The 72089-nt window shown below is 40.3% G+C and overlaps 1 protein-coding gene and 1 pseudogene across 1 annotated transcript; both read left to right on the top strand.

The window, feature by feature from the left end:
* The first annotated feature begins 22982 nt into the window (after window positions 1-22982).
* Window positions 22983-23900, top strand: Vmn1r159 (vomeronasal 1 receptor 159). The gene has a single exon (NM_001166758.1). The coding sequence runs from the start codon at window positions 22983-22985 to the stop codon at window positions 23898-23900; it is 918 nt and encodes a 305-aa protein (NP_001160230.1).
* Window positions 58114-60242, top strand: Gm4207 (predicted gene 4207; annotated as a pseudogene).

Below are 72089 nucleotides of genomic sequence, written 5' to 3'. Positions count from 1 at the left end.
TTAAAAGGTGCCACATACAGTACTGCAGGAGAAAAGGACTCAGCAATACCATCCTTCTGTGAACCCTGACATGTTCAGCAATTATGGGCTTGATGAGATCTATCCATTGATTAAAGCTGGAAGAAGCTGAGGAGGAGGGCAACCCTATAGGAAGACCAGCAGTCTCAACTAACCTGGACCACAGAGATGACTCAGACACTGAGCCACCAACCCGGCAGTATATACCAGCTGATGTGAGGCACCCAATATGTATATACAGCAGAGTACTGTGTAATCTGGACTAAGTGAAAGAAGATGCCCCTAACCCTGGAGAGACTTGAGGCCCAAGAGAGTGGGGAGGGTAGAGGTGGAGACATCCTTTTAGAGAAGGGGGACAAGACATGAGATGAAGAATAGTCAGAGGGCAAACCAGGAGGGAGATAAAGACAGAATTATAAAAAGAAAAAAAAAGTTTGAAGAAAAAAAAACATAGAAAAAAATGTTATAGGAGAGACCAACTACTTTCTTCTTAGGCTACAGACCCTATCCACAAGCTAGAACTCATAAATGTCACTGTTTATATTTTCTGTGGGCAGATGGGTACTAGGAGGGAATCCAGTACTGTTTCCCTTAATGGAACTAGAACTGAAATATTTTTTTAATTTTTTTTTAATTAGGTATTTTCTTCATTTACTTTTCCAAGCTATCCCAAAAGTGCCCCATACCCACCCACCCCACTACCCTACCCACCCACTCCCACTTCTTGGCCCTGGCTTTCCCCTATACTGAGGCACATAAAGTTTGCAAGACCAATGGGCCTCTCTTTCCAATGATGGCTGACTGTACCATCTTCTAATACATATGCAGCTAGAGACAGAAGCACCGGGGGTACTGGATAGTTCATATTGTTGTTCCACCTATAGGTTTGCAGATTCCTTTAGCTCCTTGGGTACTTTCTCTAGCTCCTCCATTGGGGGCCCTGTGATCCATCCAGTAGCTAACTGTGAGTATCCACTTCTGTGTTTGCTAGACCGTGGCATAGTCTCACAAGAGACAGCTATATCAGGGTCCTTTCAGCAAAATCTTGCTAGTGTATGCAATGGTGTCAGCGTATGGAGGCTGATTACGGGATGGATCCCCGGATATGGCAGTCCCTAGATGGTCCAACCTTTCGTCTCAGCTCCAAAATTTGTCTCTGTAACTCCTTCTGTGGGTGTTTTGTTCCCAATAATAAAAAGGGGCAAAGTGTCCACACTTTGGCCTTCTTTCTTCTTGAGTTTCATGTGTTTAGCAAATTGTATCTTATATCTTGGGTAGTCTAAGTTTCTGGGCTAATATTCACTTATCAGTGAGTACATATCATGTGAGTTCTTTTGTGATTGGGTTACCTCACTCAGGATGATGCCCTCCAGGTCCATCCATTTGCATAGGAATTTCATAAATTCATTCTTTTTAATAGGTGAGTACTACTCCATTGTGTAAATGTACCACATTTTCTGTTTCCATTCCTCTGTTGAGGGGCATCTGGGTTCTTTCCGGCTTCTGGCTATTATAAATAAGGCTTCTATGAACATAGTAGAGCATGTGTCCTTCTTAACGGTTGGAACATCTTCTGGATATATGCCCAGGAGTGGTATTGAGGGATGCTCCAGTAGTACTATGTCCAATTTTCTGAGGACCTGCCAGACTGATTTCCAGAGTGGTTGTGCAAGCTTGCAATCCCACCAACAATGAAGGAGTGTTCCTCTTTCTCCACATCCTCGCCAGCATCTGCTCTCACCTGAATTTTTGCTCTTAGGCATTCTGACTACTAGAATCTTAGGGTTGTTTTGATTTGAATTTCCCTGATGATTAAGGATGCTGAACATTTTTTCAGGTGATTCTCAGACATTCGTTATTCCTCGGTTGTGAATTCTTTGTTAAGCTCTGCACCCCATTTTTGAATAGGGTTATTTGATTTTTTGGAGTCCATCTTTTTAAGTTCTTCATATATATTGGATATTAGTCCCCTATCTGATTTAGGATAGGTAAAAATCCTTTTCCAATCTGTTGGTGGACTTTTTGTCTTATTGACGGTATCTTGTGCCTTACAGAAACTTTGCAATTTTATCAGGTCCCATTTGTTGATTCTCAGTCTTACAGCACAAGCCATTGCTGTTCTATTCAGGAAATTTTCCCCTGTGCCCATGTCTTCAAGGCTTTTCCCCACTTTCTCCTCTATTAGTTTCACTGTCTCTGGTTTTATGTGGAGTTCCTTAATCCACTTAGATTTGACCTTAGTACAAGGATATAGGAATGGATGAATTAGCATTCTTCTACATGATAACCACCAGTTGTGCCAGCACCATTTGTTGTCCTTTTTCCACTGGATGGTTTAGGCTCCCTTGTAAAAGATCAAGTGACCATAGGTGTGTGGGTTCATTTCTGGGTCTTCAATTCTATTCCATTGGTCTACTTCTCTGTCGCTATACCAGTTCAATGCAGTTTTTACCACAATTGCTCTGTAGTACAGCTTTAGGTCAGGCATGGTGATTCCACCAGAGGTTCCTTTATCCTTGAGTAGAGTTTTTGCTTTCCTAGGTTTTTTGTTATTCCAGATGAATATGCAGATTGCCCTTTCTAATTCGTTGAAAAATTGAGTTGGAATTTTGATGGGGATTGCATTGAATCTGTAGATTGCTTTTGGCAAGATAGCCATTTTTTACTATATTGATCCTGCCAATCCATGAACATGGGAGATCTTTCCATCTTCTGAGATCTTCTTTAATTTCTTTCTTCAGAGACTTGAAGTTCATATCATACAGATCTTTCACTTCCTTAGTTAGAGTCATGCCAAGGTATTTTATATTATTTGTGACTATTGAGAAGGGTGTTGTTTCCCTAATTTTTTTCTCAGCCTATTTATCCTTTGTGTAGTGAAAGGCCATTGACTTGTTTGAGTTAGTTTTATATCCAGCTACTTCGTTGAAGCTCTTTAACAGGTTTAGGAGTTCTCAGGTGGAATTTTTAGGGTCACTTATATATACTATCATATGATCCTCAAAAAGTGATATTTTGAATTCTTCATTTCCAATTTGTATTCCTTTATCTCCTTTTGTTTTCGAATTGCTCTGGCTAGGACTTCAAGGACAACGTTGAATAGGTAGGGAGAAAGTGGGCAGCCTTATCTAGTCCCTGATTTTAGTGGATTTGTTTCCAGCTTCTCGCCATTTATTTTGATGTTGGCTACTGGTTTGCTGTAGATTGCTTTTATCATGTTTAGGTATGGGCCTTGAATTCCTGATCTTTCCAAGACTTTTATCATGAATGGGTGTTGGATTTTTCAAATGCTTTCTCCACATCTAACGAGATGATCATGTAGTTTTTGTCTTTGACTTTGTTTATATAGTGGATTACGTTGATGGATTTTCGTATATTAAACCATCCCTGCATCCCTGGAATGAAACCTACTTGGTCAGGATGGATGATTGTTTTGATATGTTCTTGGATTCGGTTAGCGGGAATTTTATTGACTATTTTTGCATCAATATCTTTTGTTCTAGATATTCATAAGGCAAATTGTTCTGAAGTTCTCTATCTTTGTTGGGTCTTTCTGTGGTTTAGGTATGAGAGTAATTGTGGCTTCATAGAATGAATTGGGCAGAGCACCTTCTGCTTCTATTTTGTGGAATAGTTTGTGAAGAACTGGAATTAGATCTTCATTGACGGTCTGATAGAACTCTGCACTAAACCCATCTGGTCCTGGGCTTTTTTTTTTTTTGGTTGGGAGACTATTAATGACTGCTTCTATTTCTTTAGGGAATATTGGAATGTTTAGATCATTAACCTGATCCTGATTTAACTTTAGCACCTGGTATCTGTCTAGAAATTTGTCCATTTCATCCAGGTTTTCCAGTTTTGTTGACTATAGCCTTTTGTAGAAGGATCTGATGGTGTTTTGGATTTCTTCAGGGTCTGTTGTTAGCCTCCTTTTCATTTATGATTTTGTTAATTAGGATGCTGTCCCTGTGCCCTCTAGTGAGTCTGGCTAAAGGTTTATCTATCTTGTTGATTTTCCCAAGAACCAGCTCCTCATTTGGTTGATTCTTTGAATAGTTCTTCTTATATGCACTTGATTGATTTCACCCCTGAGTTTGATTATTTCCTGCTATCTACTCCTCTTTGGTGAATTTTTTTCCTTTTGTTCTGGAGATTCTAGGTGTATGGTCAAGCTGCTTGTGTGTGCTCTCTTTACTTTCTTTTTGGAGGCATTCAGAGCTATGAGTTTTCCTCTTTGAAATGCTTTCATATACATCTTTCACGTCCTTAGTTAGAGTCACACCAAGGTATTTTATATTATTTGTTACTATTGAGATGGGCGTTGTATCCCTAATTTCTTTCTCAGCCTGTTTATTCTTTGTGTAGAGAAAGGCCATTGACTTCTTTGAGTTAATTTTATATCCAGCCACTTCATTGAAGGTGTTTATCAGGTTTAGGAGTTCTCTGGTGGAATTTTTAGGGTCACTTATATATACTATCATATCCTCTGCAAAAAGTGATATTTTGACTTCTTCCTTTCCAATTTGTATCCCCTTGATCTCCTTTTGTTGTCGAATTGCTCTGGCTAGGACTTCAAGTACAATGTGTAATAGGTAGGGAGAAAGTGGGTAGAATTTTATTGAGTATTTTTGCATCGATATTCATAAGGGAAATTGGTCTGAAGTTCTCTATCTTTATTGGGTCTTTATGTGTTTTAGGTATCAGAGTAAATGTGGCTTCATAGAATGAATTGGGTAGAGTACCTTCTGTTTCTGTTTTGTAGAATATCTTGAGAAACTCTGGAATTAAGTCTTCTTTGAAGGTCTAATAAAACTCTTCACTAGACCCATCTGGTCTTGGGCTTTTTTTTTTGTTGGGAGACTATTCATGACTGTTTCTATTTCCTTAGGGGATTGGGACTGTTTAGGTCATTAATCTGATCCAGATTTAACTTTGGTACCTGGTATCTGTGTAGAAATTTGTCCATTTCTTCCAGGATTTCCAGTTTTGTTGAGTATAGCATTTTTAGTAGGATCTGATGGTGTTCTGGATTTTCTTGCACCCAGGGATCCATCCCATATTTGGCCACCAAATGCAGTCACTATTGCATATGGGAGGAAGATTTCCCTGGAAGGACCCTGATATAGCTATCTCGAGTGAGGCTATGCAAGTGCCTGGCAAATACAGTAGAGGTTGCTCACAGTCACCTATAGGATGGAACATAGGGCTCCCAATGGAGGAGCTAGAGAAAGTACACAAGTTGCTGAAGGGTTCTGTAACCCTATAGGTGGAACAACAATATAAACTAACCAGTACCCGCAGAGCTTGTGTCTCTACCTGCATATGAAGCAGAAGATGGCCTAATTGGCCATCATTGGGAAGAGAGGCCCCTTGATCTTGCAAACTTTATTTGCCCCTGTACAGGGGAACACCAGGGCCAAGAAATGGGAGTAGGTGGGTAGGGTAGTGGGGAGGGAGCACAGGGTATGTGGGATTTTCGGGATAGCATTTGAAATGTAAATGAAGAAAATACCTAATAAAAAATTGGGAAAAATGTTGGGTCCTGTTTGTTTAGCCAGTTTATTAGTCTATGTCTTTTTATTGGGGATTTTAGTCCATTGATGTTAACAGAAATTAAAGAAAAATAATTGTTGCTTCCTGTTATTTTGTTGCTAAAGTTGGGATTCTGTTCTCTCTTCGTTAGGTTTGTTGATTACTTTCTTGCTTTTTCTAGGGTGTAGTTTCCGTCCTTTTGTTGGTGTTTTCTGGTTATTATCCTTTGAAAGACTGGATTCATGGAAAGATATTGTGTGACTTTGATTTTGTCATGGAATACTTTAGGTCCTCCATCTATGGTAATTGAGAGTTTTGCTGGGTATAGAAGCTTGGGCTGGCAATTGTGTTCTCTTAGGGTCTGTCTAGGATCTTCTGGTTCTCATAGTCTCTGCTGAGAAGTCTTGTGTAATTCTAATAGGACTGCATTTATATGTTACTTAAACTTTTTCCCTTACTGCTTTTAATATTCTATCTTCATTTAGTGCATTTGTTGTTCTGATTATTATGTGTCGGTAGGAATTTCTTTTGTGGTCCAGTCTATTTGGAGTTCTGTAGGCTTCTTGTATGTACATGGGCATCTCTTTCTTTAGGTTTAGATAGTTTTCTTCTATAATTTTGTTGAAGATATTTGCTGGCCCTTTAAGTTGAAAATATTCATTCTCATCTACCCTATTATCTGTAGGATTGTGTCCTGTATTTCCTGGATGTTTTGAGTTAGGATCTTTTTGCATTTTGCATTTTCTTTGATTGTTGTGCCCATGTTTTGTATGGAGTCTTCTCCACCTGAGATTCTCTCTTCCATCTCTTGTATTCTGTTGCTGATGCTCTCATCTATGGTTCCTGATTTCTTTCCTAGGGTTTATATCTCCAGAGTTGTCTCACTTTGGGTTTTCTTTAATGTTTCGACTTTCCTTTTTAGGTCTTGGATGGTTTAGTTCAATTCCATCACCTGTTTGGTTGTGTTTTCCTGTAATTCTTTAGGAATTTTTGTGTTTCCTCTTTAAGGACTTCTATCTGTTTAGCAGTGTTTCCTGTGATTCTTTAAGTTCTTCTACTGTTTAGCAGTGTTCTCCTTATTTCTTTAAGTGAGTTATTAATGCCCTTCTTAAGGTCCTCTACCTTATCATGAGATATCATTTTGAATCCTATTCTTGTTTTTTTTCTGGTGTGTTGGGGTATCCAGGACTGGCAGAGTTGGGAGTGCTGGGTTCTGATGATGGTGAGAGTTCTTGCTTTCTGTTGGTGAGATTCTTACATTTGCCTTTCGTTATCTGGGAATCTCTGGTATTAGTTGTTATAGTTGTCTCTGGCTGGAGCCTGTTTCTCCTGTGATTCTGTTAGCCTCTGTCAGCTGTCCCGGGATTCCAGCTCTCTTCTGAGTCTCAGTTGTCAGAGTACTCTCTTCAAGCAAGCTCTCTTCTTGCAGGGAAGGCACATAGAAGTCTGGTATTCAGACCTGCCTCCTGGCTGAAGATGAAGGCCCAAAACAGAGCCTGTCCCAGAAGCTATGTTGCTTCTGCCTGTCCCAGAAGCTGTTTCGCTTCTTCAGTCCACTTGCTCACCCTCAGCAGTCTGCTAGTTGATCTCAGAGGGACCAGGGACACCTTAATTTCATTTTTTTACTTATTCACTTTACATCCTGCTCACTGCCCCCTCCTGGATACACCTCCTACATTCCTTCCACATTCCTCCTCCTCTTCTCCCCTGAGCATGTGAGGGCCACCTGCGTATTACCCCCTGTCCCCCCAAATTTGGCATTTCAAGTCTCTGTAAGGTTAGAACTTCCTCTCCCATTGAGGCCACACAAGGCAGCCCAGCTATAAGGCAGCCCAGCTAGAACATATTCCACGTACAGACAACAGCTTTTGGGGACACACCCTGTTGGAGTTCTCCAGGACCCACATGAAAACGAAGCTGCACATTTGCTACATAAGTGCAGGGAATATAAGGTCCAGTCCTTTATATTCTTTGCTTGTTGGGTCAGACACTGAGAGAGCTAAGGCTTAAGATTAGTTAACTGTTTTCCTGAGTACTTCCTATCCCCTTCAGGGCAGGCCATCCTTCTTTCTATTCTTCCATAAGAATCCCCAAGTTCCAACCAATGTGTGGCTATGGGAGTCTGTTATTTGTCTGAGTCAGCTGCTAGGTGTAACCTCTCAGAGAAGAGCATGCTCCTGTCTGCAAGCATAACAGAGCATCATTCATAGTGTTAAGGGTTGGCACTTGTCCAAAGGATGTGTCTCAAGTTGGGCTGGTTATTCCTTTGCCTCAGTCTCTGCTCCAACTCCTGTGGCTTCATTTCTTGTAGACAGGATCAATTTTGGGTTGAAAGTTTTGTGGGTGAGTTAGTGTCTCTATCTACTTGGTGTCTGGAGTTCCTGTCTGGCTACAGGAACTAGCCACTTCAGGTTCCATATCCCCAATGTTGTGAGTAATAGCTAAGGTCACCCCCCCATTGATTCCTGGCTGTCTCCCTTATTCTGAGTCTCTGCCTCATCATGGAGATGACCCACCCCCTCATATTAACCTTAAAATACAGGTACCATGCTAAATTCCAGACCCAAAGTAGCAAAACAAGAAGGAAGGCCCAAACTAGGAAGCCTGAATCTCACTTAGAAGGAGGAATAGAATAGTCCTGAGAGGCAGATGGAGGGAGGGGGGATGGGGAGGGGATGAGGGTTTAGGATTAGGCATGGGGAAGGACAGAAGAGATGGTCATGAAAATGAATGAAAACAATGTTTTTTAGGTAAACATAGTGATACCAGCACTGGGGAAACAGGCGGTGAGGACAGCTGAGCTAAGGTGTAGAATATGCTGTAAATGTCTCACAGAAAGTGAGTAAAGATAAAGAAGGAACAGAGTTACTATGAATAATTATGAGATCAGTGACTATGACATTGATTACACCAGTGTTCATAAATGTAAAAAAACTCAACACTAAGTTATAATGCATGAATAAGAAATACACATGATTAAGCACATAAACAGTGAGTGGGTGAAACAGCCACAAGAAGGAGGTGTGGAAGGTGTACGGGTGTGTGTGTGTGTGTGTGTGTGTGTGTGTGTGTATGTATGTATGTATGTGTGTGTGTGTGTGCATGTGTGTGTGTGTATGTTGGAGGGGCCCTTCACCCTGCAGGGAATTATGCTGTCTCTTCATTCTCAATACATTCCTCTCTTTTTATCCCTGGGGACTGATGACAGAGAAGTAGTCATAGCTGTAAAGAGACACAAATGACTGTCAACAAAACTTGGGATGGTGACATGTCTCAATGAGAGAAGGGGCTTACCACCATGCCTGACAACAAAAAAATCCCCATAGGAGAAGTGAGAGGATAATATTCCACGAATAGTCCTCTGATCTTAACGTGTGTGCAGCAGCAAGCACCTGGTAAAAACACATGCAGATTTGTAAATATTTTTCCATTAGTAAACAGAATTGTTTGTTTTTGTGCCAGACTGGACAAATCTGCGTTTTCCGAGGAATCACAGACATTATTGCAAGATGTAGAAAAGAAAAATAATAATCTGAATATTTTGTATTATCCCTGGTTTGAAGAGGAATGCAACAAGAGGGGTGTTCATCTGGTATGGCACGGCAAGAATTGATCTGTGACAAAGGCTTATCCTCTGTTATGTTTCTCCCATATACCCTGCCCCAAGTTGCACACCATGGTAGTGGTAGCTATTTCCAGGGCTGTTCTTCCACCTTGCCCCACTCCCACCCACCTATACATCTCCCCACACCACTTTGCAATGTTTATATTACAAGCACATTCAATAAACACTAAGCGTGTTTGAAAACATGAATGTTTCTTCAATGAATGTGTTGTAGTGGCTTTGATATTTGTAACATGTCTTCACTAGGTGTCTTTCTCAGCAGCTAACATCCACGTGAACTTCTGTGGGTAGTTCATGGCAAGATTCTAAAAGACATGAATATCACTGTGCAGAAAGTGGGAAGCGGGAAGATAATGTCTAGAATACACAAGGTTAAGATTTGGATCAATAATTTTGGGAAAAGAATTTCAAAAATTATTTTCTAAGTTCTAGGGATCAGACCTAGGACTCACTCTTGGGGTTGGGCAATGATAACTTAAATGGTTAAAAGTATTTCTTGCTCTTCAGAACCAGAGTTCAAACTTCAGCAATACACTGTGTGCCTCTCAACTGCCTGTAACTCCAGCTCTAGGGTATATGATATGCTTTTCTGGCCTCCACAGGTTCCTATGTGCATGTACATACAGAGATATACATATACATACAAATAATAAACCTTAGAAACATCATAGTTTACATGTTAACTGTTATTCACTATGGTGTTTTTGGCTATAAGTTACAATGAATAGGTCAGTCTTGCTTAAATACTATATTTTAAAAATAAATAATATAAGTCAGTACTTCCCAGCTTGTGGTTCATGATATCAGATATTTACATTATGATTCATAAGAGTAGAAAATACAGTTATAAAATAGTAATGATGGAACGACATTATGAACTAACCAGTACCCCGGAGCTCTTGACTCTAACTGCATATGTATCAAAAGATGGCCTAGTCGGCCATCACTGGAAAGAGAGGCCCATTGGACAAGCAAACTTTGTATGCCCCAGTACAGGGGAACGCCAGGGCCAAAAAGGGGGAGTGGGTGGGTAGGGGAGTGGTGGTGGGTGGGTATGGGGGACTTTTGGTATAGCATTGGAAATGTAAATGAGCTAAATACCTAATAAAAAATGGAAAAAAAATAGTAATGAAATAATTTTATGGTTGGCAGTCACCACAACTTGAGCAATTGTATTAAAGTGTTGCAGCATTAGGAAGGTTGAGAAATAATATTATTATGAATAATATTTAAATTGTTTCTTTTTAAAATATACACATTTTATGGTTATATGTGCACCTGGGTACGTGTATTACACCATGTGTTTACAGAAGCTCTTGGAGATCAAGAGGGTGTCAGATCCTCTGAAACTGTAGCTACAGGTGAGTATGAGCTGCATGTGGGTGTTAGAAAGTTGGACCTGACCCACCTCCTCTATAAGATCAGTACTAATAATGTCTGAATCACCTCTCCAGTGTTTAATTTATTTTTTACAAAACTAAAAAAATATATTATCAGTTCAGTTGAGCTTTCTTAATAGAAATAATTGAGTTATTCCCACACTACTATTCAGCTTCAATATAACTCTGATACATTTAACTCAATGTTGATTTCTTCAACAGAATAGAATGCCTCCCCTTTAATTGTCTTGTTTTCCATTAATTAATTTATTTATTAACTTAACATTCCAGTCTTGGCCCCACTCCCTCCTGTCTTCTCAAGCCCACCCTGCAAGTCCCTCCCTGTGAATCCCATTTTGCTGTTTTTGTTGTTGTGCACAATAGTGAAGATACCTGCCAATGCCACAAGAGGGCACTAGGTCCCTTGCAGCTGGAGGCCCCTGTGAGGGCTTGGTGTGGGTGTTGGGAAATAGAAATGGCTATTTAGAAAGACCAACGTGTAGATACTTGATTTATCCTTAGAATAGGGAACAAAATACCCATGGAAGGAGTTACAGAGACAAAGTTTGGAGCTAAGATGAAAGAACCATACAGAGACTACCCCACCCAGGGATCCATCTCATAATCAGCCACCAAAGGCAGACCCCATTGCAAATGCCAGGAAGATTTTGCTGAAAGGACCCTGATATAGCTGTCTCTTTTGAGGCTATGCCAGTGCCTGGCAAATTACAGAAGTGGATGCTCAAAGTCATCTATTGGATGGAGCACAGGGTCCCCAAAGAGGAGCTAGAGAAAGTACCCAAGGAGCTGAAGGGGTCTGCCACCTTTTAGGTGAAACAATATGAACTAACCAGTACCCCCAGAGCTCATGTCTCTAGCTGCATATGTATCAGAAGATGGCCTAGTCGGCCATCATTGGGAAGAGAGGCCCCTTGGTCTTGCAAATTTTATATGGCCCTGTACAGGGGAACTCCAGGGCCAAGAAGTGGGAGTGGGTTGGTAGGGGAGTAGGGCAGGGGGAGGGTATAGGAGACTTTAGGGATAGCATTTGAAATGTAAATGAAGAAAATATCTAATAGAAATTGAAAAAAATAAGAAATGGCTATCTTCTGCAATAGCCTCACATGGTGTGTACAGCTGAGCTGTAGCTATACCCCACCTGTTTCAAGATCTAATTATACAAATGTTGACAATTTCTATGGGTTTCTTTTAACTCTAGATTGTTAAGCTCTCAGGGAGGCATACACTTCTCTTCTGCTGGTCCCCTCCAACAGTAATAGATCCATCATCATCATAGATGTTTGAAAGAGACATTAAAATGATGGTGCATGGACTGGAGGGTTGCCCAGTGCTTGATAGCTGGATTTGATTCTCAGCACCTACGTGGAGGCTCATCTCCTATTCAAGCACCAACATGTGGTACACAGACACACTTGAAGTCAAAGCACTCATATATATCAAATAATAAAAATAAATACAAATTATTTTTAATGATAATTTATTATTAATACTTTGCTTGTAATTAACAATCTCAAACTAGGTACAGACATGTCTGCCTGTTTGTTCACAGAGCAAAATAATTATTTTGCTCTGATTTTGTAATGTGACACAGAAGACAACTCAAAACCATAGCATTCTAATGCTCATTCCAGTGCTGTAGTAAAACACTGATGAAAATCAACATGAGGAGGGAAGGGTTTTATTTACCTTACAGGTCCATCAAGGGAAACTGAGGCAGGATCTCAAGTAGAGATCACAAAAGAATGATGCTTACAGGCTTAATCGCTATGGCTTTCTTAGAATGTTTTTGCTTTGATTTGTTTTGTTTTTTAATCCAGAGCCACCTCTCCAAGTGTGGCACCACCCTGCATGGGCAGGGTCTCCTCACAACCCATATCATGAATCAAGAGAATGTCAACATAGACTGGTGTACAGGCCAATATTATGGAGGCATTTTCTCCACTGAGTTTTCCTGTTCCCAGTTAACTTAAACTTGTCTCTAGATGACAAAAAAGTACAGATAGGTTTTATTTTTAAGCACAAGTAACTAAAACTCATAGTTCCTGAAAGATTTACAGTCTTCCAACTTATAGCTAGGCAGTGGTAGTACACACATTTAATACCAGCACTTGGGGAGTTCAGGCACTCACTCTGTTGAGTTCAAGGCCAGCTTCCTCTACAGAGCAAGTTCTAGGACAGCCAGGACTACACAAACTTTATCTGGTACTGGAAGAGGGTCAATCAACAATCTTCCAACCAGGGGAGGTGACCCAGATCCAGACTCAACATTTTCCCCCTGTAGACTGTCAATGGCTTCACTTTGAGCCAAAGTGAATAGATTCTTCCAGGCACCAGAAATTCCTGTCATGCTAAGATGGAAATGCAGTCAGAAAATGAGCAAGGGACAGGCGGAGCCACAAAGCCCCTGAGGCAGCACCCTTTGCGGGCCGCAGACAGCCGGCCACCGTCCCGACCAGAGGACAGGTGCCCACCTGGCTTGATAGGCCTCAGCCTCAGGAGCAGCGGGCGCCACCTTGGTTCTGGGACTCCACCGAACTTAGGAACTTAGTCTGCACAGGTGAGAGTCTGCACCACAGAAGCTGATAGCTTCTGGGACCTGCCAAAGTAACACAGCTTCTGGGAAAGGTCCTGTTTTGGGCCTTCTTCTTTGGCCAGGAGGAAGTCCAAAAACAAGATATCTGCGCACCTTCACTGTAAGAGAGCTTGCCAGCAGAGAGTGCTCTGAGCACTGAAACTCAGAGGAGAGAATCTGTCTCCCAGGTCTGCTGATAGATGGTAACAGAATCACCAGAAGAACAATCTCTAAACAGAGTCAACTATAAAAACTAACTCCAGAGATTAACAGATGACAAAAGGTAAACGTAGGAATCTTACTAACAAGAACCAAGACCACTCACCATCATCAGAACCCAGCATTCCCACTTGGCCCAGTCCAGGGCACCCCAACACACCCAAAAACCTAGACCCAGATTTAAAAGCATATCTCATGATGATGGTAGAGGACATCAAGAAGGACATTAATAACTCACTTAAAGAAATACAGGAGAACACTGCTAAAGAGTTACAAGTCCTTAAAGAAAAACAGGAAAACACAATCAAACAGGTAGAAGTCCTTACAGAAAAAGAGGAAAAAACATCCAAACAGGTGATGGAAATGAACAAAACCATACTAGACCTAAAAATGGAAGTAGACACAATAAAGAAAACTCAAAGTGAGGCAACACTGGAGATAGAAACCCTAGGAAAGAAATCTGGAACCATAGATTCGAGCATCAGCAACAGGATACAAGAGATGGAAGAGAGAATCTCAGGTGCAGAAGATTCCATAGAGAACATCGGCACAACAATCAAAGAAAATGGAAAACGCAAAAAGATCCTAACTCAAAATATCCAGGAAATCCAGGACACAATGAGAAGACCAAACGTATGCATAATAGGAGTGGATGAGAATGAAGATTTTCAACTCAAAGGACCAGCAAACATCTTCAACAAAATTATTGAAGAAAACTTCCCAAATCTAAAGAAAGAGATGCCCATGAACATACAAGAAGCCTACAGAACTCCAAATAGACTGGACCAGAAAAGAAATTCCTCCCGACACATAATAATCAGAACAACAAATGCACTAAATAAAGATAGAATACTAAAAGCAGTAAGGGAAAAAGATCAAGTAATATATAAAGGCAAGCCTATCAGAATTACACCAGATTTTTCACCAGAGACTATGAAAGCCAGAAGAGCCTGGACAGATGTTATACAGACACTAAGAGAACACAAATTCCAGCCCAGACTACTATACCCAGCCAAACTCTCAATTACCATAGATGGAGAAACCAAAGTATTCCACGACAAAACCAAATTCACCCATTATCTCTCCACGAATCCAGCCCTTCAAAGGATAATAACAGAAAAAAAACAATACAAGGACGGGAACAATGCCCTAGAAAAAACAAGAAGGTAATCCCTCAACAAACCTAAAAGAAGACAGCCACAAGAACAGATTGCCAACTTTAACAACAAAAATAACAGGAAGCAACAATTCCTTCTCCTTAATATCTCTTAATATCAATGGTCTCAACTCCCCAATAAAAAGACATAGAATAACAAAATGGCTACACAAACAAGACCCAACATTTTGCTGCTTACAGGAAACTCATCTCAGAGAAAAAGATAGACACTATCTCAGAATGAAAGGCTGGAAAACAAATTTCCAAGCAAATGGTATGAAGAAACAAGCTGGAGTAGTCATCCTAATATCTGATACGATTGACATCCAAACCAAAGTCATCAAAAAAGACAAGGAGGGGCACTTCATTCTCATCAAAGGTAAAATCCTCCAAGAGGAACTCTCAATTCTGAATATGCTCCAAATGCAAGGGTAGCCATATTCATTAAAGAAACTTTAGTAAATCTCAAAACACACATTGCACCTCTCACAATAATAGTGGGAGACTTCAACACACCACTTTCACCAATGGACAGATCATGGAAACAGAAACTAAACAGGGACACACTGAAACTAACAGAAGTGATGAAACAAATGGATCTGACAGATATCTACAGAACATTTTATCCTAAAACAAAAGGATATACCTTCTTCTCAGCACCTCATGGGACGTTCTCCAAAATTGACCACATAATAGGTCACAAAACAGGTCTCAACAGATTTAAAAATATTGAAATTGTCCCATGTATCCTATCAAATCACCATGCAATAAGGCTGATCTTCAATAACAAAATAAATAACAGAAAGCCAACATTCACGTGGAAACTGAACAACACTCTTCTCAACGATACCTTGGTCAAGGAAGGAATAAAGAAAGAAATTAAAGACTTTTTAGAGTTTAATGAAAATGAAGCCACAACGTACCCAAACCTTTGGGACACAATGAAAGCATTTCTAAGAGGGAAACTCATAGCTCTGAGTGCCTCCAAGAAGAAACGGGAGAGAGAACATACTAGCAGCTTGACAACACATCTAAAAGCTCTAGAAAAAAAGAAAGCAAATTCACCCAAGAGGAGTAGATGGCAGGAAATAATCAAACTCAGGGGTGAAATCAACCAAGTGGAAACAAGAAGAACTATTCATAGAATTAACCAAACGAGGAGTTGGTTCTTTGAGAAAATCAACAAGATAGATAAACCCTTAGCTAGACTCACTAGAGGGCACAGGGACAAAATCCTAATTAACAAAATCAGAACTGAAAAGGGAGACATAACAACAGATCCTGAAGAAATCCAAAACACCATCAGATCCTTCTACAAAAGGCTATACTCAACAAAACTGGAAAACCTGGATGAAATGGACAAATTTCTGGACAGATACCAGGTACCAAAGTTGAATCAGGATCAAGTTGACCTTCTAAACAGTCCCATATCCCCTAAAGAAATAGAAGCAGTTACTAATAGTCTCCCAGCCAAAAAAAGCCCAGGACCAGACGGGTTTAGTGCAGAGTTCTATCAGACCTTCAAAGGAGATCTAATTCCAGTTCTGCACAAACTTTTTCACAAGATAGAAGTAGAAGGTACTCTACCCAACTCATTTTATGAAGCCACTATTACTCTGATACCTAAACCACAGAAAGATCCAACAAAGATAGAGAACTTCAGACCAATTTCTCTTATGAATATCGATGAAAAATCCTTAATAAAATTCTAGCTAACCGAATCCAAGAACACATTAAAGCAATCATCCATCCTGACCAAGTAGGTTTCATTCCAGGGATGCAGGGATGGTTTAATATACGAAAATCCATCAATGTAATCCATTATATAAACAAACTCAAAGACAAAAACCACATGATCAATTCGTTAGATGCAGAAAAAGCATTTGATAAGATCGAACACCCGTTCATGATAAAAGTCTTGGAAAGATCAGGAATTCAAGGCCCATACCTAAACATGATAAAAGCAATCTACAGCAAACCAGTAGCCAACATCAAAGTAAATGGAGAGAGGATGGAAGCAATCCTACTAAAATCAGGGACTAGACAAGGCTGCCCACTTTCTCCCTACCTTTTCAACATAGTACTTGAAGTATTAGCCAGAGCAATTCGACAACAAAAGGAGATCAAGGGGATACAAATTGGAAAAGAGGAAGTCAAAATATCACTTTTTGCAGATGATATGATAGTATATAAAAGTGACCCTATAAATTCCACCAGAGAACTCCTAAACCTGATAAACAGCTTTGGTGAAGGAGCTGGATATAAAATAAACTCAAACAAGTCAATGGCCTTTCTCTACACAAAGAACAAACAGGCTGAGAAAGGAATTAGGGAAACAACACCCTTCTCAATAGTCACAAATAATATAAAATATCTAGGTGTGACTCTAACTAAGGAAGTAAAAGGTCTGTATGATAAAAACTTCAAGTCTCTGAAGAAAGAAATTAAAGAAGATCTCAGAAGATGGAAAGATCTCCCATGCTCATGGATTGGCAGGATCAACATTGTAAAAATGGCTATCTTGCCAAAAGCAATCTACAGATTCAATGCAATCCCCATCAAAATTCCAGCTCAATTCTTCAACGAATTAGAAGGAGCAATTTGAAAATTCATCTGGAATAACAAAAAACCTAGGATAGCAAAAACTCTTCTCAAGGATAAAAGAACCTCTGGTGGAATCACCATGCCTGACCTAAAGCTTTACTACAGAGCAATTGTGATAAAAACTGCATGGTACTGGTATAGAGACAAACAAGTAGACGAATGGAATAGAATTGAAGACCCAGAAATAAACCCACACACCTATGGTCACTTGATCTTCGACAAGGGAGCTAAAACCATCCAGTGGAAGAAAGACAGCATTTTCAACAAATGGTGCTGGCACAACTCGTTGTTATCATGTAGAAGAATGCGAATCGATCCATACTTATCACCTTGTACTAAGGTCAAATCTAAGTGGATGAAGGAACTTCACATAAAACCAGAGACACTGAAACTTATAGAGGAGAAAGTGGGGAAAAGCCTTGAAGATATGGGCACAGGGGAAATATTCCTGAACAGAACAGCACTGGCTTGTGCTGTAAGATCGAGAATTGACAAATGGGACCTAATGAAACTCCAAAGTTTCTGCAAGGCAAAAGACATCGTCAATAAGACAAAAAGTCCACCAACAGATTGGGAAAGGATCTTTACCTATCCTAAATCAGATAGGGGACTAATATCCAACATATATAAAGAACTCAAGAAGGTGGACTTCAGAAAATCAAATAACCCCATTAAAAATGGGGCTAAAAACTGATCACAGAATTCTCACCTGAGGAATACTGAATGACAGAGAAGCACCTGAAAAAATGTTCAACATCCTTAATCATCAGGGAAATGCAAATCAAAACAACCCTGAGATTCCACCTCACACCAGTCAGAATGGCTAAGATGAAAAATTCAGGTGACAGCAGATGCTGGAGAGGATGTGGAGAAAGAGGAACACTCCTCCATTGTTTGTCGGATTGCAAGCTTGTTCAACCACTCTGGAAAACAGTCTGGCGGTTCCTCAGAAAATTGGACATAGTACTCCCGGAGGATCCTGCAATACCTCTCCTGGGCATATATCCAGAAGATGTCCCAACCGGTAAAAAGGACACATGCTCCAGTATGTTCATAGCAGCCTTATTTATAATAGCCAGAAGCTGGAAAAAACCCAGATGCCCCTCAACAGAGGAATGGATACAAAAAATGTGGTACATTTACACAATGGAGTACTGGTCAGCTATTAAAAAGAATGAGTTTATGAAATTCCTAGCCAAATGGATGGACCTGGAGGGCATCATCCTGAGTAAGGTAACACAATCACAAAGGAACTCACACAATATGTACTCACTGATAAGTGGATATTAGCCCAAAACTTAGGATACCCAATATATAAGATACAATTTGCTAAACACATGTAACTAGAGAAGAATGAAGACCAAAGTGTGGACACTGTGCCCCTTCTTAGAATTGGGAACAAAACACCCATGGAAGGAATTACAGAGACAAAGTTTGGAGCTGTGTCAAAAGGATGGACCATCTAGAGACTGACATATCCAGGGATCTACCCCATAATCAGCATCCAAACGCTGACACCATTGCATACACTAGCAAGATTTTATCGAAAGGACCCAGATGTAGCTGTCTCTTGTGAGACTATGCCGGGGCCTAGCAAACACAGAAGTGGATGCTCACAGTCAGCTAATGGATGGATCACAGGGCTCCCAATGGAGGAGCTAGAGAAAGTACCCAAGGAGCTAAAGGGATCTGCAACCCTATAGGTGGAACAACATTATGAACTAACCAGTACCCCGGAGCTCTTGACTCTAGCTGCATATGTATCAAAAGATGGCCTAGTCGGCCATCACTGGAAAGAGAGGCCCATTGGACACGCAAACTTTATATGCCCCAGTACAGGGGAACGCCAGGGCCAAATGGGGGAGTGGGTGGGTAGGGGAGTGGTGGTGGGTGGGTATGGGGGACTTTTGGTATAGCATTTGAAATGTAAATGAGCTAAATACCTAATAAAAAATGGAAAAAGAAAAAAAAAAGAGAGAGAGCAGGCTGAGCAAGCCAAAGGAAGCAAGCCAGTAAAGAACATCCCTCCATGGCCTCTGCATCAGCTCCTGCTCCCTGACCTGCTTGAGTTCCAGTCCTCACTTCTTTCAGTGATGAACAGCAATGTGGAAATGTAAGCTGAATAAACCCTTTTCTCCCCCCCCAAAAATGAAAATATCTAATATAAATAAATAAATAAATAAATAAATAAATAAATAAATAAATAAAAGTGATGAATTCATGAACTTCTTAGACAAATTATAGAACTAGAAAATATCATCAAGAGTGAGGTAACCCAATGGCAAAATAACACACTTGGTATGTGCTCACTGATAAGTGGATATTAGCCCAAAACTATAAATAACCAAGATAGATTTCACAAACCATAGGAAGCTCAAGAAAAAGGAGGCAAAAGTGTGGGTGCTTCAGTCCTTCTTAGAAGGAGAACAAAATACTCATAGGAGCAAATATGGAGATAAAGAGTAGAGCAGAGACTGAAGGTAAAGTCATCCAGAGACTGTCCCACCTGAAGTTTCATTCCATATACAATTACCAAACCCAGACACCTTTGTGGATGCCAAGACGTGCATTGAGAAAGAGGCTGGTATGGCTGTCTCCTGAGTGACCCTGCCAGAGCCTTACAAATACAGGGACAGATGCTCAAAACCAATCATTGGACTGAGCATGGGGTCCACAATAGAGGAGTTAGAGAAAGGACCAAAGGAGTTGAAGGGGATTGCAGCCCCATAGGAAGAACAACAATATCAACCAACCAGTCCCCCAAGTGCTCTCAGGGAACAAGGAGAACACGAAGCTCCAGCTGCATATGTAGCAGAGGATGTCCTTGTCATGCATCAGTGGGGGGAGTGGTTCTTGGTCCTATGAAGGCTCAATAGATACCCCAGTGTAGGGAAACTGAGGGCAAAGAGGTGGTACTGGGTAGGTGTGTAGAGGAACACCCTCATAGAAGCAGGGGGAGAAGGGATGGTATAGAGGGTTTCCTGGGGGGATAACATTTGAAATGAAAATGAAGAAAATATCCAATAAGAACTTATTAATACCTGAAAAAAATTACAAAAAAAAAAGAAAAGAAAAGAACTTTACATAATCCAACGTGAGGTATCTATGTGGGAAATTGTCCAACTAATATAGTGCTGGTTTTTAAAACTCTTTTGAACTATGCCTGTGAACATATTACAGGAAGCCCCACAGTACAATGTTTCTGTACATATTTGCAAAAGAAACTTAGTGTTAGTTATTCCTCTTCATATTTCCTCATCTACTTTTCCTCCTATACACACCCAAATCTAACTCTTCATCTTCCATTATCACCTTTTCATTCTTTAAAGACTGTATTTTATCTTCTCATTTTTTTCAACATGCCATGACTCTAACAAATTCCTGACTAGGAAGGTTATTCCAATATAATTATGTATTAGGCTAATAAATATGTGTAAATGACAATTAGCCGATATAAATGTTACAGATGAAATCATGGATATGTGCTTGTCCTAGACAAACATAAGGTATCAGCAATTAAAGATACGTTATTCTTTCTTTTTGTCCTATTTCCATATATATCCCATTCTAAATGCTGGTATTTTCATTTGTAAAAATATTGTACAGTGATATCTTAATTCTCACACATGAAAGTATAAGTTCATTGTGCCTGAGACGATACTGCTGCAGGCTTAAATATCAATAAATGTTTAGAACATACAATTCTTAGATTTATAACCTAAATTTTTACTTTTCATCAATGAAAATCAAAACTAAGTCCCTATTTTTTATTATACCTACAGCAGAAATGAGTTGGAGCTATTTATTCCTTAATGATAGCTCAATCCATATCTTTCCTTGTATGAGTTATTACAAATGAAATTCTCTAGATACTACCAAAGAATATTAGACCTGTGATAAGAATTCATGAGTATGTCAGAAAAAAAAGTCATAATCTATTTGAAAACAAGTGGATATTGGAATAACTCCAGGATTCAGGTGGGAAAGACCAGTTTCAATAAATTTGCCATTTATGAACGTCCTGGGACAAACATGGGAAAAGTTGGAATGAAGCAACGTCCAGGGAAATTACAGAATCTGAGTGATACATATCCAGTATTTTGGGAGGACTTGCTGTCAGAATAATTTTGCAGAAGTGAAATAGTAGGGAGGAAAGTACTCTATAGAAACTCACATAATGAGTCCCTTGTTTTACCCAGGAGTGCCCCAATTCACATCTGACATCAAAATCAATTCAGAACTTAGATTCTCCCGAAGGAAACATGAAAACCCTTCCCTAACTTCTGCCCAGGTACTCATTAACATCTAACAAACTCCTAGACATCATCAGTAAGCATCAGAAAGGAATGGAGATTTGCTCTGGGGATAAATGATTTTTCCTTCATTGGAGGTATCCCAAAGACACCATGCAGACAAATGTGTGGACACGACAGATGACACAATAATAAACTCCCTAAAGGATGTCTTTTCCCGGTGCCCTATTATTTTATGAGACTGGAAACTTGGACTTTGTTGGGTTACCTTTACATCATTGCATGGAGAATAAGAAACCATTCTGAATTTCATTGCATTCTTTCTCAGGCAAAAAGTGACAGAGAGAAGTTCCTCAATTCAGGCACTAGGAAATATGCTTCTATAGGAGCTGTGCTCTGCAGCTGGCCTTCAGATGAATATCTTCATCGTGACTGAGGCTCAAAGGTGGGATTCTTCCAAACAAAGATTTCTGCTTAAAATTCTCTTCTATTTTCTTCAGTGAAAATTGTCTTCTGAAGTCAACACGAAACATTATTTCTTTTGGAAGTCTGCAGGTAAACTTGAATAGGTTAATATTTTGCTTTTATCTCAAAGAAATGTCTCTGTCCTAGATTAGTACTCAGGAGAAAACAGCATTCAGTGTAACATGTATGTGAGATGTTGAATTTTATCTGGTGGATGGAGGCCCTCATGTTCCTACAGAAAACATATAAACAAGTAAAATGCAGACTAAGCATCAGCTTGCAAAGGGTGTAACGGTGATTGTGTTAGTAATTTTGGAGGGAAGCTGCAGGTGACACAGCTAAGGCTCTGACACCTGACATTTTAGAACAAAAATTAAGGTCAGGAAAAATATGAATAGACGAAACGTTTTAGCAAGTTGGATTCTTTTTTCCATGGAGGACACATATGTAAGACTATGTTCATCTGTGTGATCAGAAGATCTGGCTTTATTAGAAATATGTGGTGGTTTTTTTTTTGTGTGTGTGTGTGTGCTTGTGTGGATGAGTGGTATAAAATTTTCTCAAAAGCCAACAACTTAATTTTCTACACCTGAACTCAATTACACAACTTCATTAATATGTGTAATCTTACATGATATTCCCATACACATTATTTTTAACATGTTACTATAACATAAATAAATTCAATTAATTATTTTTATGCTGCATTTATATTTTGTTTTATTTTTAATGGTTTAGTTACATCTCAATTGAAGCCTCCCCTCTCTCCTAATTGTATTGAATTCTGATGATAGAATCACATGTTCAAGCTACTCTCTTTCTTGTTTGTATTCATAAGCAAGGACCATTGTGTGTTAAAATGTGTGTTATTGTGTTCTTGAGCTACTGGACCAATAAATCTGTAGTTGTAATACAAAATTTATCTCAAGGCCGGAGTAATAAAATCAGTATAAATTTTAATTTGAGTTATTATATATACATGTTTTCCAGGCAATTTACCTGTAGTGTGATAGAATAGTGTCTCACTTATCAAGTGAAGAAATTGTCTCAAATCAATTGGTAAGTGTGGACAATAAAACAGAGACCCGAGAAGAGTAGTGTCCTACCTAATCATCCAGGGTCCTGTAAAACCCTCTCCATGTCTGATCATGGTAAATCCGTGAAAACCACTGAGGAAGTGGCTCTTCAACTCCTCTTGCTTTGCCAGTTTGGGGTTGGGACCTTGGCCAATGTCTTTCTGTTTGTCCATAATTTCTATCCAGTCTTGACTGGTTCTAAACAGAGACCCAGACAGGTGATTTTAAGCCACATGTCTGTGGCCAATGCCTTGACTCTATTCCTCACTATATTTCCAAACAACATGATAGCTTTTGCTCCAAAAACTCCTCCAACTGAACTCAAATGTAAATTAGAATTCTTCAGTCACATGGTGGCAAGAAGCACAAACTTGTGTTCCACCTGTGTCCTGAGTATCCATCAGTTTGTCACTCTTGTTCTTGTTAATAGAGGTAAACTTATACTCAGAGCAAGTGTCCCAAATTTGGTGAGTTATTCTTGTTACGGTTGTTGGTTTTTCAGTGTCTTAAGTAACATCCACATTCCAATTAAGGTCACTGGTCCACAGATAACAGACAATAACACTGACTCTAAAAGCAACTTGTTCTGTTCCACTTCTGGATTCATTGTAGGCATTGTCTTCTTGCAGTTTGCCTATGATGCCACATTCATGAGCATCATGGTCTGGACCAGTGTCTCCATGGTACTTCTCCTCCATAGACATCGCCAGCGAATGCAGCACATCCTCACTCCCAATCAGAACACCAGAGGCCAAGCTGAGTCCAAAGCAACCCGTACTATCCTGATGCTGGTGTTCACATTTGTTAGCTTTTATCTTCTAAATTTTATTTGTATCATCTTTCATACCCTTTTAATGCATTCTCATTTCTTCATAAGGCTTGTCAGTGAGGTTCTGGCTGCAGTCTTCCCCAGTATCTCTCCTTTTCTGTTGATCTTCAGAGATCCTAAAGATCCTTGTTCTGTGCTCTTCAACTGTTGAAAACCAGAGTCACTAAAAAATGCCAAATCCAGAAGACAGTTTCACTAATACCATTAAGACCTTTATTCTTTAAATATATTTTCAACATTTTGTATGAACAAGGTGTGGTGCTCACTGCTGTAATTTTAAAAGAATAAGGCTATACTCATTTGTTGATGTGAAATGATTTCTGGTTGGAATCTGACTGACATAGTAAGTGAGTTATTCACCATCCTCTGTTCTCCTGTATATAACTGTAATCTGCTGCAGGCTGGACTGAAACTGATGCAACCAATTTTCACTAAACAGTTTAATGTGTTAAATGGTCCTGATCAAACTGATACTCTCGCTCCGTCTTAGTTGATACTTCAAACTTCGGACAAGAACAGAATCCCTCTCTATATTTCCCTACCTGAACAAACGAGGATGCATTGTTATGATTAAGTATTTTCAAGGATGATATTTATATAAATAGTAAATATATTGTATGTCATTCCATTTTATTTAGGAGATATATGCTTTGCTACCTTGGGCCCTACTGAGGTGAGAGTCAAGCACTGAACATCATAACTTTGTGCTCTCTAGAGCAGTACAATCTGCTGAGCATATCGAGAATAAATAGTAAAAGAGGTAGAAACAGGTCATGCTCAGAAGCCTTAAGAGGACCAGGGAGGAATCCAGGATCCACACTGGACATCTTCTCCTGAAAGACCTTGGTAAAGACTTCACCCTGGGCTATGGTGAAATTGTTTTTCCAATCATCACAAACACCTACCAATCCGACAGGAGACAAGACATATAGAGCAATGAGATGGCAACGTTGTCACTCTGTCTGTCAGTGGCTTGCCAGTCACAAAATTATTTTCTCAGAAGATTAAATCGAAGAACTTAACCATTTCAGCTGCATGAGAATGACCAGGGCAGTGAAGACCACAAGATAAATCCAGGAGTGGTTATACCTGTGATACTTACTCCTGTGAACAAAGAAAACTTTAGCATTCATTTTTTTGTTTATGTGTGTGAGGTGTGTATGTATTTGTAGGGATTTCCTTCTGTTAAGAAGAATAGGTGTCATACCCCTAGAGCTGGGGTTACAAACAGATGTATGCCTATGAATATGGTTTCTCAGAATCAAGCTCTGATCCAATGTAAATGTGGCCAGGGTTCTACCCTGCTGAGTCACCTCTCCAGCCCCAAACTGAGAAATTTATCCAACACATTTGACACTTCACTTGCAGTTTTGGAGGAGTGGGAAATCATTAATAACAGCTATATTGAAAGAGCTTGAAATAATAGTATAGGAACCATCAGTTTGTATGTTCCATATTGAGGAATGGATTCACACTGAGTTACAAAATTAATACTGAGACTTCCCATATACATTTTCACAGACTTGCACCAACCCTAAACTGACAAACTATGGCACCATGTCTTGATAATAGCACTGGCCATAATAAAGTGCATTTTCTAAATTTAGTTTAATCAGTTCAGTGTATCCTATGACACTGATCTCTGCTTGCTAATCTGTGTATCTCCTTATCCCTAAGCATTGTTATGGGATAGTTTATTGGGTTCTATGATCTTCCAACACTTTTTTTCACTCCAATCCCTTCCAACCAACTAACACCCATTAGGGAAGAAAAAAGTTAGAGAGTAAAAGGAGTGTAGACCTCTTAATGCTAATTCCTTCTTAGATTAAGAGGGATATGAGGGCAGTAAGCAGAACAGAACTTCACAGTAGCATGAAGTACTTGGGGCCTTGCCACACAAATACTTACCCATGTGGCTGTGATAATCAGTGGGCTGACCATATTCCCTGAGTTTTAAAGCCATTGGTCATTCCTATTGCATGACCCTTAGCAAGATTTGGACATCAAGAAAAAGGAAATGAAACCCACCTTGGGATTCTATCTAACAACTATTAGAATTTCCAAGATCAACAACACAGGTGACTGCTCATGCTGGCAAGGATGTGCAATAATTGAATTGCTCAACCATTGCTGATGAAAGTGAAAACTTGTACAGTCACTATGGGAATAAGAATGTGGATGCTCACAGTCGGCTATTGGATGGATCACAGGGCCCACAATGAAGGAGCTAGAGAAAGTACCCAAGGAGCTAAAGGGATCTGCAACCCTATAGGTGGAACAACATTATGAACTAACCAGTACCCCGGAGCTTTTGACTCTAGCTGCATATGTATCAAAAGATGGCCTAGTCGGCCATCAGTGGAAAGAGAGGCCAATTGGATTTGCAAACTTTATAAGCCCCAGTACAGGGGAACGCCAGGGCCAAAAAGTGGGAGAGGGTGGGTAGGGGAGTGGGTGGGAGTTATGGGGGACTCTTGGGATAGCATTGGAAATGTAAATGAGGAAAATATCTAATAAAAATATATTTTTAAAAAAAGAATAAAGATTCCACAGAAAGTAGGCATTAGATCTATCTCACCACTCTTGGATATATACCTGAAGGACACTTCATCCTACTACAAGGACATGTACTCAACCATGATTCTTACTGTTCTATTCATTCATAATAGCCAGAACTTGTAAAGAACCAAGAAGTCACAACAAAAGAAAGGATAAAAAAATATGGCACATTAGCACAATAGAGCATTACTCCACTGTTGAAAGACAGGCATCATGATGTTTATAGGAGAAACGCTAAAGCTAGAAAAAAAAATCTATCCTGAGTGAGGAAACCAACACCCAGAAAGGTAATTATGGTATGTATTCACTTATACATACATAGCCATTAAATAAATGATAATCAAGCTAAAAAGGAGATTGATCCATAGAAATGTTCAAGTGAGGGACACATGGATTTCATGGAAAAGGGAAAGAGATTAGCTATTCTGAGTGGACTAGGGGGGTGGGTTGGAACAGGTATAGGATTAAGAGAGGGAATCAGTGGAGAGAGAGCTGGGATTGGAGGACATATGAGAAATGTTATGAAACCACATGGCAGTGGAAATTTAGTAACATATATGAAAGCGATCCTACTGAAATTATCTAATAACTGAGGGTATGGAGCACCCAACTGACCACCTATTTTCAACTAAGGGGTCTTTTCAAGTACAGGGACTATATTGCATTCAACTGAGTTGTTGGCCAAAGATGTCCTGTGGAAATGCCTACAAAACCCAGGCTAGGGCTAGAGAGATGGCTCAATGGTTAAGACCACTGGCTGCTTGCTATTCCAGAGATCCTAAGTTCAATTCTGAGCAACCACATGGTGGCTCGAAAGCATCTTCAATGAAATCTGATCCTCTCTTCTGGTATGTTGAAGACAGATACATTGTACACATATCAATGAAGTAAATAAATCTTTTTAAAATAACACACACAGGCCAATGTTAAGATAAAGGTTTGCTCTCTACAAACTGACAGTGAGATACCCATACCTAAGACAACACCCATACGCTCCTTCAACATGGAAAAGTAGACCTGGTACCGACATAGGGCCTTTAATCCTATAATAGTGTTTGGTATGGAAAAATACTCTGCAGGCTACCAAAAGAGACACTTAAACATCAACTCAGCCACAAAACGTTTGGTCTATAATATGTCCTGCACACAAGATATGTTAATGCAATGGCAGCATGGAACTTTTGGGAGTATCCAACCAATATCAAATTTGTCATAGACAGAACACATACACAGCACTGTCAGGTGACCAATAACCAGAAATTAGATAGTCAGCAAACATACCTACGGTAAGACCAAATACTACCTCTCTAAAATAAAATAAAATAAAATAAAATAAAATAAAATGAAATGAAATGAAATGAAATGAAATGAAATAAAATAAATAAATTAAAATCATCGATAATATGACTTCTAATTGTATTTTGCCATATTCATAAATCAGTGTGTTTTTTGCTTATTATCAGAGAAAAATCCTCTTACAACAGACAGAAACAGATTCAGAGAATCACAGACTGGCATCATGTGGAAAGAGATTTCTCAAAATACACAGCTCTAAATGGAATGTCTCCATCAAATCTCACCTCTCAGAGCTCAGGGAATTCTGAAGAAGAGGAGTCGAGAAAGAGAGTAAGAGCAATGGGGATGAAGACACCAGGAGAACTGGACTCAGTAAATCAACTGAGCAAAGTACACATGAATACACAGAGATTGAAACATCAAGAATGGGCCTACAAGGGTTTGCATCAGATTACCTGCATATATATTAAAGCTTTCAGCTTAGTATTTTTATGGAACACCTGAGTGTGTGAACGAATGAGTCACTGATTGCTATGCCATCCCTCGGGGTACTTTTTGTTCTGTTTTATTGTCTAGACCAGGCATAATGGGATGATTTTGTCTTATATTATATTCTCTTTTGTCCCATTTTGTTGTCTCTTAGAAAGTAATTATTTTATTTTATATATATATATTTTTTTACTTACGTATCTTCTTCATTTACATATCAAATGCTATCCCAAAAATCCTCCATACCCTCTCTCTCCCCACTCCTCTACAAAACCCACTCCCACTTCTTGGCCATGGTGCTCCCCTGTACTTGGGCATATAAAGTTTGCAAGACCAAGTGGCCTCTCTTCCCAGTGATGGCCGACTAGGCCATCTTCTGCTACATATGCAGCAAGAGACATGAGCTCTGGGGATACTGGTAGGTTCATATTGTTGTTCCACCTATAGGGTTGCAGACCCCTTCAGCTCCTTGGGTACTTTCTCGAATGGAGGAAGTCTACTCTTTCAGCCTCTGGTTTTCCCTTGCTTTAAAATCAATAGAAAAGGATGAGATCCCCAATCGTGGTTTGGCCAAAAGTAATACATTTTAAGAATGTCTTTAGAATGTGATATTCTATTAATACAAAATATATGCTTATTTTCTTGCAAAAGAACTTTCCATAAATCTCCAGACTAATTGGTTGTCAGGTTTTTTTTAATTTTTTTAATAAGTATTTTCCTCACTTACATTTCTAATGCTATCCCAAAAGTCCCCCATACCCTCCTCCCACTCTCCTAGCCAGCCAATCCCACTTCTTGGCCCTGGCGTTCCCCTGTACTGAGGCATATAAAGTTGCACGACCAATGGGCCACTCTTTCCACTGATGGCCGGCTAGGCCATCTTCTGATACATATGAAGCTAGAGACACAAGCTCAGGGGGGTACTGGTTAGTTCATATTGTTGTTCCACCTATAGGGGTGCAGATCCCATTAGCTCCTTGGGTACTTTCTCTAGCTCCTCCATTGGAGGCCCTGTGATCCATCAAATAGCTGACTGTGAACATTAGTTTCTGTGTTTGCTAGACCGTGGCATAGTCTCACAAGAGACAGCTATATCAGGGTCCTTTCAGCAAAATCTTGCTAGTGTATGCAATGGTGTCAGCGTTTGGAGGCTGATTATGGGATAGATTCCCGGATATGGTAATCTCTAGTTAGTCCATCCTTTTCTCTCACCTCCAATTCCTTCCATGGGTGTTTTGTTCCCAATTCTAAGAAGGGGCAAAGTGTCCACACTTTGATTTTCGTTCTTCTTGAGTTTCATGTGCTTTGTATCTTATATCTTAGGTAGTCTAACATCTGGACTAATATCCACTTATCAGTGAGTACATTTCATGTGAGTTCTTTTGTGATTGAGTTACCTAACTAAGGATGAGGCCCTCCAGGTCCATCCATTTGCCTAGTAATTTCCTAAAATCATTCTGTTTAATAGCTGAGTAGTACTCCATTGTATAAATGGACCACATTTTCTGTATCCATTCCTCTGTTGAGAGGCATCTAGGTTCTTACCAGCTTCTGGCTATTATAAATAAGGCTGATATGAACATAGTGGACCATGTGTCCTTCTTACCAGTTGGAACATCTTCTGGATATATGCCCAGTCGAGGTATTGTGGGATCCTCCGGTAGTATTATGTCCAATTTTCTGAGGAACCGCCAGACTAATTTCCAGAGTGGTTGTACAAGCCTACAATCCCACCAGCAATGGAGGAGTGTTCCTCTTTCTCCACATCCTCGCCAGCATCTGCTGTCACCTGAATTTTTGATCTTAGCCATTCTGACTGGTGTGAGATGGAATCTCAGGGCTGTTTTGACTTGCATTTTCCTGATGATTAAGGATGCTAAACATTTTTTCAGGTGCTTCTCAGCCATTCGGTATTCCAAATGTGAGAATTCTTTTTTAGCGATGAGCCCCATTTTTAATGGGGTTATTTGATTTTCTGGAGTCCACCTTCTTGAGTTCTTTTTATATATTGGATATTAGTCCCCTATCTAATTTAGAATAAGTAAAGATCCTTTCCCAGTCTGTTGGAGGCCATTTTGTCTTATTGCCGGTTTTTTTTTTTTTGCATTATAGAAGCTTTGCAATTTTATGAGGTCCCATTTGTCAACAAGTCATTGCTGTTCTATTCAGGAATTTTTCCTCTGTGCCCATATCTTCAAGGCTTTTCTCCACTTTCTCCTCTATAAGTTTCAGTGTCTCTGGTTTTATGTGGAGTTCCTTGATCCACTTAGATTTGACCTTAGTACAAGGAGATAGGAATAGATCAATTTGCATTCTTCTACATGTTAACCACCATTTGTGCCAGCACCATTTGTTGAAAATGCTGTCTTTCTTCCACTGGATGGTTTTTGCTCCCTTGTAAAACATCAAGTGACCATAGGTGTGTGGGTTCATTTCTGGGTCTTCATTTCTATTCCACTGGTCTACTTGTTTGTCGCTATACCAGTACCATGCAGTTTTTATCACAATTGCTTTGTAGTACAGCTTTAGGTCAGGCATGGTGATTCCACCAGAGGTTCTTTTATCCTTGAGTAGAGTTTTTGCTTTCCTAGATTTTTTGTTATTCCAGATGAATTTGCAGGTTGCTCTTTGTAATTTCTTGAAGAATTGAATTGGAATTTTGATGGAGATTACATTGAATCTGTAGATTGCTTTCGGCCAGATGGCTAATTTTTACTATATTGATCCTTCCAATCCATGAGCATGGGAGATCTTTCCATCTTCTGAGATCTTGTTTAATTTCTTTCTTCACAGACTTGAAGTTCATATCATACAAATCTTTCACTTCCTTACTTAGAGTCACTCCAAAGTATATTATATTATTTGTGACTATTGAGAAGGGTGTTGTATCCCTACTTTCTTTCTCAGCCTTTTCATACTTTGTGTAGAGAAAGGCCATTGACTTGTTTGAGTTAGTTTTATATCCAGCTACTTCACCAAAGCTGTTTATCAGGTTTAGGAGTTCTCTGGTGGAATTTATAGGGTCACTTTTATATACTATCATATCATCTGAAAAAAGTGATATTTTGACTTCTTCCTTTCAAATTGTATCCCCTTGATCTCTTTTTGTTGTCGAATTTCTCTGGCTAAGACTTCAAGTACAATGTTGAATAGGTAGGGAGAAAGTGGGCAGCCGTGTCTAGTCCCTGATTTTAGTGGGATTGCTTCCAGCTTCTCACCATTTACTTTGATGTTGACTACTGGTTTGCTGTAGATTGCTTTTATCATGTTTAGGTATGGGCCTTGAATTCCTGATCTTTCCAAGACTTTTATAGTGAATGAGTGTTGGATTTTGTGAAATGCTTTTTCTGCATCTAAGGAGATGATCATGTGGTTTTTGACTTTGAGTTTGTTTATATTTTGGATTACGTTGATGGATTTCCGTATATTAAACCATCCCTGTATCCCTGGAATAAAACTTACTTGGTCAGAATGGATGATTGTTTTAATGTGTTCTTGGATTCACATAGCAAGAATTTTATTGAGTATTTTTGCATTGATATTCATAAGGGAAATTGATTTGAAGTTCTCTTTGTTGGATCTTACTGTGGTTTAGGTATCAGAGTAATTGTGGCTTCATAGAATGAGTTGGGTAGATTACAATCTGTTTCTATTTTATGGAATAGTTTGTGCAGTGCTGGAATTAGATCTTTTTTGAAGGTCTGATAGAACTCCGAACTAAATCTATCTGGTCCTGGGCTTTTTTTTTTTTTTTTTTTTTTTTTTTTTTGGTTAGGAGACTATTAATGACTGCTTCTATTTCTTTAGGGGATATGGGACTGTTTAGATCATTAACCTGATCCTGATTTAACTTTGGTACCTGGTATCTGTTTAGAAATTTGTCCATTTCGTCCAGGTTTTCCAGTTTTGTTGAGTATAGCCTTTTGTAGAAGGATCTGATGGTGTTTTGGATTTCTTCAGAATCTGTTGTTATGTCTCCCTTTTCATTTCTGATTTTGTTAATTAGGATGCTGTCCCTGTGCCCTTTTAAGTGAGTTTGGCTAAGGGTTTATCTATCTTGTTGATTTTCTCAAAGAACCAGCTCTTCGTTTGGTTGATTCTTTGAATAGTTCTTCTTTCCACTTGCTTGATTTTGCCCCTGAGTTTGATTATTTCCTGCTGTCTACTTCTCTTGGGTTAATTTGCTTTCTTTTGTTTTAGAGCTGTTAGATGTGTTGTGAAGCTGCTAGTGTGTGCTCTCTCTAGTTTCTTTTTGGAGGCACTCAGAGCTATGAGTTTCCCTCTTAGAAATGCTTTCATTGTGTCCCATAAGTTTGGGTATGTTGTGTCTTCATTTTCATTAAAGTCTAAAAATTCTTTACTTTCTTTCTTTATTCCTTCCTTGACCAAAGTATCATTGAGAAGAGTGTTGTTCAGTTTCAACGTGAATGTTGGCTTTCTATTATTTATGTTGTTAGTGAAGATCAGCCTTAGCCCATGGTGATCTGATAGGATGCATGGGACAATTTCAATATTTTCCTATCTGTGGAGGCCTGTTTTGTGGCCAATTATATGGTCAATTTTGGAGAAGGTCCCGTGAGGTGCTGAGAAGAAGGAATATCCTTTTGTTGTAGGATAAAATGTTCTGTAGATATCTGTTTAGTCCATTTGTTTTGTAACTTCTGTTAGTTTCTCTGTGTCTTTGTTTAGTTTCTGTTTCCATTCTTCTGTCAATTGATGGAAGTGGTGTGTTGAAGTCTACCACTATTATTGTGTGAAGTACAATGTGTGCTTTGAGTTTTACTAAAGTTTCTTTAATGAATGTGGCTGCTTTTGCATTTGGAGCATAGATATTCAGAATTGAGTGTTCCTCTTGGAGGATTTTGCCTTTGATGAGTATGAAGTGTCCGTCCTTGTCTTTTTTGATAACTTTCGGTTGGAAGTTGATTTTATTTTATATTAGAATGGCTACTCCAGCTTGTTTCTTCAGACCATTTGTTTGGAAAATTGTTTTCCAGCCTTTCACTCTGAGGTAGTGTCTGTCTTTTTCCCTGAGATGGGTTTCCTGTAAGCAGCAAAATGTTGGGTCCTGTTTGTGTAGCCAGTCAGTTAGTCTATGTCTTTATTGGAGAATTGAGTCCATTGATATTAAGGGATATTAAGGAAATGTATTGTTGCTTCCTATTATTTTTATTGTTTGAGTTTGCATTCTGTTCTTGTGGCTGTCTTCTTTTAGGCTTGTTGAAGGATTACTTTCTTGCTTTTTCTAAAGCGTGGTTTCTGTCCTTGTATTGTTTTTTTTTTTTTTTCTGTTATTGTCCTTTGAAGGGCTGGAATCATGGAAAGATAATGTGTGAATTTGTTTGTCATGGAATACTTTGGTTTCTCCATCTATGGCAATAGAGAGTTTGGCTGGGTATAGTAGCCTGGGCTGTCATTTGTGCTCTCTTAGTGTCTGTATAATATCTGTCCAGGATCTTCTAGCTTTCATAGTCTCTGGTGAAATGTCTGTTGTAATTCTGATAGGCCTACCTTAATATATTACTTGACCTTTTTTCCTTACTGCTTTTAATATTCTATTTTTATTTAGTGCATTTGTTGTTCAAAATATTATGTGTCAGGAGTAATTTATTTTCTGGTCCAGTGTATTTGGAGTTCTGTAGGCTTCTTGTATGTTCATGGGCATCTGTTTCTTTAAGTTTGGGAAGTTTTCTTCTATTATTTTGTTGAAGATATTTGCTGGCCCTTTAAGTTGAAAATCTTCATTCTCATCTACTCCTAGTATCCGTAGGTTTGGTCTTCTCATTGTGTCCTGGGTTTCCTGGATGTTTTCAGTTAGGACCTTTTTGCATTTTGCATGTTCTCTGATTGTTGTGCTGATGTTCTCTATGGAATCTTCTGCACCTGAGATTCTCTCTTCCATCTCTTGTATTCTGTTGCTGATGCTCGCATCTATGGTTCCAGATTTCTTTCCTAAGGTTTCTGTCTCCAGCATTGCCTCACTTTGGATTTTCTTTATTGTGTATACTTCCCTTTTTGGGTCTAGTATGGTTTTGTTCATTTCCATCACCTGTTTGGGTGTGTTTTCCTGTTTTTCTTTAACGACTTCTACCTGTTTGGTTGTGTTTTCATGTTTTTCTTTAAGGACTTGTAACTCTTTAGCAGTGTTCTCCTGTGTTTCTTTGAGTGAGTTGTTAAAGTCCTTCTTGATGTCCTCTACCATCATCATGAGATATGCTTTAAATATGGGTCTAGCTTTTCGGGTGTGTTGGGGTGCCCAGGACTGGGTGAGGTGGGAGTGCCGGGTTCTGAAGATGGTGAGTCGTCTTGGCTTCTGCTAGTAAGATTCTTATGTTTGCCTTTCACCATCTGGTAATCTCTGGAGTTAGTTGTTATAGTTGTCTCTGGTTAGAGCTTGTTCCTCTTGTGATTCTGCTAGTCTCGATCAGCAGACCTGGGAGACTAGCTCTGTCCTGAGTTTCAGTGGTCTGAGCACTCTCTGCAGGCAAGCTCTCCTCTTGCAGGGAAGGTTCCCAGATATCTGGCCCTCGAACCTGCCTCCTGGCAGTAGTTCTGTTCCACTCACCAGAGGTCCTAAGATCCCATGGAAAGTGCTCTGGGGACCTTGGGTATGTCTGCCGACTCCATGCCCTAGTTGACCAGGTGCTGGCGCAGACCAGATGGGACTTGTGACCCTGGTCAGTCCACCTTTTCTGCTTCCCTAATTAATGCTGTCTCAGGTCCCGTGTGATTAGATTGGAACAGAAGTTGTGTTCCACTCATGAGAGGTCCTGAGATCCCATGGAGAGTGCTCTGGAGACCTTGGGGTTGTCCACCAACTCCCCGTTCAAGGTGACCCGGTGCCGGCACCGACCAGAAGGGTAGTAATTCTTTTCTTATTAGACATAGAAAAGTTGTAAATATGTAGGGGATGAAAAACTGGAGTGAATAAAGGGAGGGGAAATTATAATCAAGATATATTACATTAGAACAAAATCTATTTTCAGTAAAAATAAACAATATTTTCTTTTGTGTGTATGAATATTCGCTTAAATATATGTCTTTGTACCACATGCATTAATGACACCATGAGTTTTATGAAAATAGCACTGAATCCCCTTGAACTGGAAACACAGATAGCTGTGAGCCATATGTAGGTATTGACAACTAAATTTGCATCCTATGTAAGAAAAGCAGGCAAGGTTAACTTCTCCAACAAAGTGTGATGTTAATAATCACTGGGTGATATTTGGGCAAAGTTAGGGCTTAAGTTAACATTTTTTCAATTTTATTTATCTATACACTTTACAACAAAATATCAGTCCATCCTCTACTCTCAGTACCTCCTTTATCAAATTCTCCCACCATTCCACCTTCTTCTCGTTTCTTGAGAAGGGGAAGCCCTCTTCTGGGTATCAACCTTTCTGAAGCACAGTCAAACCACTTTCCTCGTGCCTCACAAATCCCTGATTAACCAACTGAATCCCAAACCAGTCACACATCAATCTCTGCTGAATTTGACACATTCTCTCCCATTGAGACCAGGCAAGTTGTTCCATTTAGGAGCAACAGGGGTGGGAAGATGTGTCAACAAACAAAAAGGCAACAGGCTCAGAAAAAGAGTGAGGGTCCAATTTTGGGGGGACCCTCATGAAGAGCAAGCTGCTCATCTGCTAAATACCTGCAGGGTCCAGTCTCTGCTCAATTTTGACAGCTGATTCAGTCTATGGGATCTCCCAAAGGTCTAGGTTTGTTGACTCTGTTGGGTTTCTGTAGAGTCCCTGTCCTCTTCCTGGCCTTCAATCCTTCTCCCAACTCATTCATAAGACTCCAAAACCTTCATCTAATTTTTGGGTATAAGTTTCTGCATCTCTTTCCACTGGCTTGCTGGGTGGAACCTCTCAGAAGACAGTTATGTCAGGTTCCTATCTGCAAGAATAACAGAGCATTATCAATAATGTTAGGGATTGGTTCTTGCCCATGGAATGGGTCTCAATTTGGGTCAGTCATTGGTTGGTCATTCCCTCAGTCTATGCTCTTTATTTGTCACTATACATATAGTAGTCAGGGTACAATTTGGGGCAAAAGTTTTTTGAGTAGTTTGTTGCCCTTATCCTTCCAGTGGGAGCTTTGCTTGGCTACAGGAAATGGGCACTTCAGGATTCACATTTCTGACTATTGGAGTCTCAGCTAGAGTCACCCATAGATGCTCTCAAACCTCTCCCCATCCCCGGTCTCTGGCACATCCTAGAGACTAATCTCCTCAATCACTGATATCACTTAGCTCTCCCCTGCTCTACCTGCAGTATTTCTCAGCTACTCAAAATTCCTTCATTGAGAATTCTCTGTTTAGCTCTGTATCCCATTTTTCCATTTTTATTAGGTATTTAGCTCATTTACATTTCAATGCTATACCAAAAGTCCCCCATACCCACCCACCCCCACTCCCCTACCCACCCACTCCCCCTTTTTGGCCCTGGCGTTCCCCTATACTGGGGCATATAAAGTTTGCGTGTCCAATGGGCCTCTCTTTCCAGTGATGGACGACTAGGCCATCTTTTGATACATATGCAGCTAGAGTCAAGAGCTCCGGGGTACTGGTTAGTTCATAATGTTGTTCCACCTATAGGGTTGCAGATCCCTTTAGCTCCTTGGCTACTTTCTCTAGCTCCTCCATTGGGAGCCCTGTGATCCATCCATTAGCTCACTGTGAGCATCCACTTCTGTGTTTGCTAGGCCCCTGCATAGTCTCACAAGAGACAGCTATATCTGGGTCCTTTCGAAAAAAAATCTTGCTAGTGTATGCAATGGTGTCAGTGTTTGGATGCTGATTATGGGATGGATCCCTGGATATGGCAGTCTCTACATGGTCCATCCTTTTGTCTCAGCTCCAAACTTTGTCTCTGTAACTCCTTCCATGAGTGTTTTGTTCCCACTTCTAAGGAGGGGCATAGTGTCCACACTTCAGTCTTCATTTTTCTTGAGTTTCATGTGTTTAGCAAATTGTATCTTATATCTTAGGTATCCTAGGTTTTGGGGTAATATCCACTTATCAGTGAGTACATATTGTGTGAGTTCCTTTGTGAATGTGTTACCTCACTCAGGATGATGCCCTCCAGGTCCATCCATTTGGCTAGGAATTTCATAAATTCATTCTTTTTAATAGCTGAGTAGTACTCCATTGTGTAGTGTACCACATTTTCTGTATCCATTCCTCTGTTGAGGGGCATCTGGGTTCTTTCCAGCTTCTGGCTTTTATAAATAAGGCTGCCTGAGGCGGCGCCATCTTCGGCTCCAGACAACTGGCCACCTTCCTGGTGAGAGCACAGGGGTCCACCCCGCCCGAGAGGTTTCTGCCTCAGGCTCTGGCGGGAGCCGCCTTGGTTCCAGGAGTCCGCGGAGGGCAGGCTGCACGGGAGAGGGTGTGGAATACAGAGGCCAGCAGTTTCTGGGAAAGGCAAGAGCCACAGAGCTTCTGAGGTGGCGACATCTACGGCTCCAGACAACCGGCCACCTTCCTGGTGAGAGCACAGGGGTCCGCCTGGCCTAAGAGGTTTTTGCCTCAGGCTCCGGTGGGAGCCACCTTGGTTCCGGGACTCCGAGGAGGGCAGGCTGCAGGGGTGAGGGAGTGGAATACAGAGGCCAGCAGTTTCTGAGACAGGCGAGAGCCAGAGAGCTTCTGAGGCGGCGCCATATTCGGCTCCAGACAACCGGCCACCTTCCTGGCCAAAGCAACACAGCTTCTGGGAAAGATCCTGTTTTGGGCCTTCATCTTCAGCCAAGAGGAGGTCCAAACACCAGATAACTGCACCTTCCCTGAAAGAGGAGAGCTTGCCTGCAGAGACTGCTCTGACCACTGAAACTCAGAGAGAGCTAGTATCCCACGTCTGCTGCTAGAGGGTAACAAAATCACCAGAGGAACAATCTCTAAACAAAGACAACTATAACAACTAACTCCAGAGATTGCCAGATGGCGAAAGGTAAATGTAAGAATCCTACTAACAGAAACCAGGACCACTCACCATCATCAGAACCCAGAACACCCACTTCGCCCAGTCCAGGGCACCCTAACACACCTGAAAAGGTAGACCTGAATTTAAAAGCTTATCTCATGATGATGGTAGAGGACATAAAGAAGGAATTTAATAACTCACTTAAAGAAATACAGGAGAACACTGCTAAAGAGTTACAAGTCCTTGAAGAAAAACAGGAAAACACAACCAAACAGGTAGAAGTCCTTATAGAAAAACAGGAAAACACATCCAAACAGATGATGGAAATGAACAAAATCATACTAGACCTAAAAACGGAAGTAGACACAATGAAGAAAACCCAAAGTGAGGCAACACTGGAGATAGAAAACCTAGGTAAGAAATCTGGAAACATAGATGCCAGCATCAGCAACAGAATACAAGAGATGGAAGAGAGAATCTCAGGTGCAGAAGATTCCATAGAGAACATCAGCACAACATTCAAAGAGAATGGAAAATGCAAAAAGATACTAACTCAAAACATCCAGGAAATCCAGGACACAATGAGAAGACCAAACCTACGGATACTAGGAGTGGATGAGAATGAAGATTTTCAACTCAAAGGACCAGCAAACATCTTCAACAACATTATTGAAGAAAACTTCCCAAATCTAAAGAAAGAGATGCCCATGAACATACAAGAAGCCTACAGAACTCCAAATAGACTGGACCAGAAAAGAAATTCCTCCCGACACATAATAATCAGAACATCAAATGCACTAAATAAAGATAGAATACTAAAAGCAGTAAGGGAAAAGGGTCAAGTAACATATAAAGGCAGGCCTATCAGAATTACACCAGATTTTTCTCCAGAGACTATGAAAGCCAGAAGAGCCTGGACAGATGTTATACAGACACTAAGAGAACACAAATTCCAGCCCAGTCTACTATACCCAGCCAAACTCTCAATTACCATAGAAGGAGAAACCAAAGTATTCCACGACAAAACTAAATTCACCCATTATCTCTCCACGAATCCAGCCCTTCAAAGGATAATAACAGAAAAAAACCAAGACAAGGACGGGAACCACGCCCTAGAAAAAACAAGAAGATAATCCCTCAACAAAAGTAAAAGAAGACAGCCACAAGAACAGAATGCCAACTTTAACAACAAAAATAACAGGAAGCAACAATTACTTCTCCTTAATATCTCTTAATATCAATGGTCTCAACTCCCCAATAAAAAGACATAGACTAACAAACTGGCTACACAAACAAGACACAACATTTTGCTGCTTACAGGAAACTCATCTCAGAGAAAAAGATAGACACTACCTCAGAATGAAAGGCTGGAAAACAATTTTCCAAGCAAATGGTATGAAGAAACAAGCTGGAGTAGCCATCCTAATATCTGATAAGATTGACTTCCAACCCAAAGTCATCAAAAAAGACAAGGAGGGGCACTTCATTCTCATCAAAAGTAAAATCCTCCAAGAGGAACTCTCAATTCTGAATATCTATGCTCCAAATACAAGGGCAGCCACATTCATAAATGTCCCAAACGGTAAGAAGAACACATGCTCCACTATGTTCATAGCAGCCTTGTTTATAATAGCCAGAAGTTGGAAAGAACCCAGATGCCCCTCAACAGAGGAAAGGATACAGAAAATGTGGTACATTTACACAATGGAATACTACTCAGCTATTAAAAAAATGAATTTATGAAATTCCTAGGCAAATGGATGGACCTGGAGGGTATCATCCTGAGTGAAGTAACCCAATCACAAAGGAACTCGCACAATATGTACTCGCTGATAAGTGGATATTAGCCCACAAACTTAGGATACCCAAGATATAAGATACAACTTGCCAAACGCATGAAATTCAAGAAGAACGAAGACCAAAGTGTGGACACTTTACCCTTTCTTAGAAATGGGAACAAAACCCCATGGAAGGAGTTACAGAGACAAAATTTGGAGCTGTGACGAAAGGATGGACCATCTAGTGATTGCCATATGCAGGGATCCATCCCATAATCAGCTTCCAAATGCTGACACCATTGCATACACTAACAAGATTTTGCTGAAAGGACCCAGATATAGCTGTCTGTTGTGAGACTATGCCGGGGCCTAGCAAACACAGAAGTGGATGCTCACAGTCAGCTATTGGATGGATCACAGGGCCCCCAATGGAGGGGCTAGAGAAAGTACTCAAGGAGCTAAAGGGATCTGCAACCCTATAGGTGGAACAACATTATGAATTAACCAGTACCCCGGAGCTCTTAACTCTAGCTGCATATGTATCAAAAGATGGCCTAGTCGGCCATCACTGCAAAGAGAGGCCCATTGGACTTGCAAACTTTATATGCCCCAGTACAGGGGAACGCCAGGGCCAAAAAGGGGGCGTGGGTGGCTAGGGGATTGGGGGGGGTATGGGGGACCTTAGGGATAGCATTGAAAATGTAAACGAGGAAAATACCTAATAATAAAAAAAATAATTTTGGAACGAAAGAATCAAAAATAATAATAAATAAATAAATAAATAAATAACAAGAATCAAAAATAATAATAAATAAATAAATAAATAAATAAATAAATAAATAAATAAAGCTACTAAGAACATAGTGGAGCATGTGTCCTTCTTACCCATTGGGGCATCTTCTGGATATATGCCCAGGAGAGGTATTGCTGGATCCTCCGGTACTACTATGTCCAATTTTCGGAGGAACCGCCAGACTGATTTCCAGAGTGGTTGTACCAGCCTGCAATCCCACCAACAATGGAGGAGTGTTCCTTCTTCTCCACATCCTCACCAGCATCTGCTGTCACCTGAATTTTTCTTCTTAGCCATTCTGACTGGTGTGAGGTGGAATCTCAGGGTTGTTTTGATTTGCATTTCCCTGATGATTAAGGATGTTGAACATTTTTTCAGGTGCTTCTCTGCCATTCGGTATTCCTCAGGTGAGAATTCTTTGTTCAGTTCTGAGCCCCATTTTTTAAAGGGGTTATTTGATTTTCTGGAGTCCACCTTCTTTAGTTCTTTATATATGTTGGATATTAGTCCCCTATCTGATTTAGGATAGGTAAAGATCCTTTCCCAATCTGTTGGTGGTCTTTTTGTCTTATTGACGGTGTCTTTTGCCTTGCAGAAGCTTTGCAATTTTATGAGGTCCCATTTATTGATTAAAGATCTTACATCACAAGCCATTGCTGTTCTGTTCAGGAATTTTTCCCCTGTGCCCATATCTTCAAAACTTTTCCCCACTTTCTCCTCTATAAGTTTCAGTGTCTCTGGTTTTATGTGAAGTTCCTTGATCCACTTAGATTTGACCTTAGTACAAGGAGATAAGTATGGATCGATTCACATTCTTCTACATGATAACAACCAGTTGTGCCAGCACCAATTGTTGAAAATGCTGTCTTTTTTCAACGGGATGGTTTTAGCTCCCTTGTCGAAGATCAAGTGACCATAGGTGTGTGGGTTTATTTCTGGGTCTTCAATTCTATTCCATTGGTCTACTTGTCTGTCTCTATACCAGTACCATGCAGTTTTTATCACAATTGCTCTGTAGTAAAGCTTTAGGTCAGGCATGGTGATTCCACCAGAGGTTCTTTTATCCTTGAGAAGAGTTTTTGCTATCCTAGGTGTTTTGTTATTGGAGATGAATTTGCAAATTGCTCCTTCTAATTTGTTGAAGAATTGAGTTGGAATTTTGATGGGGATTGCATTGAATCTGTAGATTGCTTTTGGCAAGTTAGCCATTTTTACAATGTTGATCCTGCCAATCCATGAGCATGGGAGATCTTTCCATCTTCTGAGATCTTCTTTAATTTCTTTCTTCAGAGACTTGAAGTTTTTATCATACAGACCTTTCACTTCCTTAGTTAGAGTCACGCCAAGATATTTTATATTATTTGTGACTATTGAGAAGGGTGTTCTTTCCCTAATTTCTTTCTCAGCCTGTTTATTCTTTGTGTAGAGAAAGGCCATTGACTTGTTTGAGTTTATTTTATATCCAGCTCTTTCACCGAAGCTGTTTATCAGGTTTAGGAGTTCTTTGGTGGAATTTATAGGGTCACTTTTATATACTATCATATCATCTGCAAAAAGTGATATTTTGACTTCCTCTTTTCCAATTTGTATCCCCTTGATCTCCTTTTTTGTCGAATTTCTCTGGCTAAGACTTCAAGTACTATGTTGAAAAGGTAGGGAGAAAGTGGGCAGCCTTGTCTAGTCCCTGATTTTAGTGGGATTGCTTCCATCTTCTCTCCATTTACATTGATACTGGCTACTGGTTTGCTGTAGATTGCTTTTATCATGTTTAGGTATGGGCCTTGAATTCCTGATCTTTCCAAGACTTTTATCATGAATGGGTGTTGGATCTTGTCAAATGCTTTTTCTGCATCTAACGAGATGATCATCTGGTTTTTGTCTTTGAGATTGTTTATATAATGGATTACATTGATGGATTTTCGTATATTAAACCATCCCTGGAATAAAACCTACTTGGTCAGGATGGATGATTGCTTTAATGTGTTCTTGGATTCGGTTAGCGAGAATTTTATTGAGGATTTTTGCATTGATATTCATAAGAGAAATTGGTCTGAAGTTCTGTATCTTTGTTGGGTCTTTCTGTGGTTTAGGTATCAAAGTAATAGTGGCTTCATAAAATGAGTTGGGTAGAGTACCTTCTACTTCTATTTTGTGAAATAGTTTGTGCAGAACTGGAATTAGATCTTCTTTGAAGGTCTGATAGAACTCTGCACTAAACCCGTCTGGTCCTGGGCATTTTTTGGCTGAGAGACTATTAATAACTGCTTCTATTTCTTTAGGGGATATCGGACTGTTTAGATGGTCAACTTGATCCTGATTCAACTTTGGTACCTGGTATCTGTCCAGAAATTTGTCCATTTCGTCCAGGTATTCCAGTTTTGTTGAGTATAGCCTTTTGTAGAAGGATCTGATGGTGTTTTGGATTTCTTCAGGATCTGTTGTTATGTCTCCCTTTTCATTTCTGATTTTGTTAATTAGGATGTTGTCCCTGTGCCCTCTAGTGAGTCTAGCTAAGGGTTTATCTATCTTGTTGATTTTCTCAAAGAACCAACTCCTCGTTTGGTTAATTCTTTGAATAGTTCTTCTTGTTTCCACTTGGTTGATTTCACCCCTGAGTTTGATTATTTCCTGCCATCTACTCCTCTTGGGTGAATTTGCTTCCTTTTTTTCTAGAGCTTTTAGTTGTGTTTTCAAGCTGCTAGTATGTGCTCTCTCCTGTTTCTTCTTGGAGGCACTCAGAGCTATGAGTTTCCCTCTTAGAAATGCTTTCATTGTGTCCCATAGGTTTGGGTACGTTGTGGCTTCATTTTCATTAAACTCTAAAAAGTCTTTAATTTCTTTCTTTATTCCTTCCTTGACCAAGGTATCATTGAGAAGAGTGTTGTTCAGTTTCAACGTGAATGTTGGCTTTCCATTATTTATGTTGTTATTGAAGATCAGTCTTAGGCCATGGTGGTCTGATAGGATACATGGGACAATTTCAATATTTTTGTATCTGTTGAGGCCTGTTTTGTGACCAATTATATGGTCAATTTTGGAGAAGGTCCAGTGAGGTGCTGAGAAGAAGGTATATCCTTTTGTTTTAGGATAAAATGTTCTGTAGATATCTGTCAGGTCCATTTGTTTCATAACTTCTGTTAGTTTCACTGTGTCCCTGTTTAGTTTCTGTTTCCACGATCTGTCCATTGATGAAAGTGGTGTGTTGAAGTCTCCCACTATTATTGTGTGAGGTGCAATGTGTGCTTTGAGCTTTACTAAAGTGTCTTTAATGAATGTGGCTGCCCTTGCATTTGGAGCGTAGATATTCAGAATTGAGAGTTCCTCTTGGAGGATTTTAACTTTGATGAGTATGAAGTGTCCCTCCTTGTCTTTTTTGATAATTTTGGGTTGGAAGTCGATTTTATCCGATATTAGAATGGCTACTCCAGCTTGCTACTTCAGACAATTTGCTTGGAAAATTGTTTTCCAGCCTTTCACTCTGAGGTACTGTCTGTCTTTTTCCCTGAGATGTGTTTCCTGTAAGCAGCAGAATGTTGGGTCCTGTTTGTGTAGCCAGTCTGTTAGTCTATGTCTTTTTTTTGGGGAATTGAGTCCATTGATATTAAGAGATATTAAGGAAAAGTAATTGTTGCTTCCTTTTATTTTTGTTGTTAGAGTTGGCATTCTGTTCTTGTGGCTGTCTTCTTTTTGGTTTGTTGAGGGATTACTTTCTTGTTTGTTCTAGGGCGTGATTTCTGTCCTTTTATTGCTTCTTTTCTGTTATTATCCTTTGAAGGGCTGGATTCATGGAAAGATAATGTGTGAATTTGGTTTTGTCGTGGAATACTTTGGTTTCTCCATCTATGGTAATTGAGAGCTTCGCAGGGTATATTAGCCTGGGATGGCATTTGTGTTCTCTTAGTGTCTGTATAACATCTGTCCAGGCTCTTCTGGCTTTCATAGTCTCTGGTGAAAAGTCTGGTGTAATTCTGATAGGCCTTCCTTTATATGTTACTTGACCTTTCTTCCTTACTGCTTTTAATATTCTATCTTTATTTAGTGCATTTGTTGTTCTGATTATTATGTGTCGGGAGGAATTTCTTTTCTGGTCCAGTCTATTTGGAGTTCTGTAGGCTTCTTGTATGATCATGGGCATCTCTTTCTTTATGTTTGGGAAGTTTTCTTCTATTATTTTGTTGAAGATATTAGCTGGCCCTTTAAGTTGAAAATCTTCATTCTCATCCACTCCTATTATGCGTAGGTTTGGTCTTCTCATTGTGTCCTGGATTTCCTGGATGTTTTGAGTTAGGATCCTTTTGCATTTTGTATTTTCTTTGACTGTTGTGTCGATGTTCTCTATGGAATCTTCTGCACCTGAGATTCTCTCTTCCATTTCTTGTATTCTGTTGCTGATGCTCGCATGTATGATTCCAGATCTCTTTCCTAGGGATTGTATCTCCAGCGTTGCCTCGCTTTGGGTTTTCTTTATTGTGTCTACTTCCCTTTTTAGTTCTAGTATGGTTTTGTTCATTTCCATCACCTGTTTGGCTGTGTTTTCCTATTTTTCTTTTAGGACTTCTACCTGTTGGTTGTGTTTTCCTGCTTTTCTTTAAGGGCCTGTAACTCTTTAGCAGTGCTCTCCTGTAATTATTTAAGTGACTTATGAAAGTCCTTCTTGATGTCCTCTATCATCATCATGAGAAATGTTTTTAAATCTGGGTCTAGATTTTCGGTTGTGTTGGGGTGCCCAGGACTAGGTGGGGTGGGAGTGCTGCATTCTGATGATGGTGAGTGTTCTTGATTTCTGTTAGTAGGATTTGCCTTTCGCCATCTGGTAATCTCTGAAGCTAGCTGTTATAGTTGTCTCTGGTAAGAGCTTGTTCTTCAGGTGACTCTGTTAGCCTCTATAAGCAGACCTGGGAGGCTAGCTCTCTCCTTAGTTTCAGTGGGCAGAGTATTCTCTGCAGGCAATCTCTCTTCTTGCAGGGAAGGTACTCAGATATCTAGTGTTCAAACCTGCCTCCTGGCAGAAGTTGTGTTCCACTCACCAGAGGTCTTAGGATCCCATGGGGAATCCTTTGTGGACCCTTGCAGGTGTCGGGCAACTCCGCTGGCAAGGTACCCCGTGCTCGAGTGGAGTGGAAGGGACTTGAGCCCCAGGTCAGGCCCGGGTAGTCTGCTTCCCTATTTAACGCAGTCTCAGGTTCCGCACGATTGGATTGGGGCAGAAGCTGTGTTCCACTCACCAAAGGTCTTAGAATCCCGTGGGGAATCCTGTGTGGTTCCTTGTGGGTTTCGGGCGACTCCGCTGGTATGGTACCCCGGTGCTGGAGAGTATCCCATTTTTTATTATTTGGGTAGGTGGTATCTAACTTCTTAAATTCTTTAAAATTTTGCATATTAGCCTTATGTCAGATATGTGGTTGGCAAAACTCTTTCCCCAATCTATAAGCTTCCATTTTATCCTATTGGCAGTGTCCTCTGACTTTCAGCAGCTCTGCAATTTCATGAGGTCCTATTTACCCACTGTTGATCTTAGAGCCTCAGCCATTGGTGTTCTGTTCAGGAAATTTTCTCCTATACCAATCTAATCAAGGGTATTTCCCACTATCTCTTCTTTGAGATTTAATGTATATAAGCTTAGATTTTTATAGACCTACTTTTAATAGGGGCTCTTAAATGATTTAATGTACATTCCAACCCTTCACTCTTCAGAGATCTTGGAAAGAAAGTTAACAGTGCAAAAGAAGGAGAAGACCACTTTAGAAATAATTCTTTGGAGCAAAACAAATCTGTGCAATCAGAATACAGCAGTTCAGTTCACAAGAATAAGCAGCACCCCAATCCCACTCATCTCTTCCACCCTTCATATCTTACTTCAACCACTGCAAACTTCCCCTGTAACACAGGAAACAATTGTCATGGGAGAGTACTGTGTCACACTATGTTCCAAAGTACCACCTTTTATCCACACTTCTTTGCTTTTAATGTTCATTACAATGACACCTGGATCTCATATGAATCCTCTAACTTCTGCTGCTGAAACTACTCTTGAATATGCTGTCATTGCCCTGAGTCATGAGGATACTATAGTTTTAGATCAGTAGAACCAACCTCTTCATACATTCAAGAAGTTAATGGATGTTGAGATGGTTGAAGTGAAAGCCCTGAATCAGAACCTGAGAGATATCAGAGATGTTTAGCCTGCCAGAGCCAATGCTATCATGCCCATGGGGCCAGCTCACCTGCAAGCCACATGAACCCTGCCATCTCAAATATGCTGCCCAAGTGAGGTGCGGGGAGTGCTCTCCTGAGTGCTGCAGTCAGTTAGAGACTTGGCAAATCCACCCACTCAGAATCATGGGGCCAGCTTTCTCATCTGCAAGAGATGGTGATGGAGAGGAGAAAGGTGTTTCTCCCTTTTACACACAAATGCCCAGCAAACAAAGGCAGTTCTGGTTCATCTACAAGCACTACATCCAGGGAAACTACCAAGGAGTCCAGAGGCAATTAGAAGGCAGATGTAGGAGCTAAGGCTTCTACCATTAATGCTACTCCAATACTGGCCCTGAGACAGACATATCCTGGGTCACCCACTCTACCAGAAAAACCTAAATATTGTAAGGAGGACATCAAAAGCAAACTTCCTGTGTCTCACAAACCTGGAGATGGTGACTTACTAAAATTAGTAAATTAATCCTGCCTGAGAATCTTGCTAGGAAATTGCTCCAACATATCCACCCAGACTTCCTGCCTGGGAATCTAAAAAATAAATCTTATTTAAACATAGAATTATAGATTTACCTACAGTTACCATATGTTACCCAGAAGCTGGGGCTGTTCTACAGCCCACCATACACAGATCTCTCCAGTGGAGAGCTGGTCTCAATGAGTGCTGACACAGGCTTACATGCCCACAGGAGGTACAAGGTCCAGCCAGAGACAGCAAGACCAACTAACAGCAGAGATATGCAGGTGGTGAAAGGCAGGTACAAAAACCTTACCAACAGAAGCCAAGGCTACTTGGCATCACCAGAACCCAGTTGTCCCACCACACCAAGTCCTAGATACCCCAACACACAAAAAAGCAAGAATTGGATTTAAAATCACGTCTCATGATGCCAATAGAGTATTTTAAGAAGGAAATAAATAACTCCCTTAAAGAAATACAGGAGAGACCCCGCCATCTTCCTTCTGAACCCAGCGGAGGCCACTAAGGGCTCCAGAGTACTCTCCACACCACAGAACTTTGGGATCACAGGTGAGTGGAATGCAACATCAGCTCCAAAGAATCAAGGAGGGTCTTGTGCCAGCAGGAACAGGGACAGAGGAACCCTGTCCGACCATAGGCTGGGATCTGTTCAGGTCAGGGGAAGCCCCACCATCTTCTGTGTGAACCCGGCCTAGGGTGTCAAAGGACCCAGAGGACTCTCCTTGTCCCAGGATCCCTAGCACATCCAGGACCTCATGATCACCTGAGAGCACATGGGCGACAGAAGCAAAAGAGCTTCTTTAACAGGTTCCCGTTGGGCCTTCATCCTCAGCTAGGAGGGGGACCTGAGACCCAGAGCCCTGGTACCTTCCTTGCCAGAGGAGAGTCACCCTACAGGGAGGGCTCTGAACCCAGGACTCAGGATGTGGATCAGAGCTCCAGACTTCTGGATACCTGCCCTGCTAGAGGAGAGCTTACCTGCAGAGAGTGCTCTGACCACTGGAACTCAGGTGAGAGTTGGACTCCCAGGAGTGCTGACAGAGGCTAAAAGAATCACAGAAGGATCAATCTTCAGCCAGAGACAACTTGAGCATTAACACCAGAGATTTCCAGATGGTGAAAGGCAAACATAAGAATCTTAATAACAGAAACCAAGACAACTGGGCATCATCAAAACCAGGTACACCCATCACAACAAGTCCTGGATACCCAAACACACCCGAAAAGAAAGACACAGATTTAAAATCATATCTCATGATGGTGGTAGAAGACTTTAAGAAGGGCATTAATAACTCACTTAAAGAAATACAGGAGAACACTGCAAAACAGGTAGAAGCCCTTAAAGAGGAAGCACAAAAATGCCTAAAGGAATTACAGGAGAACACTGCTAAACAGGTAGAAGTCCTTAAAAGAAACACAAAAATCCCTTAAAGAATTACAGGAAAACACAACAAGATGGGATGGAGTTGAACAAAACCATCCAAGATCTAGAAAATAGAAGTAGAAACAATGAAGAAAACTCAAGGGGAGAAAACTCTGGAGATAGGAACCCTAGGAAAGAAATCAGGAAACATAGATGTGAGCATCAGCAACAGAATATAAGAGATGGAAGAGAGAATCTAAGGTGCAGAAGATTCCATTGGGAACATGGACAAAACAATCAAAGAAAATACAAAATGCAAAGAGATCCTAACTCAAAACACCCAGGAAATCCAGGACACATTGAGATGACCAAGCCTAAAGATAATTGGAGTAGATGAGAATGAAGATTTACAACTTAAAGGGCCAGAAAATATCTTCAACAAAATTATAGCAAATAGCTTCCCACACCTAAACAAAAAGATGCCAATGAACATAGAAGAAGCCTACAGAACTCCAAATAGACTGGACCAGAAATGAAATTCCTCCTGACACATAATAATCAGAACAACAAATGCAATAAATTAAGACAGAATATTAAAAGGAGTAAGGGGAAAAAGTCAATTAAAATATAAAGGCATGCCTATTAGAATTACTCCAGACTTCTCACAAGAGACAATGAAAGCCAGCATATCCTGGACAGATGTCATACAGACCCTAAGAGAAATCAAATGCCAGCCCAGGCTACTATACCCAGCCAAACTCTCAATTACCATAGATGGAGAAACCAAAGTATTCCATGACAAAACCAAATTCACACATTATCTTTCCAAGAATACAGCCCTTCAAAGGATAATAATGGAAAAACACCAATACAAGAACAGAAACTACACTCTAGAAAAAGCAAGAAAGTAATCCTTCAACAAACCTAAAAGAAGACATCCACAGTAACAGAATCCCATCTCTAACGACAAAATTAACAGGAAACAACAATTTCATTCCTTGATATCTCTTAATATCAATGTACTCAATACTCCACCAAAAACACATAGACTAACAGACTGGGTACACAAACAGGACCCAACATTTTGCTGCTTACAGGAAACACATCTCAGGGGAAAAGACAAACACTACCTCAGAGTGAAAGGCTGGAAAACAATTTTCCAAACAAATAGTCTGAAGAAACAAGCTGGAGTAGCCATTCTAATATTGAATAAAATCAACTTCCAACCAAAAGTTATCAAAAAAGACAAGGAGGGACACTTCATACTCATCAAAGGTAAAATCCTCCAAGAGGAACTCTCAATTCTGAATATCTATGCTTCAAATGCAAGGGCAGCCACATTCATTAAAGAAACTTTAGTAAAGCACAAAGCACACATTGCACCTCACACAATAATAGCAGGAGACTTCAACACCCCATTCGCATCAATGGACACATACTGGAAACAGAAACTAAACAAAGACACAGTGAAACTAACAGAACTTATGGAAGTAATGGATTTAACAGATCATTTTATCCTACAACAAAAGGATATACCTTCTTCTCAGCACCACGTGGAACCTTCTCCAAAATTGGCCATATAATTGGTCACAAAACAGGCATCAATAGATACAAAAATATTGAAATTATCCCATGTATTCTATCAGATCACAACGGAATAAGGCTGATCTTCAATAAGAACATAAATAATCCAAATCCAAAATTCACATGGAAACCTAACAACACTCGTCTCAATGATATCTTGGTCAAGGAAGAAATAAAGAAAGAAATTAAAGACTCTTTAGAGTTTAATGAAAATGAAGCCACAGCATACCCAAACTTATGGGACACAATAAAAGCAGTCATAAGAGGAAATCTCATAGATCTGAGTGCCTCCAAAAAGAAATGAGAGAGAATGCACTAGCAGCTTGACCTTACACCTAAAAGCTCTAGAAAAAAGGAAACAAATTCACCCAAGAGGAATAAACAGCAGGAAATAATTAAACTCAGGGGCAGATACTACCAAGTGGAAACAAGAAGAACTATTCAAAGAATCAACCAAATCGGGAGCTGGTTCTTTGAGAAAATCAACAAGATAGATAAACTCTTAGCCAGACTCACTAGAGGGCTCAGGGACAGCATCCTAATTAACAAAATCAGAAATGAAAAGGGAGACATAATAACAGATTCCGAAGAAATCCAAAACACCATCAGATCCTTCTACAAAAGGCTATACTCAACAAAATTGGAAAACCTGGATGAAATGGACAAATTTCTAGACAGATACCAAGTACCAACGTTGAATCAGGATCAGAATAATGACCAAAACAGTCCTATATCCCCTAAAGAAATAGAAGCAGTCATCAATAGTCTCTCAACCAAAAAAAGTCCAGAACCAGATGGGTTTAGTGCACAGACCTTCAAAGAAGACCTAATTCCAGTTCTTATCAAACTACTCCACAAAATACGAATTGAAATTACTCTACCCAACTCATACTATGAAACCACAATTATTCTGATACCTAAACCACATAAAGACTCAACAAAGAAAGAGAACTTCAGACCAATTTCCCTCATGAATATCAATGCAAAAATACTCAATAAACTTCTCGCTAACCGAATCTTAAAACACATAAAAACAATCATCCATCAAGACCAAATAGACTTCCTTCCAGGGATGCAGGGATGGTTTAATACATGGAAATTCATCAATACAACCCACTATATAAACAAACTCAAAGACAAAAACCACATGATCATCTCATTAGATGCTGAGAAAGCATTTGACAAGATCCAACACCCCTTCATCATAAAAGCCTTGGAAAGATCAGGAATTCAAGGCCCATATCTAAACATAATAAAAGCAATATACAGCAAACCAGTAGCCAACATCAAACTAAATGGAGAGAAGTTGGAAGCAATCCCACCTAAGTCAGGGACTAGACAAGGCTGCCTAATTTCTCCCTACCTATTCAATATAGTCCTTGAAATCCTAACCAGAGCTATTCGAAAACAAAAGGAAATCAAGGGGATACAAATTGGAATGGAAGAAGTCAAAATATCAATATTTGTAGATGATAAGATAGGATATATAAGTGACCCTAAAATTACTACTAGAGAAATCCTAAACGTGATAAACACCTTCAGTGCAGTAGTTGGATATAAAATTAACTCAAAAAAATCAGTGGCCTTTCTCCACACAAAACATCAACAGGCCGAGTAAGAAATTAGGGAAACAACACCCTGCACAATAGTCACAAATAATATAAAATACCTTGGTGTGACTCTAAATAAGGAAGTGAAAGATCTGTATGATAAAAACTTCAAGTCTCTGAAGAAAGAAACCAAAGAAGATCTCAGAAGATGGAAGCATCTCCCATGCTCATGGATTGGCAGGATTAATATAGAAAAAATGACTGTCTTGCCAAAAGCAATCTACAGATTTAATGCAATCACCATCAAAATTCTTACTCAATTATTCAACAAATTAGAAAGGGCAATTTGCAAATTCATCTGGGAAAAAAAAAAACCTAGGATAGCAAAAACTCTTTTCAATGATAAAAGAATCTCTGCTGGAATCACCAAGCCTGAAATAAAGCTGTACTACAGAGAAATTGTGAAAAAAAATACTGCATGGTAATGGTACAGCAACAGACATGTAGAACAATGAAATAGAATTGAAGATCCAGTTATGAATACACACAACTATGGTCACTTGATCTTTGAGAAGGGAGCTAAAATCATCCAGTGGGAAAAAGACAGTATTTTCAACAAGTGGTCCTGGCACAACTGGCAGTTAACATGTAGAAGAATTCGAATTGATCCATCCTTATCTCCATCTACAAAGCTCAAGTCTAAGTGGATCAACAAACTCCACATAAAACCAGAGACACTGAAACTTATAGAGGGGAAAGTGGGCAAAAGCCTTGAAGATATGGGCACAGAGGAAAAATTAATGAATAGAACAGAAACGGCTTGTGTGATAAAATTGAGAATTGACAAGTGGGACCTCATAAAATTGCAAAGCTTCTGTAAGGCCAAAGACACTGTCAATAAGACAAACAGGCCACCAACAGATTCGAAAAGGATCTTTACCTATCCTAAATCAGATAGGGGACTAATATCCAATATATATAAAGAACTCAATAAAGTGGAGCCCAGAAAACCAAATAAACCCATTAAAAAATAGGGCTCAGTGCTAAACAAAAAATTCTCACCTGAGAAATAATGAATGGCTGAGAAGCACCTGAAAAATGTTCAGCATCCTTAATCATTAGGGAAATGCAAATCAAAACTATCCGGAGATTCCACCTCACACCAGTCAGAATGTCTAAGATCAAAAATTCAGCAGAGGTGTGGATGTGGAGAAAGAGGAATACTCATCAATTGTTGGTGGGATTGCAAGCTTGTACAAACACTCTGGAAATCAGTCTGGCAGTTCCTCAGAAAATTGGACATAATACTACCAGAGGATCCCGCAATACCACCTCAGGGCATATATCCAGAAGATGTTCCAACTGGTAAGAAGGACACATGGTCCACTATGTTCATAGCAGACTTATTTATAATAGGCAGAAGCTAGAAAGAACCCATATGCCCCTCAACAGAAGAATGGATACAGAAAACGTGGTACATTTACACAATGGAGTACTACTCAGCTATTAAAAACAATGAATTTTGGGGGGAGGATATGGGGGACTTTTGGGATAGCACTGGAAATGTAATTGAGGAAAATATGTAATAAAAATAAATAAATAAATAAATAAACAAAAAAAAAGAAAAAAAAACAATGAATTTGTGAAATAACTAGGCAAATGGATGGACCTGGAGGGCATCAACCTGAGTGAGGTAACCCAATCACAAAAGAACTCACACGATATGTACTCACTGATAAGTGGATATTAGCCCAGAAACTTAGAATACCCAAGACATAAGATACAATTTGTGAATTCATAAAACTCAAGAAGAACGAAGACCAAAGTGTGCATACTTTTCCCCTTGTTAGAATTGGGAACAAAACACCCATGGAAGGAGTTGCAGGGACCAAGTTTGGAGCTGAGACAAAAGTTTCGTCCAATTAGAGACTGACATATCCGGGAATCCATCCCATAGTCAGCCTCCAAACTCTGACACCATTGCATACACTAGCAAGATTTTGCTGAAAGGACACTGATATAGATGTCTCTTGTGACGCTATTCCGGGGCCTTGCAAACACAGAAGTGCATGTTCACAGTCAGTTACTGGATGGATCACATGGCCCCCAATGGAGGAGCTAGAGAAAGTAACCAAGGAGCATAAGGGATCTGCAACCCTATAGGAGGAACAACAATATGAACTAACCAGTACCCCCCGGAGCTCATGTCTCTATCTGCATATGTATCAGAAGATATCCTAGTCGGCCATCAGTGGAAAGAGAGGCCCATTGGTCATGCAAACTTTATATGCCTCAGTATAGAGGAAAGCCAGGACCAAGAAGTGGGAGTGGGTGGGAGAGCACTTGGGGGACTATTGGGATAGCATTGGAAACGTAAATGAAATAAATACCTAATTGAAAATAAAAAAGAAAAATTAAAGAAAAAGAAAAAAAATTTAAAAAAAGAAGTGGGAGTCGGTGGGTGGGGGAGTGGGTGGGGAAGGGGTGTGGGTGACATTTGGGATAGCATTGGAAATGTAAATGAAATAAATACCTAAAAAAGAAAACAAGAGACACTGAAATTCATAGAGGAGAAAGTGGGGAAAAGCCTTGAAGATATGGGCACAGGGGAGAAATTCCTGAATAGAACAGAAATGGCTTGTGTGGTAGGATCAAGAATTGACAAATGGGACCTCATAAAATTGCAAAGCTTCTGTAAGGCAAAAGACACTGTCAATAAGACAAAAAGGCCATTAACAGTCTGGGAAAGGATCTTTACAACTCCTAAATCAGATAGGGTACTAATATCCAATACATATAAAGAACTCAAGAAGGTGGACTCCAGAAAATCAAATAACCCCATTAAAAATGGGGCTCAGAGCTGAACAAAAAATTCTCACCTGAGGAATACCGAATGGCTGAGAAGCACCTGAAAAAATGTTCAACATCCTTAATCATCAGGGAAATGCAAATCAAAACAACCCTGAGATTCTACCTCACACCAGTCAGAATGGCGAAGATCAAAAATTCATGTGCCAGAAGATGGTGGCGAGGATGTGGAGAAAGAGAGACACTTCTCCATTGTTGGTACAACCACTCTGGAAATCAGTCCTGGGCTTCCTCAGAAAATTGGACATAGTACTACCAGAGGATACAGCAATACCTCTCTTGGGCATATACCCAGAAGATGTTCCAACTGGTAATAAGAACACATGCTACACTATGTTCATATCAGCCTTATTTATAATAGCCAGAAGCTGGAAACAACCCAGATGTCCCTCATCAGAGGAAAGAAGACAGAAAATGTGGTACATTTACACAATGGAGTACTACTCACCTATTAAAAAGAATGAATTTATGAAATTCCTAGGCAAATGGATGGACCTGGAGGGTATCATCCTGAGTGAGGTAACCAATCACAAAAGAACTCACATGATATGTACTCACTGATAAGTGTATATTAGCCCAGAAACTTAGAATACCCAAGATACAAGTTGCAAAACACATGAAACTCAATATGAACGAAGACCAAAGTGTGGATACTTCATTCCTTCTAAGAATAGGGAACAAAACACCCATGGAAGGAGTTACAGAGACAAATTTTGGAGCTGAGTCGAAAGGATGGACCATCTAGAGACTCCCACACCCGGGGATCCATCCCATAATCAGCCTCCAAACACAGACACCATTGCATATGCCACCTAAATTTTGCTGAAAGGACCCTGTTATAGCTGTATCTTGTGAAGCTATGCAGGTGCCTGGCAAACACAGAAGTGGATTCTCACAGGCAGCTATTGGATGGCACACAGGGCCCCCAATGGAGGAGCTAGAGAAAGTACCCAAGGAGCTAAAGGAGTCTGCAACCCTATAGGTGGAACAACAATATGAACTAACCAGTACCCCCAGAACTTGTGTCTCTAGCTGCATATGTAGCAGAAGATGGCCTAGTTGGCCATCATTGGGAAGAGATGCCCCTTGGTCTTGCAAACTTTATATGCCTCAGGTCAGGGGAACACCAGGGCCATGAAGTGTGAGTGGGGGTGGAGGGGGTGGGTGGAGGTTATGGGGGACTTTTGGGATAGCATTTGAAATGTAAATGAAGAAAATACCTAATTTAAAAAAAGGTAGAGCAGAGACTGAAGGAAAGTCCATCCAGAGAATGTCCCACCTGAGAATTCATCTCATATAGAAACCCAGACACTATTGTGGATGCGAAGTAGAGCATGCTGAAAGGAGCCTGACATGGCTGTCTCCTGCGAGACCCTGCCAGAGCCCTACAAATACATAGACAGATGCTCACAGCCAATCATTGGACTGAGCCAAAAGTCCCTAATAGAATAGATAGAGAAAAGGCTGAAGGAGTTCAAGGGGATTGCAACCCCACTGGAAGAACAACAGTATCAACCAAGCAGTCCACAAGAACTCCCAGGAATATAGTCATCAACCAAGGAGTACACATGGCTCCAGCTGCATACGTTGTAGAGGATGTCCTTGTCAGGATTCAGTGGGAGGAGTGGTTCTTGGACCTATGAAGAATCAATAGATGCCCAGTGTAGGGGAACTGAGAGAAGAGGGGTGGGAGTGGGTGGGTGGATGGAGGAACACCCTCATAGAAGCACAGGGAGGGAGGATAGAATAGAGGGTTTCTGTGGGAGGGGAGATAAAATTTGAAATGAAAATTTAAAAAATATATATCCAATAAAAATTACTAATACCAGAAAAAAGTACAAAAAATAAAAATAAAAGAAGTTTATATTATTCACCATGAGATGTCTACTTGGGGGACTGTCCAACTATTATACTGCTGGCTTATTAAAACTCCTTTGAAATATGCAAGTGAATGTATAAGAGGAAGCCCCAATAGCAGTAGGTTTATGTAGAGTTTTTCAAAAGACACTTAGTGTTAGTTATTCCTCTCCATATTTCCTGGTCTGCATTCCATAAAACACACACCCAACTCTAACACTTCATGTTCCATTATCATACTTTAATGCTTTAGAACACTGTGCTCTACCTCCAATTTTTACATCATGCCATGACTCTTACAAATTCCTGACTCTGATGGTTATTCCAATATAATTATGTATTAGGGTAATAAACCATATGTAATTGTCAATTAGTCGATATAAATTTCACAGTTGAGTTCATCAATACAAGCTTGTCCTAGACAACCAATGTATCTGAGCAATTAATGACAAGTTATTCTTTCTTTTTGTCCTATTTCCACGTGTATCCCATTCTAAATGTTGGTATTTTTATTTGTAAAAACATTGTGCAATGATATCTTAATTCTCACACATCTAAGTATATGTTCTTTGTGCCTACGACAATATTGTTGCAGGTTTCAATATCAATAAATATTTAGAACATACAATTCTTAGATTTATAACCTAAGTTTTTACTTTTCACCATTGAAAATCAAAACTAACTCCCTAGTTTTTTATTATACCTAGAACAGAAATGAGTTGGATCTATTTATTTCTAAATGATGGCTCAATCCATATCTTTGCTTGTATGTTAGAATTCCTTCTTTACAAATCAGATTCTCTAGATTCTAGCAAAGTATATTAGGCCTATGATAAGGACTTAGGAGTATATGAGAAATCAAGTCATAATCTACCTGAAAACAAGTAGATATGGAATAACGCCAATATTCGGGTGGGAAAGACCAGCTTCAGTTAATAAATTTGCCATTTATGAATGTCCTGGGTCAAACATGGGAAAAGTAAGAATGAAGCAACTTCCAGGGAAATTACAGAATCTGACTGACACATTGCCAGTTTTCTAGAAGGACTTAGTGTCAGAATAATTTTGCAAGAGTGAAATAGTAGGGAGGAAAGTACTCTATAGAAACTCACATAATGAGTCCCTTGTTCTAACCTGGAGCGCCCCAATTCACATCTGACTACAAGATCAATTCAGAACTTAGATTCTCCCGAAGGAAACATGAAAACCCTTCCCTAACTTCTGCCCAGGTACTCATTAACATCTAACAAACTCCTAGACATCATCAGTAAACATCAGAAAGGAATGGAGGTTTGCTCTGGGGATAAATGATTTTCCTTCATTGGAGGTATCCCAAAGGCACCATGCAGACAAATGTGCGAATGCCACAGATGACACAATAATAAACTCTCTGAAAGATGTCATGTCCCGGTGCTCTATTATTTTATGAGACTGGAAACTGGGACTGTGTTGGGTTACCTTCACAGCATTGCATGGAGAATAAGAAACCATTCCGAATTTCATTGCACACTTTCTCAAGCAAAGAGTGACACAGAGAAGTTCCTCAATCCAGGCACTAGGAAATATGCTTCTATAGGAGCTGTGCTCTGCAGCTGGCCTTCAGATGAGCATCTTCATCCTGACTGAGGCTCAGAAGGTGAGATTCTTCCATCCATGGGCTTCTGCTTAAAATTCTCTTCTCCTTTCTTCGGTGAAAATTGTCTTCTGAAGCCAACATGAAACATTATTTCTTTCTGAAGTCTGCAGGTTAACTTGAATAGGTTAATATTTTGCGTTCATCTCAAAGAAATGTCTCTGTCCTAGATTAGTACTTAGCAGAAAACAGCATTCAGTGTAACATATGCATGTGAATGTGATAATGAATTTTATCTGGTGGATGGAGGCCCTTGTGTTCCTATAGAAAACATATAAACAAGTAAAATGCAGACTAAGCATCAGCTTGCAAAGGGTGTAACAGTGATTGTGTTAGTAACTTTGGAGGGAATCTGGAGAAAATTATGAAACAATGAAACTTGTTAGCAGGTGGGGATTTTTTTCACATGGGGGACACATATGTAAGCCTATGTTCATTTCTGTGATCGGGACACAGGTGGTTTTGCCAGAAATATATGGTGGGTTTGTTTTGTTTTGTTTTGTTTTGTTTTGTTTTTTGGCGTGTGGATAAGTAGTATAAAATTTTCTCAAAAGTCCTCAACTTATCTTTCTACAACTGAATTCACTTACACAACTTTATTATTATGTACAGTCTTACATGTTATTCCCATACACATTATTTTTACCATGTTACTATTACATAAGGTAATTCAATTCATTCTTTTTTATGCTGCATTTGTATATTCTTTTAATTTTTATTGATTGTGTTACATCCCATTTGAAGCCTCCCCTCCCTTCCAATTGTATTGAATTCTGATCATGGAATCACAGACTCAAACTCGTCTCTTTCATGTCTGTATTCATATGCAAAGCTCACAGTGTGTTAAAATGTGTGTTATTGTATTCCTGATCTACTGAACCAATAAAGATGTAGCTTCAGTACAAAATGTATCTCAAGACGGAGTAATTCAATAAGTATAAAATAACATTCTGAGTTGCTGTACATGCATTGTTTTCCAGACAATGTTCCTGTGGTGTGGTAGAATAGTGTCTCGCTTATCAAGTGAAGAAATTGTCTCAAATCAATTGGTAAGTGTGGACAATAGAACAGAGCCCAGAGAAGAGTAGTGTCCTACCTAATCAAGACTCTAGGGTCCTGTAAAGCCCTCTCCATGTCTGTTCGTGGTAAATCCCTGAAAACCACTGAGGAAGTGGCTCTTCAGATCATTTTGCTTTGCCAGTTTGGGGTTGGGACCATGGCCAATGTCTTTCTGTTTGTCCATAATTTCTCTCCAGTCTTGACTGGTTCTAAACAGAGACCCAGACAGGTGATTTTAAGCCACATGGCTGTGGCCAATGCCTTGACTCTATTCCTCACTGTATTTCCAAACAACATGATGGCTTTTGCTCCAAGAAATCCTCCAACTGAACTCAAATGTAAATTAAAATTCTTCAGTCACCTGGTGACAAGAAGCACAAATTTGTGTTCCACCTGTGTCCTGAGTATCCATCAGTTTGTCACTCTGGTTCCTATTAGTAGAGGTAAACTTCTACTCAGAGCAAGTGTCCCAAATTTGGTGAGTTATTCTTGTTATGCTTGTTTGTTTTTCAGTGTCTTAAGTAACATCCACATTCCAATTAAGGTCACTGGTCCACAGATAACAGACAATAACACTGACTCTAAAAGCAAGTTTTTCTGTTCCACTTCTGGATTCACTGTAAGAATTGTCTTCTTGCAGTTTTCCCATGATGCCACATTCATGAGCATCATGGTCTGGACCAGTGTCTCCATGGTACTTCTCCTCCATAGACATCGCCAGCGAATGCAGCACATCCTCACTCCCAATCAGGATGCCAGAGGCCAAGCTGAGTCCAGAGCAACCCATACTATCCTGATGCTGGTGGTCACATTTGTTAGCTTTTATCTTCTAAATTTTATTTGTATCATCTTTCATACCTTTCTTATACATTATAATTTATTCATACGGCTTCTTGGTGAGATTTTTGGCTGCAGGTTTCCCTACTATTTCTCCCTTACTGTTGATCTTCAGAGATCCTAAGAATCCTTGTCTTGAGCTCTTCCACTGTTTTAAACCAGAGTCGCTACAAAATTTGAAACACAGAAGACAGCTTGACTAATACCATTAAGTACTTCATTTCATAAATATGTTTTCAATATCTTGTATGAACAAGGTGTGGTGCTCACTGCTGTAATTTTAAAAGAGTTCATATTTGTTGATATGAAATGATTTCTGGTTGGAATCTGCCTGACAGAGTAAATGAATTACTCATGACCCTCTCTTCTCTTGTATATAACTGCCTCCTGTTGCACGCTGGTCTAAAACTGATACAACCCATCTTCCCTAAACAGTTTAAAGTGTTAATATGGTCCTGATCAAACTGTTACTCTCTGCTCCTTCTTACTTAATACTTTTAACTTTGGATAAGAACAGAATCCCTCTCTATATTTCCCTATCTGAACAAATGAGAATGCATTGCTATAATTAAATATTTTCAAGGAGGAAATTTTTATAAAGAGCAGATATATTGCATGTCATTCCATTTTACTTTGGAGATATATGCTTTGCTACCTTGGGTCCTACACAGGTGAGGGCCAAGCACTGAACAACATAACTTTGTGCTCCCTAGAGCAGTACAAACTTCTGATCATACCAAGAATAATTAGGAAAAGAAGCAAAAACAGTTCATTCTCAGAAGCCTTAAGAAATTTAAATTCTCAGGACCAGGGAGGATACCAGATTCCACACTGGAGATCTTCTCCTGAAAGACCTTGGTAAAGTCTTCACTCTGGGCCATGGTGAAATTGTTTTTACGATCGTCACAAACACCTACCAATCAGACAGGAGATAAGACATATCAGAACAATGAGGTGGCAATGTTGTAACTCGGTCTGTTAGGGGCTCCCACAGTCGCAAAATTAATTTTTCAGGAGATTAAAATCAAGCTTTTAACCTTTTCAGCTACCTGAGAATGACCAAGGCATTCAAGACCACAAGATAAATATCTGGAGTGGTTATAGCTGTCAGTGTGATGAAACTTAAAATCTGACTTGTGGTACTTATTCCTGTGAACAAGGAAAATGTTAGCACTTTTTTATGTGTATTGGGTGTGTATGTATTTTTTGGGATTCCATCCTCTTAAGAAGGATAGGTGTCATACCCCTAGAGCTGGAGATACAAACAGATGTAAGCCTACAAATACAGTTTCTAAGAATCAAGCTCTGATCCAATGTAAATGTGGCCAGGGTTCGACCCTGCTGAGCCATCTCTCCAGCCCCAAACTGAGAAATTTTTCCAACACAATTGAAACATCCTTTCCAATTTGGGGTAGCTGCAATCATTAATAACAGCTATATTGAAAGAGCTTGAAATAATAGAATAGGAACCAACAGTTTGTATGTTCTATATTGAGCAATAGATTCACACTGAGTTAAAAAATTAATACCGAGACTCTTCATGTACCTTTTCAGAGACCTCTACTGATACTAAAACTGACAAGCCCATAGCACCAAGTCTTGATCTTAACACTGGCCATAATAAGAATCAGCAAGACAGCTCAGCAGCTAAAGCACTCACAGCTTAGAAATGATTATCCCAGGTCCTACACAGTGGAAAGAACAAACTCCTACAATTGTACTCTGCCTTCCTCAATCTGTGCTTGAACATGCCCACACACAGAAAAGAAAAAAAGTATATTTTCTAAACTTAGTTTTATCAATTCTGTGTATTCTATAACACTGATCTCTGGCTGTTAATCTGTGTTTCCCCTTACCTCTAAGCGGTATTTGGGGTACTTTATTGGATTGTATTATCTACCACCCTTCCAACCCTTTTTTCACCCAATCCCTTCCAACCAACTAAAACCCAGTAGTAAAGAAAATTTGGAGAGGGAAATGAGTCTAGACTTCTTAAGACTGCTTCCTGCTGAATAGAGTCATTTGATTGCTTTTCGCAAGTCCAGTCTTCATCATTAGGATATCTCCAACCAGCAATCAAACAAGAGAGCCAAACAGCAATTCATCAATAGCAAAATAAGGAGCAGGTACAGGAGCCAGAGGTATTGGCAGCAGCACGCAAAGCAGGAACCACCACAGGCCCTCTTGGGGATCTCACATTTATACCCTATCAAGAGTCTCCAGATTTCAAACTATAATTGCTTAAAAAAAAACATACCCCTCCTAAAGCATGAGACACTCATAATTAGTGGTTGTGGGTAATTGGAAGCAGCCCAATATCCTATATCAGGAATTAAAACAAAAACACATTCACATATCATAACTGGGTTTTTGAAGAAATGAAAATGATCACATTAGTGAAGAAAAGAATCAATACAAAAATGTTAATAAAATTCAAACAAGGCATTAATAAAAATTAGAAAACTTTAGAGAGGGCTGAAATTAGCAGGTAGAATTTCAAGAAAACATGCACAAAAAAGAAAGAAGAGAGAGGGGGAAGGAAGGAAGGAAGGAAGGAAGCAAGGAAGGAAGCAAGGAAGCAAGGAAGCAAGGAAGCAAGGAAGGAAGGAAGGGCCTTTCTATGTTCCATCTCCAGTTCCATACCTCTGTCTGCAATCTCTGGTCTACACTCCTCTCCCTGGCCCTTAGTTCAGCCTGCCTTCCAGAATGCTGAGTCCTGCATGGTCATGAGGGTGATGGTGGGACATGATCACAACTCTGGGATAAAGCCAGTAGGACATGGGACTCCACAAGTGTTGACAATTATCAGGAAATATGATTCTTGACCAATTTATTGTGGAATGTCCTTCTGTCAAGGTTAATACCTCTTAGGATGGGAGGGTATTTTTATGTCTTAGCAAAAAGTATAAATGTTGTGCCCTTCATGGCAGCCCTAAATGATATAGAAAAGAACACTAAATACATGAATTTAAAAATATATAAACAGGATTCTCAACTATTCAAAATATAAGGATGTAATATGAGTTACAAGAGGGGCTTCATGTACCAAAAAGTACAGAAGCAGGTGCACAATGAACGAGCTTGTCAGATAGATGCAAAGGCAGGCAGATAACAAAAGCAGGCAGGTTCCTGAGTTCAAGGACATCTTGCAACAGAGGAAATTTAGACCCAGCATGTGGGAGCAATGATCTCAGTGCTGTATCCTACCCTGATAGCTTATTGTATATTGTTACAAAGCAAGCAGATTTCTGAGTTTGTTTGCCATGTTAAATGTGCTTGCTATCTTTTCTTAGAAGTTAAGGGGCTAAGTTCAAAAGTGCTAATTTGTGAGATAATCAAAAGAGTATGTGGAGTAGATGATTGAATTAATATGAAAATAAAAGAATGAGCTATTGTCTATTAGAGGTTATCTCTCTGGTCATCTTCAGAAAGCTGTCTTAGCAGAACAGAAGGCTATCAACTTGTACCCCACAACTGACTTCAAGCCATTCTTTTTGTTGCATCAAAATACCACTTCCTCAGAACACCTCTCTAAGCCAAGGCTGGTCCTTGGCACCAGGATGCCTACTGACATCCAGAACAACCAAGAACAACTCACTCTCCAATTTGCTGCCTGCTGAACTACATTACTCCCAGAAACTGTGAGGTCTGCCCAGTTCTCTCCATTCTTTCTGTGCCCTATCTTCCTATCCATGCCTCTACATACAATTGAGAACCTGAACTTCAAGCTCTGGTCCAAAGCTGTGCATGCCTCCTGGGAGACCGGTTACCAACTGGGACAATCAGTCCCAGAGGTCTAATATGACCATGTATGACCAGGACAGCTAATACCAGAGACAACAAGATGGCTAAAGACATGAGCTAAAATATGATAAGGAAAAGCAAGTGCAATATGACACCATCAGTAACCAGCTATCCTACTCTAGCAAGCATTGGGTACCCTGACACACCTGAAGAGCAAGAAAATGAAGAACCATCTTATGAAGAATACAGAGGCCTTTAATGAGGAAATAAGTAAATATCTTTTTAAAATACAGGAAAATATGATCAAACAGACCTTTAAAAAGGAAACAAATAATATGAAAGTATACAGGAAAATGCACACAAACAGGTGAAGGAAATAAATAAAACTGTTCGGGACCAGAAAATGGAAATAGAAGAAATAAAGAAAACAAAATAAGGAGCCAACTCTGGAGAAAGAAAACCTAGAGAAGAGAATTACAAGCCACAAGCATCATCAACAGAATACAAGAGAAAGAAGAGAGAAGCTCAGGCATCAGAGATACAATAGAAAAATTGCTGTATCAGTCAAAGAAAATGTAAATGAATAGATTCTAATACAATACACTCAGAAAATTTGGGACACTATGAAAAGACAAAACCTAAGAATAGTAGAAATAAAGGGAGAATAATGCCAGCTCAAAGGCACAGAAAATATACTCAACAAAATCATAGAACAAAACATCCCTAACCTAAAGAAAGATATGACTATAAAACTACAAGAACCAAAATAGATATGATGAGAAAGAAAATCCTGCCACCATATAATAAAACATTAAATGTACATAACAAAGAAAGAAATTTAAAAGATGAAGGGGAGAAAGGACAAGTAACATATAGGGTAGACCTGTTAGAATTACACCTGACTTCACATCAGAGGCTCTAAAAGCCAGAAGGGCATGGAAATGAGTTTTGCCGAAATTAAGAGACCACAATATCAACCCAGGAAAATGTTCAATCACCATAGATAGAAAAGTAACCATATTCCATGGCAAAAACAATTTTAAGCAATATCTATTTAGTAATAGAAACATTCAAAGGTTACAAGAAAGAAAACTTCAACTCGAGGATAACTACACTCAGGAAAACATAAGAACTTAATCATTGAAGAGCAAAACCAAAAGAATAGAATCACATACACACAAAAACACCTCCAACAACTAAACAACAAGGAGTAACAATCATTGATCATCATTATCTCCTAACAATGGGCCAGCACCGGGGTAGCTAGGGCGCAGAGTCGGCTGACACACGCCAGCTACCCACAACACCCGCCACGGGATCATAAGACCTCTGGTGAGTGGAACACAGCCTCTGCTCCAATCCAACCGCGTGGGACCTGAGACTGCATTAGTTAGGGAAGCAGAAAAACCCAGCTTGAGCAGGGGCACAAGTCCCTTCCGGTCCGGCCAGCACCAGAGTAGCTAGGTCGCAAAGTTGGCTGACACCCGCCACCTACCCACAACACCTGCCACGGGACCTTAAGACCTCTGGGAGTTGAACACAGCATCTGCTCCAATCCAATTGCATGGGACCTGAGACTACATTAGTTAGGGAAGCAGAAAATCCAGCCTGAGCAGGGGCACAAGTCCCTTCCGATGTGGCCAGCACCTGGGTACCTTGGTCGTGGAGTCTGCAGACACCCATAAGGTATACACAGGACCCTCCTCCGGATCTTAAGACCTCTGTGAGTGGATCACAACTTCTGCCAGGAAGCAGGTTCGAACACCAGCTATCTGGGCACCTTCCCTGCAAGAGGAGAACCTACCTGAAGAGAGTACTCTGAGCACTGAAACTCTGGAGAGAGCTGGCCCCCTGGTCTGCTGATAGAGGCTAACATAAACAGCTGAGGAACAGGATCGAACCAGAGACAACTACAACAACTAACTCCAGAGATTACCAGATGTCAAAAGGCAAACGTAAGAATCTTACTAACAGAAACCAAGACCACTCACCATCGTCAGAACACAACACTTCCACCCCACCCAGTCCTGGGCACCTCAACACACCTGAAAAACTAGACTTGGATTTAAAAGCATATCTCATGATGATGGTAGAGGACATCAAGAAGGACTATAATAACTCACTTAAAGAAATACAGGAGAACACAGCTAAACAGGTAGAAGACTTTAAAGAGGAAGCACAAAATTCCCTTAAAGTATTGCAAGAAAACATGACCAAACAGGTGATGGAATTGAATAAAACCATCCAAGACCTAAAAAGGGAAGTAGACACTATAAAGAAAATGCAAAGTGAGGCAATGATGGAGATAGAGAACCTTGGAAAGAAATCTGGAACTATAGATGCAAGCATCAGCAACAGAATACAAGAGATGGAAGAGAGAATCTCAGGTGCAGAAGATTCCATAGAGAACATCAGCACAACAATCAAAGAAAACACAAAATGCAAAAAGATACTAACTCAAAACATCCAGAAAATCCAGGACAGGATGAGAAGACCAAACCTACGGATAATAGGAGTTGATGAGAATGAAGATTTTCACATTAAAGCTGGGAAGAACCCAGATGTCCCTCAACAGAGGAATGGATACAGAAAATGTGATACATTTACACAATGGAGTACTACTCAGCTATTAAAAAGAATGAATTTATGAAATTCCTAGGCAAATAGATGGACCTGGAGGGTATCATCCTGAGTGAGGTAAACCAATCACAAAAGAACTCACATGATATGTACTCACTGATAAGTGGATATTAGCCCAGATACTTAGAATAACCAAGATATAAGATACAATTTGTAAAATTCATGAAACTCAAGAAGAACAAAGACCAAAGTGTGGACACTTTGCCCCTTCTTAGAATTGGGAACAAAACACCCATGCAAGGAGTTACAGAAACAAAGTTTGGAGCTGAGACAAAAGGATGGACCATCTAGATACTGCCATATCCGGGGATCCATCCCATAATCAGCCTCTAAACGCTGACACCATTGCATACACTAGCAAGATTTTGCTGAAAGGACCCTGATATAGCTGTCTCTTGTGAGACTATGCCGGGGCCTAGGAAACACAGAAGTGGATGCTCGTAGTTAGCTATTGGATGGATCACAGGGCCCCCAATGGAGGAGCTAGAGAAAGTACCCAAGGAGCTAAAGGGATCTGCAACCATATAGGTGGAACAACATTATGAACTAACCAGTACCCCCACACACACACGGAGCTCCTGTCTCTAGCTGCATATGTATCAGAAGATGGCCTAGGCGGCCATCAGTAGAAAGAGAGGCCCATTGGTCGTGGAAACTTTATATGCCTCAGTATAGGGGAACGCCAGGGACAAGAAGTGGGAGAGGATGGGTAGGGGAGTGGGGGGGGGTTAATGGGGGACTTTTGGGATAGCACTGGAAATGTAAATGAAGAAAATACTTAATTAAAAAGATTTTTTTAATTGTCAAGTCCAAAATCATTTATTCAAAATAAAATTGTAAATAAATTTTTTTAAAAAACATAAAAGTGATGAATTCATGAACTTCTTAGTCAAATGTGTAGAACTAGAAAATATTATCCTGAGTGAGGTAACCCAATGTCAAAAGAACACACATGGTATGCACTCACTGATAAGTGGATATTATCCCAAAGCTAAGAATAACCAAGATACAATTCACAGACCATAGGAAGCTCAAGAAAAATAGAGACAATAGTATGGGTGCTTCGGTCCTTCTTAGAAGGAGAACAAAATACTCACAGGAGAAAATATGTAGATAGAGAGTAGAGCAGAGACTGAAGGAAAGGCCATCCAGAGACTGTCCCACCTGGGGATTCATCCCATATAAGTTACCAAACCTAGACACCTTTGTGGATGGCAAGAAGTGCATCCAGAACGAGGCTGGTATGGCTGTCTCCTGAGAGAGCCTGCCAGAGCCTTACAAATACAGAGACAGATGCCCAAAACCAATCACTGGACTGAGAGTGGGATCCACAATAGAGGAGTTAGAGAAAGAACCAAGGAGTTGAAGGGGATTTCAACCCCACAGGAAGAACAATATCAATCAACTAGTCCCCCAAGACCCCCCAGGGACTAAGCCATCAACTAAGGAGTTCACAAAGCTCCAGCAGCAGAAGTTGCAGAGGATTCCCGCCTGGATTGACTAATGGTCCCTCCCTGCTAAGAAGTTATCTGCAGCCATAGAGTTCGTGCAGGAACAGTTGGCAGCCGGACATATTGAACCTTGTATGTCTTCCTGGAATACCCCTATATTTGTCAATCAAAAACGAAGTGGCAAGTGGCAGATACTACAAGATCTTAGGGCAGTCAATATGACCATGGTCCCCATGGGGGCCCTACAACCTGGACTCCCCTCTCCAGTAGCCATTCCCAGGGAACATGTCAAATAAGTCATTGATTTAAAAGATTGCTTCTTTTCCATCCCTCTTCATCCTGAAGATTGCAAATGCTTTGCGTTTAGCCTTCCCATAGTCAATTGTGTCGGGCCCTCCGCCCCCCCCCCCGTTTTCAGTTGAGAGTTCTCCCTCAAGGCATGACCAACAGTCCCACCCTTTGTCAAAAATATGTGGCTCAAATAATTGACCCCTTCAGGATGTCTTACCCTGATTCATATATCATACATTATATAGATGACATTCTTCTTGCAGGGCCTGATGAGGGTCAGTTATATTGTGCTGGTCAAAAATTTATTAATGCCCTCCAGAGTCAGGGACTCCAAATCTCCCCTGAGAAAATTCAGATTCACCCCCACATTCGTTTTGGGGCTTTGAGTTGTTTCCTAATAGGATTCTCTCCCAAAAGGTTCATGTAAGGTGGCATTCCTTGCAGACGCTTAATGATTTTCAACGCTTGTTAGGAGATATTAACTGGCTCTGCCTTTACTTAAAACTTACAATGGGGGAGCTAAAACCTTTGTTTGATATTTTGCATGGGGACTCAGAACCGTCCTCCCCACGTACGCTGACCTATGAAGCATAAATATCATTGGCCAAGGTAGAACAAGCCATCAATGAACAAAGCTTTGGATATTTTCCCCCAGATCTTCCCCTCCAGTTCCTTGTTTTCCCTACTCCCTTTTCTCCCACTGGTCTTCTGTGGCAACTTAAACTCTGTTTTGTGTCCATCTGCCGGCTTCTCCCTCTAGGGTACTGCCCACATATCCTAGGCTGGTTGCCCATATTCTGCATCTTGGCAGGGAAGCTGCCCTTAGGCTTCTTGGCAAAGATCCTGATATTATTGTTCTCCCCTACAATACCTCCGAGTTCAGTGGCTAATTGGAAATAATGATGATTAGGCAGTTAATTGCACCTCCTTCCAGGGTGTGATCGATAGCCATTATCCCGCTGATAAATTGGTTCAATTCCTACATAGGACACCTGTGGTTTTTCCAAAAAGAACAAAGTCAGCCCTGATTGCTGGGGCCGAGGTAGTCTTTACCGACGGATCCTCCTCAGGTATAGCTGCCTTCAGCATTGATTGGGAGGTCTCACGTTTTATGACAGACTTCTCCTCGGCGCAGCTTGTTGAACTGGCAGCCATTGTTAGGGTGTTTGAACTCTTGCCTGAAACCCCTTTTAATTTGTATACAGATAGTGCCTATGTGGCTGCCTCTGTCCCCCTTTTAGAAACTGTTCCATATATCCGCCCCTCTACCAATGCTTCCCCGCTGTTTACTAAACTTCAAAAATGTATTCTTGCCCGCAATTTTCCTTTTTTTTTTTTTTGTTGGCCATATTCGTGCCCATTCTGGACTGCCTGGGCTGCTGTCTGAAGGCAATGAGGTAGTTGATCGGGCCACCCAGGTAGTGGCTTCTGCCTTAACTACCACCCCTCTTGCAGCTACTCAATAGGCCCATGACTTACATCATCTTAAAGCCCTGAGACTTACTGGCATTCCCTATAACCCCCAAGGCCAAGGCATTGTAAAAAGGACTCATCAAACCCTTAAAAAGATGCTCTTTAAGTTGCAGTCTGGGGGGGGGGAGGAATTCTATATCCTCAATCTGGCAACTTCAAGACCCTCTTGAATCATGCATTATTTGTCTTAAATTTTCTTACATATGACACTGTAGGCAAGTCTACCGCAGATTGCCTTTGGCACCTTTCAACTGCCAACAATTATGCACGAGCTATGTGGAGAGATCCCTTGTCCAACAAATGGCAGGGTCCAGATCCGGTCCTTATATGGGACAAAGGACATGCTTGTATCTATGATTCAGGGGCCCAAAATGCCAGATGGCTCCCAGAGCGCCTAATAAAACCATACAATTCATCCAGGGAAGAAAAACCCTGAGAAACGCTTTCCGTTTGTGCTTACTTACAGAAAACCAAAAGGATGGCCCGAGAGACGTCTCGCCTGACCCTTTGGACCTGAGTATATGTTCTTCTGCTACAAAGTGGGTCACAGGTAGAGAGTGCAAACCCCTACTAACTATACAATTATACATGGCAGGTTCTTAATGAAGCCAGGGACATAGTTAATGCCACCTCCACGATTGGAAGCTCTCCCTTGTGGTTGCCCCTAGAGGACGACCTGTGTAAGCTAGCCCTAGGGGCTAGAGAGATCTGGGACACTCCCAGCCATTTCATGCCACAAGCTCAACCCATTACTACACAACAAAGATATAGTTCAAACCCTGGATGCTATAATAAGTGGGCCAGATCCTTCTTAAGTCTCACCCCAATTTATGTCTGCCCTGGCGACCACCGAGATCGGTCCCTGGGAAACAAGTGTGGTTATAGACCTAGCTATTACTGTGCCTCTTGGGGCTGTGAGACTACTGGAGGCCCCTATTGGAAATATTCCTCTTCCTGGGACTTTATACAGGTTAAGAGGCATAATCCGCCTAAGGGGCAGCCCTATGCAGACCCCACCACCTATAACAGACATTGTGATTCCTGGTGTAACACCTTGCAAACCACCTTTACTGAAGCAGGGAAGAAGTTCACTTGGGAACACTCATGGGGAGCAGAATGGGGCCTTTGTGCCTATGTGGGGGGAAGAGACCCCTGCCTCTCCTTTAAAGTACAATTAACAAAAGCAGGGAAGAAGCAGGGAAGAAGTTCACTTGGGAACACTCGTGGGGAGCAGAGTGGGGCCTTTGTGCCTAGGTGGGGGGAAGAGACCCCTGCCTCTCCTTTAAAGTACAATTAACAAAAGCCATCCTGATCCAGCCAAAAGTGGGCCTAATCCCACTATCCATCCAAAATCCTCAGGGAAGTCCCCTCCTCACTTGCCTGTTACGCCCAAAGCCCCCTCTGATACTATGTTTCAGCCCACCCTTCCTGCTGGGTCCCCCTCCTCCTCAGAATTAATTTTAGAGATGGTAAATGCTTCAATTGCTGCTATGCATGCAGCTAATGCTACCCAATATGATGAATGTTGGGTGTGTTTTTCTCCTCAACTCCCTTTTTATGAAGGAGTGGCAATATTTGGATCGCTTGTTGCAACCAATGATACCATGTTCTTGCTGGCACCCAAAAAACAATGAAGGGCTCACACTGAGTCAAGTGTTAGGGCTGGTCCTGGACCTTTTGGGGCCTTCCATGCGCTCCCCTCAGGCCTTGCTAGAAGTTTGCAATCAGACTACTGTTGTGAACGCCACTTTTTAATACCTTGGGGCGCCTAATGGTACTTATTTAGCATGTTCTACTGGGCTTACCACCTATGTGGTTATCCAGACCTTTTTAACCAACAAGGATTACTGTGTCTTGGTTCAACTTCTACCAAAGTTAACCATGCACCATGCAGAAGATCTCCTCTGGTTTTGGGAAAGAGGCACTAACCTGCCCCGAGATAGGAGAGAGGCCATTACTATGGTAACCCTGGCATTAGTCCTTGGTGTGGGTGCTGCAGGCTTGGGGACTGGTGTTGCCTCCTGGGTCTCCTCCAAGCAACAGTCTGCCCAGCTCACCAAGCTTAGCCTCACTGTGGACAAAGACATTCAAGAATTACAGAAGGGCTTAAAATTTTTTAAAAGATTCCTTGGTCTCCTTGTCTGAGGTAGTGTTACAAAATAGGTGAGGCCTCGATTTCGTGTTCCTGCAGGAGGGAGGGCTCTACACAGTCCTCAAAGAAGAATGTTGCTTTTATTCTGACAAAACCAGCTTAGTTCAAGATAGCATAGAAAAGGTCAGAATTAGTTTAGAGGAAAGAAAGCGCAACAGAGAAAAACAAGAATCCTGGTATCCTGGTATCAAAATTGGTTTTCTACTTCTCCCTGGCTCTCCACCTTGCTCCCCAGCCTTTTGGGGCCCCTCGTGGGTATTTTGTTGCTTTTGTCATTTGGCCCCTGAGTTTTTAACAGGT

The sequence above is a fragment of the Mus musculus genome, chromosome 7 (genome assembly GCF_000001635.26).
Source record: "Mus musculus strain C57BL/6J chromosome 7, GRCm38.p6 C57BL/6J".
In the NCBI taxonomy this organism is placed as follows: domain Eukaryota; kingdom Metazoa; phylum Chordata; class Mammalia; order Rodentia; family Muridae; genus Mus; species Mus musculus.
This window is presented reverse-complemented; position numbering and strand designations above follow the sequence as displayed.

Bases quoted from the DNA above. Each gene is read 5' to 3' on its own strand.
- Vmn1r159 (NM_001166758.1), top strand. From the start codon at position 22,983: ATGTCTGATCATGGTAAATCCGTGAAAACCACTGAGGAAGTGGCTCTT.